Here is a 67,473-nt window from a genome sequence, read left to right on the forward strand (position 1 = left end):
TGCTAATTTTGAAAATAGTATAGGATTCCTATGGTTTCCCAATAGATGTTCAAATGTTGTATGCTCAATTAGAGAAAACATAGATCTTAAATTAGGGTTGCATACACACATAGGTTTTTGTTTGTTATGCTCAAAACCCATCATATATGTCTTTAGATTCGTATCGAAGTATGAGTGTCCTCTCCCTTATGTCCACTTACAGCAAAACAGTTCCCAACTTTTGCAACTTGCAAATTAGAGACATTGTTTCCTATAGATAGTATTGTTAACATGTAATACCATTATAACATTTATGCTCCCACTAGGTTTGACATGTACTCGGAAATCAACTAGACTTTTAGATAGTGTATGTGTTCAAAATTATGCACACTCGGAAATCAAACTCTTTTAAGGTGTGTTAAACATATCTCCTAAAAGTTTAAACAATTCATTCTTATTCCTCACAATTCGAAATATGAAGAGGTATCCGTAACCATATTATGAATTTGAGAATGCAGTTATCCAATTTGATCTTTATCAGATCCTTAAAATTTATCGGCGAAAGTGTTTCCTCATAATCATTTTCATGAATTAGAGTGAAACTGTAACACCCCGGAATCTAAGGTATTGTTAAAATTATGTTTTTGGGGTATTTTAAGAGGGGACTCGGCGAGTTGGAGCCTAGACTCGCCGAGTAGGACCACAGACCTGGTCGCGGGTTCGCGACTGGACTCGACGAGTCCAGATATGGACTCGGCGAGTCGGCGCTGTTTAGCGAAAACCCTAACCGTTCAGGTTTGGGACGTATAAAAGGGACTTATTGGCAGTCATTGTTCATTTTAGCCTTCTGAGAAGAACCCTAGATCGATTGTGTGCATCTGGAGCAAGGATTATAGGCCATTGTTGATTATAGAAGAATTGTTGTGCAAGGAAGAGAAGGGATTGGCTAAAGGAACAGCAAGGGAGTCACATTCTGAGGATTGGGGACTCAGAGAATACATCATTCAGGTAAGAATTCGAGTATACTCTGCTATTTTGATGTGATTATGGAATTAGGGTTTATGGAACCCTTTTTGTGAATAGATTGAATGTTACCCTAGTCCCCTAAACGATTGTAACCCTGTATTGGGACCTTTGGAGGTTCAGAATGTCCCATGTCTGTGCATTTCGGGGATTGATGAAGGTTTTGGATTGGAATCCTTATGCCTTAGGTCAAAATGTAAATTATGAATCATAAGGTGTATCATGAGCACTGAAATGAGGACTTTACGTGATGGATCAGCCTAGGAAGGCCAGACCTAGGAATGGTCGGAGCAGTTCTGACATTAGGATGCAGTTTGAGCGGTTGCATGGCATGGACTCGCCGAGTCCGATGAACAGACTCGGCGAGTAGCTTGAAGAATAACTGGGACTCGTCGAGTTGTTCTTCAGACTCGGCGAGTTGAGTCGGGGTGGCCCCGCGATTCTTCCAGGAGTAACTCGTCGGTTCAAGGAGGATACTCGACGAGTAGAAGGGGAATCTCAGGGAATTGGAGGACGTCTAGACTCGCCGAGTCGCCATGGCACTCGCCGAGTCCGGTCGAGTTGACCGTTGACCGTTGACGTTGACCAGAGTTGACCTAAGTCTGACTTCTTAGGGATAGTCAAACTTAGAAGGTAAAAGTATTAATAAGAGATATATGATGTTATAGGGAGATTGTAGCTCGGCGGATTGTGCACGAGCGATTTCAGGATTTGCTAGCTTTCAGCATTCACGAGGTGAGTCTTCTCACTATACTGTACCCGGAAGGGTTTGACTGTGTGACCGGAAGGTCAGATATGATATGTGATATGTATGCTATATGTGGTAAGTTATTTGTTATATGTGCTATGTATGTTATGTGGGCCGGAAGGCAATATGTGATGGGCCGGAAGGCGATTATGTTATGGGCCGAAAGGCGTTGTGTTGAGGACCGGAAGGTCAGGACCTGGAAAGGCGTATGTGCGTAAGTTGTGTATTGGGGAACTCACTAAGCATTTATGCTTACAGTTGTTATGTATGTGTTCCAGGTACTAGCGAGGACCGTGGGAAGGCGCCGGTGTGATCGATACACACTGAAGGATGTTTTTATGATCTTGGGATTTAGACAATTTGTATTTGACATAACACTTGAATTATTTATGCCTTGTTTTGTATGAAAATACTTTATTTTTAAAATGAAAAATTGGTTTGAAAATTTGCGTTGTTACAATTGGTATCAGAGCCTTGGTTTGAGGGATTCGGGTGCACCTTCGGGAGTAACTGAACTCAAACCGAGGATTTGAGGAAAACTTTTTAAATAAAGGCATAAACTTTTGTAAATGGTTTTGTGGTAAGCAAGAAAGAAGCAGTGTGTACGATCAGTCAGCGCCCGAACGGTGAAGATCCCCAAAATACCTTACAATATTATATGATATGAATTGTTATGCATGCTAGAAGACTAGGTATTCATGATAGGACTAGAGTGGCCTGATTTGTGATGCCTTAGTCTAGGGAAGTTGCCGATATGAGATGCTTTGCTAGTGTGCGGGTAGATAGTGCATAACAGAAGTAGAGTACTCACTATCCGGGGTTTGGGGAGGAAGATTTGGGATGAATGCTGATGCGGTGTGGTCGGTAGTATTGGGCCCGTACTACCGAAGACACCGGGTCAGTGGGAGACCCAAGTAAGAATCCCTGGATGTCGGAGACTGAGTAGGGTTGCGTTATCGAGTGCGATTATACTCGATGGAGTCTCTGATAGTTTTATGTTGTATTTCAGAGACATCATGGTTAGACCACGCCACGGAGCGAGTTCGAGCGGTGTGAGTGACGAGGAGATTCGTCGGATGATTCATGAGGAGGTAGCTGCGGCGATCCGGGCCGAGATCCCGGAGATGTTTGGGTCTATTAAGACCACCTTGATGGAGACGTTTGAGGAGCGGTACGCCGCATTGACCGAAGCTGCAGCCGCTGCAGCTACCGCAGCTGTGGCCGCTGCCAGGCCACAGGGGGGTGACTCGTTGCTGTTCCGAGAGTTCAGCAACACGAAGCCACCTGAGTTCGATGGGACGCAGGATCCGATTGCTGCGATGAGGTGGATCGCGGATATAGAGGGGTGCTTCTACACTTGTTCATGCCCGGAGCACCTGAGGGTACGGTTCGCTTTGAACCAGCTCCGTCTGGGAGCGAAGGATTGGTGGAAGTTCGTGACGGCGAACTTCACTCTGGCAGAGATTACAGCAGTGACATTGGAGAAGTTTACTGCTATGTTCAGGGACGAGTACGTTCCCCCGGTGGAGAGGGAACGATTGGTTTAGGAGTTCTTAACCCTCAAGCAGGGTACTGATTCGGTTGCGGCGATCACGCGGAAGTTTCATGAGAGGGCGATGTTCTGCCCCGAGCTGGTGTCCACAGAGCAGGCTCGGATGAGCCGGTACTTGGGTGTTTTAAGGAGGGATATCCGGGAGTTTGTGTCGAACTCCACCTATCATACTTTTACTGAGCTTCAGGCGAATGCCAGGAAGCGGGAGATCGAGTTGGAGACCCAGGCCAGGGAGGAGGCCGAGTCTCAGCAGGTGGACCGGCGGCCGACTCAGTCTCAGCCGGCAGCCAAGCGGACCAAGTCCGCCGATTCGAGGATGGGAGGTCCGAAGGGGCATGTCGAGCTGGTCACGACGGGGCGTGTCGAGCTGGTGCTTGCTACAAGTGCGGCAAGGAGGGGCACATTGCTAGGGAGTGCCCCAAGGGGTTTATGGTTTGCTTTCATTGCAACCAGACCGGCCATCGGAAGGCTGAGTGCCCTCAGCTTCGTCAGGGATCTGCACCTACTGCCAGGACTACTGAGACTCGACCGGTGAAGGTCGAGGCCCCGAGGGCTCGTGAGAGAGCCTTTCAGCTGACTGCGGAGGAGGTCCGCACTATGCCCGATGTTGTGGCAGGTATGCTGTAATTCATGTATTTATTTTTAATGTCGAGATGTTATGCTTATGTTATTATATGCGTAGGTACTTTCCTTGTGAACTCTGTGCCTGCCTTAGTGTTATTTGACTCGGGTGCGAGTAGGTCCTTTGTATCTTTAGCTTTTAGTCAGCATATCAGCGTTAGTCGTGAGTCGTTGAGTCGGCCTCTGAGAGTTTCTATAGCTGACGAGAGAGTGATTTGTGTCATGGAGGTTCTCCAAGGATGTGTGTTAGAGATTTTCGGGGTCGAGTTTCCGATTGACCTGATTCCTATTGCGATGGGTGATGTATGTGTCATCGTGGGCATGGACTGGTTGAGCCGATTCGGCGCTGTCATCAACTGTGAGCGTCAGCTGGTGACTATACGAGACCATAGTGGGGGAGTCCTTTCGGTGTACGGCAAGGGTACCCGTTCGGGATCAGCTTTTTGTTCGGCCGCTAGGGCGAGGCAGTGTCTACAGCAGGGCTGTAAGGGTTTTGTGGCGTATGTGATGGATACGCGGGAGGTTTCCGAGAGACTGAGGTCAGTTAAGGAGGTCCCAGTGGTGCGTGAGTTTCCAGATGTTTTCCCCGAGGAGCTGCCGGGAGTGCCTCCTGCGAGGCAAGTAGAGTTTGGTATCGATCTGGTTCCGGGGGCCGCGCCTATTGCTAAGGTGCGTTACCGTCTTGCACCTCCAGAGATGCAAGAGTTGTCCTCGCAACTCCAGGAGTTGCTGGGGAAGGGATTCATTCGGCCGAGCAGCTCGCCGTGGGGAGCACCTATTCTGTTCGTTAAGAAGAAGGATGGTTCACAGCGGATGTGCATTGATTACCGGGAGTTGAACAAGTTGACAGTCAAGAACCGTTACCCGTTACCGAGGATCGATGACTTATTCGATCAGTTGCAGGGAGCATCTTGGTTTTCCAAGATCGATCTGAGGTCAGGGTACCATCAGGTGAGAGTGCGGGATGAGGACGTCCAGAAGACAGCGTTTAGGACGCGATATGGGCATTATGAGTTTGTGGTGATGCCTTTCGGGCTCACCAATGCCCCGGCTGTGTTCATGGATCTCATGAACAGGGTATGCAGGCCGATGTTGGATCGGTCAGTGATTGTATTTATCGACGACATTCTAGTGTATTCGAGATCTAGAGAGCAGCACGAAGAGCATTTGAGGGAGGTCCTTGAGGTATTGAGGTCGGAGAAGCTTTATGCAAAGTTCTCCAAATGTGATTTCTGGTTGCGGGAGGTCCAATTCCTAGGACATGTTGTTAATCAGGAAGGGATATTGGTCGATCCGGCCAAGGTTGAGGCGGTGATGAGTTGGGAGGTGCCGAAGTCACCCTCTGAGATCAGGAGCTTCCTTGGGTTGGCAGGGTACTATCGGAGATTTATTAAGGATTTCTCCAAGATCGCAGTGCCGCTCACCAGATTGACCCGGAAGGGTGTTGCATTCTCATGGGGACCCGAGCAACAGACTTCCTTTGAGACACTTCGCCAGAGGTTGTGCGAAGCCCCGGTATTAGCTCTCCCGGAAGGGATGGAAGATTTTGTAGTATATTGCGATGCATCGATTTCGGGACTGGGTGCAGTATTGATGCAGAGGGGTCATGTGATAGCTTATGCGTCGAGGCAGCTGAAGCCTCATGAGGCGAGATATCCCACGCATGATTTAGAGTTGGGGGCAGTAGTGTTCGCTCTCAAGATTTGGCGGCACTACCTGTATGGGGTTCGATGTACGATATACACGGACCATAAGAGCTTGAAGTATTTGATGGATCAGCCCAACCTAAATATGCGTCAGAGGAGGTGGTTGGATGTGGTCAAGGATTATGATTGTGAGATCCTGTACCACCCAGGAAAGGCTAATGTGGTAGCCGATGCATTGAGCCGCAGGGCGGAGAGCACTCCATTGCGAGATGTATGTTTGAGATTGACTGTGATGACTCCAGTATTGGATGCTATTCGTGGGGCACAGGCCGAGGCTATGCGACCAGAGATGCAGAAGAAAGAGCGGGTTGTTGGGTTAATTTCAGAGTTCGTTAAGGATGGACGAGGGCTTATGACGTTCCAGGGTCGGATTTGGGTACCATTCGTGGGCGGTACACGTATTACTTTGATGGAAGAGACTCATAGATCGAAATTCTCGATCCATCCCGGTGCTACGAAGATGTATTTGGATTTGAGGAAGGAGTATTGGTGGCCCTGCATGAAGAGAGACGTCGCATGGTTCGTTGAGAGGTGCTTGACCTGCCGTAGGGTTAAGGCCGAGCACCAGAGGCCGCATGGCAAGTTACAGCCATTGGAGATTCCTGAGTGGAAGTGGGAACAGATCACTATGGATTTCATCACCAAATTGCCGAGGACTGCCAGGGGAGTTGATGCAATTTGGGTGATTGTGGATAGGTTGACGAAGAGTGCACACTTCCTTGCCATCAGCGAGAGTTCTTCAGCGGAGAAGTTGGTGGAGATATATGTGAGAGAAGTGGTATCTCGGCGTGGGGTGCCGATCTCGATTGTTTCAGACCGTGATGTACGCTTCACTTCCAGGTTCTGGAAGAAACTCCATGAGGAGCTGGGTACTAAATTGCATTTTAGTACCGCATACCATCCTCAGACAGACAGTCAGAGCGAGCGGACGATTCAGACGCTGGAGAACATGCTTCGAGCGTGTGTGTTAGACTTCGGGGGTAGCTGGAGCGTATTTACCCTTGGCAGAGTTTTCCTACAATAACAGCCATCATTCGAGCATTGGTATGCCACCTTTTGAGCTGTTGTATGGTAGGAGGTGTCGGACCCCCATTTGCTGGGGAGAGGTGGGACAAAGAGTGATAGGCAGCACAGAGATCGTGCTTCAGAAGACAGAGCAGATTCAGCAAGTTAGACATAGATTATTGACCGCCCAGAGCCGACAGAAGAGTTATGCAGACAGGCGTCGATCCGAGCTTGAGTTTCAAGTCGGCGACTTCGTTCTCCTGAAGGTCTCTCCTTGGAAAGGAGTGATTTGATTCAGGAAGAGAGGCAAGTTGGGGCCCCGGTATATTGGGCCATTTCGGGTGATTGCAAGGATAGGCCGGGTAGCCTATCGGTTGGAGTTGCCAGCGGAGTTGGGACAGATCCACGACACGTTTCATGTGTCGCAATTGAGGAAGTGCATAGCCGACGAGTCGGCAGTGGTTCCATTAGAGGATATTCAGGTGGATGCGAGCCTGAATTATGCTGAGAGACCAGTGGTCATCAGGGATCGGAAGATCAAGGTTCTGAGGAACAAGGAGGTACCTCTGGTGTTGGTTCAGTGGCAACACCGTAAGGGATCGGAAATGACTTGGGAGCCGGAACGTGAGATGCGGGAGCAGCATCCGGAACTATTTTCAGAGTGAGACTTCGAGGGTGAAGTCTAATCCTAGTGGGGGAGAATTGTAACAGCCCGGAATCTAAGGTATTGTTAAAATTATGTTTTTGGGGTATTTTAAGAGGGGACTCGGCGAGTTGGAGCCTAGACTCGCCGAGTAGGACCGCAGACCTGGTCGCGGGTTCGCGACTGGACTCGACGAGTCCAGATATGGACTCGGCGAGTCGGCGCTGTTTAGCGAAAACCCTAACCGTTCAGGTTTGGGACGTATAAAAGGGACTTATTGGCCGTCATTGTTCATTTTAGCCTTCTGAGAAGAACCCTAGATCGATTGTGTGCATCTGGAGCAAGGATTATAGGCCATTGTTGATTATAGAAGAATTGTTGTGCAAGGAAGAGAAGGGATTGGCTAAAGGAACAGCAAGGGAGTCACATTCTGAGGATTGGGGACTCAGAGAATACATCATCCAGGTAAGAATTCGAGTATACTCTGCTATTTTGATGTGATTATGGAATTAGGGTTTATGGAACCCTTTTTGTGAATAGATTGAATGTTACCCTAGTCCCCTAAACGATTGTAACCCTGTATTGGGACCTTTGGAGGTCCAGAATGTCCCATGTCTGTGCATTTCGGGGATTGATGAAGGTTTTGGATTGGAATCCTTATGCCTTAGGTCAAAATGTAAATTATGAATCATAAGGTGTATCATGAGCACTGAAATGAGGACTTTACGTGATGGATCAGCCTAGGAAGGCCAGACCTAGGAATGGTCGGAGCAGTTCTGACATTAGGATGCAGTTTGAGCGGTTGCATGGCATGGACTCGCCGAGTCCGATGAACAGACTCGGCGAGTAGCTTGAAGAATAACTGGGACTCGTCGAGTTGTTCTTCAGACTCGGCGAGTTGAGTCGGGGTGGCCCCGCGATTCTTCCAGGAGTAACTCGTCGGGTCAAGGAGGATACTCGACGAGTAGAAGGGGAATCTCAGGGAATTGGAGGATGTCTAGACTCGCCGAGTCGCCATGGCACTCGCCGAGTCCGGTCGAGTTGACCGTTGACCGTTGACGTTGACCAGAGTTGACCTAATTCTGACTTCTTAGGGATAGTCAAACTTAGAAAGTAAAAGTATTAATAAGAGATATATGATGTTATAGGGAGATTGTAGCTCGGCGGATTGTGCACGAGCGATTTCAGGATTTGCTAGCTTTCAGCATTCACGAGGTGAGTCTTCTCACTATACTGTACCCGGAAGGGTTTGACTGTGTGACCGGAAGGTCAGATATGATATGTGATATGTATGCTATATGTGGTAAGTTATTTGTTATATGTGTTATGTATGTTATGTGGGCCGGAAGGCAATATGTGATGGGCCGGAAGGCGATTATGTTATGGGCCGGAAGGCGATTATGTTATGGGCCGGAAGGCGTTGTGTTGAGGACCGGAAGGTCAGGGCCTGGAAAGGCGTATGTGCGTAAGTTGTGTATTGGGGAACTCACTAAGCATTTATGCTTACAGTTGTTATGTATGTGTTCCAGGTACTAGCGAGGACCGTGGGAAGGCGCCGGCGTGATCGATACACACTGAAGGATGTTTTTATGATCTTGGGATTTAGACAATTTGTATTTGACATAACACTTGAATTATTTATGCCTTGTTTTGTATGAAAATACTTTATTTTTAAAATGAAAAATTGGTTTGAAAATTTGCGTTGTTACAGAAACCTTTTTGTCACCTGGATTTGAAGGTGCATATGTTCCCATCCATGTAAAAATTTTGTTTTCAAACTAAGTCATAAGACAAGGTTTAGGACTAACCAAGATCACATTTAGGTCTCCTTCATGAACTGAACTTCGCTAATCTAATTTTTTTTGCCTTCTGGCAGCTTAAGGGCCTATCAGTGCTTCCATGTTGTTAGTAGCTTGCCCGTATTGACCAATGCACTTTCACTAACCAACATGCTTTTGATTTTGTAGTTAATATAGAGCATAAAACTCACAAGCATTGTCAACTCAACTAGAAGTGCACATATATATGAATATGTCAATTTGAAAAACACAATAGGTTATTAACCTCAGGTTGTATGCTAGTGATAACTAAAAGGTTTATTGTCGATAGACTCTTGTAACTATCAATACGAATCTCATTGAGTTCTTTACATAAGAGTTTTCTCTCAAGGAGCATTCATTAACGAACCAAAAGAAATATTCAAAAGTTCATGTGGATTCTCGACAAAAAAAACACTTCACAGAATAGGTCTCAATTTATCCTCTATTTCTCAATTAACGAAAACATCACAACTCCAATTCTATATGTGCTAGAGTAAGAAAACATATGTACTCCACATATTTCAAGATGTTATCAACCTTCTTAGTATGAGTTGAGTTTCAAGATACAATTTGTAATTACTGGAGTACGACTCTAAAACTTGATCGGAACAAAGTATGACTCATCTATGATCGAACCATTTCCAACAATGTTCGATTCCTCTTCTTAGTCATACAATTGCACTAAGATGTTCTTGGAGGAGTCAATTGTGATACAATTTCACAATTACTAAGATGATCATAAAACATGATACTAAAGTATTCTCCTTTATTTTCAGATTGAAGAACCTTTTATCTTTCTACCTGATAGATTCTTCTATTCGTTCTATTACTCTTCAAATCCTTTCAAAAGTATCAGAATTATGCTTAATCTTATAAACATAATCATATTTATTGAAACATCAATAAATCATGGAAAATAGTGTTATTATCCCTTTTGGTGGATTTGAATATTCCATATTACATGTACTAGATCCATTAGTCATTCACTTACCTCCCATAAGCGTGTGAACAATGAATTAAGTCATAATTTTTCAATGAGCAAGATTCTTATATATTATACAATTCGACTTGTACAACACCAAGTATCTATCCAGTTGGTGATGAAATTTCTTTTCACTTGGTTAATTATGATAGTACCACAAGCATGTTCTTGAAGAATCAATATCCACTATTAATATTATTATTATTAGAAACATAACCAACACTTTCCATTAATGTCATTGCAAGGAAATATAAGATAAGACAACTGCATAAACCAAAAATTCAATTTTATTGCTAAAAAGAAAATTAGAACTTGTCCTTATAATGCACAAAAACAAAAAACCGTATTTTAGATGTCTCCAAAGAGTAATATCAATCTATTAAATTATCCTGACTCCCTACAAGTAGCTCCAAATTCGGACCATTGAACCATGCGACAAATGTTCATCTGTCATGATCATATTTAGCTCATGTAACACCCGGATTCCCAGGTATTATTTTTATTCTTTTATTTTTGGGTGATGTGAGGAGACTCGGCGAGTTGGAGTCTAAACTCGCCGAGTAGGATTGCGGTTTTGCACGCGGGTTCGCGTCTGGACTCGGCAAGTCCACGTTGTTTAATGAAACCCTAATTTCCAGGGTTTGAGACCTATTTAAAGGGGCTTATGGCCGTCATTTGCGGCCACCAACCCCAGAGAGAAGCCCTAAAGAGATCTTGAGCGTTTTGGGAGAGAGAGGAGGCCATTGTTAACCTTTGAAGCATTGTTTGGCAAGGAAAATGAGATTCTAGCTAAGAGGAGGCAAGGGAGGGGACATCCTTCGAATTCGGAGCTCAGAACATCACTTTGGAGGTAATATTTTGGCTCCCTTTTCTGTTGTTATGATGAACATGGGGGTTTAGGGTTTCTTGACCCCTTTGTTGGTTAGATTTGATGTCCATTTCGTCCCTATTTGTGATGAGGCTTGAAATGGGATCCATAGAGGTCCAGAGAAGCTTTATTCCTTAAGCTTTATGAGGATTCATGGAATTTTTGACCAAGGGTCATGAGATATGGGGCTAAAACATCATATAGGAGCAAATATATGTTGTTTGAGCATCCAGGTTTGGACTTTACATGATTATCATGCTTGGGGAGGCCAGATCTATGATTGTATGGAACAGATCTGACCTTAGAAGTGAGTTTGAGTTTATGTATGGCATGAACTCGCCGAGTCTGAAGAACAGACTCGGCGAGTAGTATGTAAGTTTTCCCGTAATCACTCAGTGAGTGGTCTTGCCGAGTTGAGGGAGTGACTCTGTGAGTCAGGGTGAGTCGGGGGGACTGAGTCAAGCCGGAACTCGCCGAGTTGTTCTTGAGACTCGGCGAGTTGAGTCGTGGTGGTCCCACGATTCATGCCAGGTGGAACTCGTCGAGTCAGAGGAGTACTCGGCGTGTCAAGAGAGGATCCAAGAGAGTCAGTGGACACATATAGACTCGCCGAGTCGCCCTAGTGCACTCGCTGAGTCCGGTCAAAGTTGACCGTTGACCTTGTTGACCTTTAGGGTTGAGTGCAGTTGTATTTATGAGTGTATTACTTTGTGTGATTAGGAGGAGGCTAGATCACGTTTATTCTGAGACAGACAATTACCGAGGCATCGAGGTGAGTCTTCTCACTATACTTACCTAGAGTGGTATACTGTGCAGACCAGAGGGTCTTATGTGTTATGTATGAGATTATGTGCTATGTGTTATGTGTATGTTGTTATAGACCGGACCGAAGGGTCCAACGATACAGACCGGGCCGGAGGGCCCAACAAGCTATGACCGGACCAAAGGGTGCAACGAGCTACGGGACTGGAGGGTCCCGCTGAGACATATCGACCGGAGGGTCGTATTATAGCCTTGAGTGGCGTATGTGTTGTATGCGATATATTTGGGGAACTCACTAAGCATTCATGCTTACAGTTGTTGTGTGATGTGTTTCAGGTACCAGTGATGAGCGCGGGAAGGCGCCGGCATGATCCGTACACACTTGAGAAGTTTATGTTTTGGATTCTGGGGAGATGTCTTTGTGATAAATACATTTGAAACAATATGTTGATGTTATTTTGTGAAAAATGATGGTTTTGAAAATGAAAAATTTGTTTTGAAAATTTACGTTGTTACAAGTTAAGTGGGTTAGATCTGATCCCACATCGGCTGGGAAGGAGAACTAAGCATTCCTTATAAGGGGTGTGGATACCTTCCCTATCATAACGCATTTTAAAGCCATGAGGGCAGCAGATCCCATAAGAACTCTGCAGTTAAGCGTGCTCGGGCGGGAGTAGTACCAGGATGGGTGACCTCCTGGGAAGTCCTCGTTCCGAGTGGCCCAAAGCGGACAATATTGTGATACGTACCAGAGAGGGATGTTACAAATGGTATCAGAGCCAGGGCACGGGTCGATGTGTTCGACGAGGACGTCGAACCCTATAATGGGGGGTGAAAGTGGGTTAGATCTGATCCCACATCGGCTGGGAAGGAGAACTAAGCATTCCTTATAAGGGGTGTGGATAACTTCCCTATCATAACGCGTTTTAAAGCCATGAGGGCAGCAGATCCCATAAGAACTCTGCAGTTAAGCGTGCTCGGGCGGGAGTAGTACCAGGATGGGTGACCCCCTAGGAAGTCCTCGTGCCGAGTGGCCCAAAGCGGACAATATTGTGATACTTGCCAGAGGGGGATGTTACAGCTCACTTTGCTCAAGCTTCCTTCTTTCTTTTAGATCCTACAATACCATCAAAATTTGATCGCCACATTACGTATCAAGAGTCTATAAATATGAACTTAAAATTAGAGTTAGATAGTGGATCTACCTGAAGTAAAGCCACATCAATTGACTTTTCCATCTTCGAGATCCTTCAGATACTTAGGGCAACTTCATTTCCAATGTACCTTCAATGGGCAGTAGATACAAATGGACTGATTAGGATCAACATTTGGAACGATCTGAGAATGAGCATTTCTCTTTACCTTACGATCAAATGATTTGACATTGGCAGAACCCTTTCCATTGGGAAGAGAAACCATTTCTTGATCATAAATGTCACCATTGCCAATGTCCATGGAAACTTTGGGATTAGACCCTATAAGCGTTTCTGCTTCAGTTGTGTTCTTAAGCATTTCTACTCCAACAACTATCAACATATCGATCAAATCATTTAGGGTCACATCGAGATTCCTCGTATGAAAGTTCTTAACGAATTGACCATATAACTCATGAAGAGAAAGACAAACTAAATCAATGGCTTGCTCCGTTGGGAATACAATACCCATTCTTTCGAATTTATCAATGTACGACTTCATTTTCAGAACGTGCGCACACACATAATATTCATATTCATGTTTACATGTCAATAAGGCAGAAGTAGTCTTCTATCTTTCAACTTGAGGAAAACGTGACGTTGGAAGAGTCACAGGAGGAGGAGGAGGAAGAGTTGAATAAAGATGATGTCCAGTTCCACCATTTCCTAAGGAAAGGAAAACGTTTTTCACCTTGACTTAAATATGGAAGACCATCTCTAGAAGAATGAGAAAAACATTTCCAGAAGAACGAGGAATATCATTATTATTTAAAATTTGGGAGAAGAGATAATTCAAGTTAGTTGATTTTAATCCTTAATTTTTAACCCATAACTTAAATCAAGGCTAGGATCCATATTTTCAATTCAACCTTTTGAAGATGGATGTCATAATCAAATTCGAATCTATTTTAGGTATGTAGAGTCATCTCACCAATTTCAATCACATTAAACTCCTAGATCTTTTGAGATTCATTAAATCTTATCATTGGCATGTTTAATCTCGATTATGCTCTTACCAATTGCGAATGGGATATCGAGGATCACAATTAAGGTGTGAATAACTATACAAACCCACTTGACAACCTCGAGGTCATTTATCATCTCGAATTGATGTGTAGGTTAACCACACACGCTCCATCAATAATGATAATTTTCTATTTTTCCATCACCTCAACTTTATAGTATCGGATCAGTGTGTCAGTTAACCATACACGCTCCACTAACAACATATAAAAAGTGATGTGCGTTTTCATGAGTTAGCATACAATTTCACATTTTTCCTAAAGTAACTAGAGTGAGATTTATAAAAGGTTTAGTTACTTTATAGTATCATACTTTTAGATGTTATGTCTTATCAAATCCGTTCAGATAACGACCCCCCACCATACAAAGGGGCGGTGTGTAAGAGTGGGCACCCAATAACGGTCATTTTATAGGTCTTTTCCTTATATTACTTAGAGTATGGCTTCATGAATGACGCCTACTATTGATTTGACTGACTTATCTTATACATATAATATATTAAACTTTTAATAATATATAGTATAATATGTATTTTAAATCTTTTCAAAATACAAGGTTCAAATATTAATTATCTAGATTATCATATAATTTGTTAATTAATTTAAACATATAAAGAATTTACAATTATCTTTTAATTACATTACAATTAGATTAATTATTAAATTCATAAGGATAATTCAAATTTAAACATATAATGAATTTACAATTATCTTTTAATTACATTACAATTAGATTAATTATTAAATTCATAAGGATAATTCAATTTAATATAACTAATTAAAAATTATCAAATAAGGACATCTCCTAATATTTAGGGCTTTATGGATTATCATACAAGGCATTCAAAATTTAGAATAAAACAAAATTAATACAAGATAATTACAAAAAATAATACCATAAATCAGATTAAGCAGATAATTGCCGAAAAACAAGAAAATTGTTTGCTACGTCATGCCGGGAGCACTGCCACGTTGTGTAAAAAGGTTTTTGAGAAAAAAAGATTTTTCCAATTCATCTCATATGCAATCAATATGTGACAAACCTAAGAACTGATACTACTGATGAGTTTTATAGGAAACAAAATTGTACGATGCGGAAAACAATTAGCAATTAATAGGATACATGCATCCTATAAAAGGATATATGCCATACACCTTGATAACAACATACAATGAACAACTAAACTTAGCATAACTCTAGTGTAATTTGAAATTACCAAGCACATAGTTACATACCTTTTTGATTTGTTGTAGTAAACAAATCACTTGAATTTCCTTGTAGTGTAGGTCTTGGAAAGTTTAGCACCAAAATGATAATGTCTCTAATGACTCACACTCAAACATAGAACTAGAAGACAAGAAGAGAGGGGGAGAGGATATTTTCGGCTAGAGTATTCTCCAAGAATAAGATGTCTTCGGTTTCAGTTTTATCTGTCTTCATAGCAGACAATGTGATTATTTATGATTGCTTTTTCCCAACTCGAATTTGCACTTCCAAGACAAAAATAACACCATGAAGAAAAAAAAAGGTTTAGTGTCTTCCCTAACTCCTTGTTATGTCGATTTTGACCTTTTTCGGTAGATATGTTTTTTATTTATTTTGGACTGACCCTAAATTTTGAAGATGAGTTTGCGGCTGTTAAAGAGAAGATTCCATGTCTCAACCACCTTGCATCACAAAATACTAATAAAACCCTAGATCGTTTGGGGTTTTGTCGTGAGGATTAAGGAGATGCGTCACAGACTTGCATTAATTTATTAATCACTAATAAATTAACAAATTGGATCTTCGATAAACTTTCATGTCAATAATTGCTTAAATTTCTCATTGCGTGTAATTTAAAAGGACTCTAATATTAATAGTAATATTACCAATTGTTATGAACATGAACATTATTTCAAATTGTTGAAATAATTATGATAATGTATTTTCTTCACCTGATGTAATGTAGTTGATATTGATATTGAATGAAGTTTGTATTGAGATTAAATACATTTGATATTATAGTATAATAGTTACTAATATCAAAAGTATCATTACGACCCACATATGAAAACATCTCATTAATGATTATCCTATATTAGATGTTCCATGAGCAAAACCTAAAGAAACTTATCTGACCGAATATATACAAAAATAATATTGATTTATTTTGCAAAAAAAGAAAATTAGAAACAAAATATATACAAACTAAAAAGTTAACTTGAAATAATCGGTAATACATTTTTATATATAAAAATGTATGTATACAAAAAACTAGACACATAAATAACGAAAACTATGTTACTATTTTCTCGATTTATTATTATAAATTATAAATAATATACAAGTCAATATGAGATCATTATCCTAAACTTAAATCCTGTGATTGGTTGCGACAGGTCACAGCGATCTCTGATTGGTACGTATCTTTCACGCGCTCTGTCTTTGGTGAGAGATACTAAATTAGGAATAACTAGTTAACGATTGGAATAGACACTTTCTTTGAAAGCTTTTAATTTTGCAGTACGTTGTGCATCTCTACTTGTACGTCCCTCTCTCTAAAATTTCCCAGATCCGTCTGTTTCTCTCTCTAGATTCTTCGAGTTCTTATATACACCAGATCGCTGATTGTCGAGATTAGAAGTTGTTGAAGCTTGGTTTAGTGTTTGATTGAAGAAATCAGGGTTAAAAATGGCGCAAGCTGTGGAGGATTGGTACAAACAGATGCCTATTATCACTCGTTCGTATCTCACAGCTGCAATTGTTACCACAATCGGTTGTTCTCTTGAGGTATTTTTTTTCTTTCGATTTCTAGCTTATCGAAATGGTTAAATGATGATGTTGATGAGTTTAAAAGGGTTTGATTGTTTATTTATTTTTGTCTGTATTATAAGATAGAACATGTGAATTTTCCCCAATTGGATTATTTGATTATGTAAATGGATCAAAGACGAAGAATCCAGGCCTATTTGGTTACAATAATTTGAATCTTTCGCATTTTGTTGAAAGGGATCGGTTGCGTGAAATTGAAGGGTTCGATCGTATGCTTGATTTCCCAATTGGATTGTTTAAGATAAATTCGTTTTGTGGTTGCTATTGTGCATTGGATTAAAGATGTAAATAACATTAAAAACTAAAAGGGCTCCTTTGAAGGATTGATTCCCATTCATGCTGTTTGTTTTTCCAAAATTAAACAATTTTGTTATCTCCCACTGCTTTCTGGGCGTCTGTATAGGGTAAAGAATCTCATGTACTGTTTCTTTATAGGTTTATTCAGCTAGCACTATAAAGTGGTCATTGTGACTCAAAAAAGCATAATCATATTCAGTTGAGGGTAGTAAACTAGTGATTAAACCTGATTATTTATTATATTTTGCAGATCATTTCCCCTTATAACTTGTACTTGAATCCCAGACTTGTTGTTAAGCAGTATCAAATCTGGCGATTGATCACCAATTTCCTCTATTTTCGCAAGATGGGTAAGGATTCTTACACCCAATTTTGACATTTCAAGCCAAAATCATCATATAGAAGCTTATATATTCACTTTACAAAATGTTTATCTTTCATTTTCTTGGAATAAAGTAATGATTAACATCTTTGGTCTACAGATTTGGACTTTCTGTTTCACATGTTCTTTCTTGCTCGATACTGCAAACTTCTAGAAGAAAATTCTTTCAGGGGAAAGACTGCTGATTTCTTTTATATGCTTCTATTTGGTGCGACTGTTTTGACCACTATTGTACTTGTTGGAGGGATGATACCTTACGTGTCAGAATCTTTTGCCAAAATAATCTTCTTGAGCAATTCACTGACTTTTATGATGGTAATTACTTAATTTCTTTTTATATACAAATGGTTTAAAACACTCCAAGGCTAATTGAAACAAAATAGAAACATAGCATCCTATTTTCATTTTATTGAGTTAGCAATAAACCCATTTTTTATTCTATTTCTACATTTAAAATATCTTGATTTTCTTCCCTTTCTTTTTGTTTGTAGGTTTATGTTTGGAGCAAGCAAAACCCATTCATTCATATGAGCTTCTTGGGTCTCTTTACCTTCACAGCAGCTTACTTACCATGGGTGAGTTCTACATATCTATAATATCTCTAAAATTCATCATTGCATGCTAATTTATTAAATATAAAATAGAGAAAATTTATAAATATATGACATCTTTCTTGTATTATCAGGTCTTACTGGGCTTCTCTGTTCTTGTTGGAGCTAGTGCTTGGGTCGATCTACTTGTAAGTTTTTTTACTTTTTACTATTTATTGTAAATCTTTCATATAGTTAGGTGGTATTTCTCTAAAAAAAATATTACTTCATAAGTTATTTTTGTAGTTTATGGGATTATGGGGTTTTATTTATTTATTTATTTATTAAAGTGCTAAAGCGTTGTACGATAAAGTAAAAGATGTATGTTTAAAGTAAAGTGTTGTACGTACAAGTTACAACACATTAAGATTGTTTCTTTTTTTGGACTGAATAAACTGTTTGTCTGTTGTCTGTCTGTCTGAATCAGGGAATGATTGCTGGCCACGCCTACTATTTTCTAGAAGACGTGTATCCAAAAATGACGGGACGCCGACCTTTAAAAACGCCTTCATTCATCAAGACACTATTTGCTGACGAGGCGGTTGTTGTAGCACGACCTCAAGAAGTGAGATTTGCAGCACCACCCGTTGAAGAAATGAGAAGATGATCAAGCAAGATATTAAATGTTCTTTTTTCTAGAGGTGCTATGCTAATATGTTAGCTTTATACTTCTCAAATTGCACATAACTTGATGTTTTGTAAGCTGTTTGTGTAAAGAAGAAATATTGAGATTTAGTAGTAGTATATTCCTATTATTCTTTTTGAATTTTCTTTATTTTGTGGATTTAGCGTGAAGAGAAAAAAAAAAAATTAAAATTGTTTGCTTTTGACTAAATAGATTTAATATATGGTAAGATAAACTATGTATCAGAGTTAATAGAGAAGGTTAGGTAAACGAGGCCTTTTCAGTCACAGATTTATCCTTATTCAATTTCGTTTTGTATTTCTTTTAGCAGGTTGGTTTTATAATGGATAAAAACAGGTTTATGTCTGAATGTTTAAGACATCAAAACGTGTTATGTTAACACATCAAAACATTATTCGGTCAATTTTTTTGATTTTGTATTAAATATAAAAACACAAACTATCATTAATACAATAATCTATTTGTAATACCATTCATCGGGGTTACTTCTCAAACAAAATTTCGGAGTTAGCAATTTGAACATTTTGTTGATGGGACAAATTACGTAGGGTAACATCATATTTGGTCTTTTTTACTAATATAAATAATATATTTTGTTTCTAATCATAATAACATATTGTATTCTTTTAAACTAATAATAACAAATAACTTGTAAAGTGTAATTTTTTTTTTTTACCCATAATAACGACCTCATATTTTTTACCCATAACAATATACAACAAATAAAATAAATTACTGGTGGTACTATATTTTTGTATTATTTTGGCAACATATAAGAAAGACATTGTATTTTGGCCCTTTGTGCAGTTTAAACATTGCTTTATTTTGGTTAATGGAAACCATCCTTTTTTAAAAAAATTTACATTTCAACCGTTGTGACCCCCTATTTCCAGTTTAATAAACGTGGTTTGTTTTTCATTGCCACGGTTTTCATGTTTTTTTTTCATTTTGCATAGGGGACTAAAAGTGACATTAGAAAGTTGGATATCATTTTGGTGCAAAAGATTGACATAACACCAAATTTAGTGTTATAATATTCCTTTACACCAAAATGGTGTAAAAAAATAGAGTGAGATTGGAAATGAATTTACACCATTTTACTGTTTTAGTGTGAAAAATGAGATGTGGAGTAGGCTTGGAGATGCCCTTAAAAGGGTAAATGAGAAGTTACTCCAAAAAAAAAAAAATGCTATTTCATAAAGAAATACGATGCGATGTAGGTGTTAAATTGTTATTCATCACATGACCCTCTATGCTAATTCATTGAGGGTTACAACTGTAATTTATTTGAAACAGGTGTGGGTTTTATTGTTCAAAATAAATTATAGTGGTTAAAGCAAAAAAAAAAAAAAAAAAAAAAAAAAGTCAAAAATATAGTTACTGGCTTATTGCCTAGTATTCACACACTCATAACTGAACTATTATACTCATTATAACGTAAAAATAAAAGTGAAAGTATAACAAAACAAACGTCAAGCGATTAAGATTATCATAGTTATAGTCAAATTTGTCTAACATTACTCATTCTGACATTTATCAAAACAAGCCAGAAACCAAATGGAATGACACCATTTTTTGTTCCAAATATTCAATCCACAAATCCTCCATGAAGAAATCGATCAAAACATTTCCCCAATCAACTGTTAATTCTACATCAAGAAGCAAGATAGCATCATATAAATCTGCAAATCTTGAATCCAATACTTCATCAAACACTAAATCGATCATAAACTTTTATGTCAAAAGTGTAATGGTTAACGAATCGGGTGGTATTGTGCAGATACTCTCTTGGGAGGCAACTTTCTGAGAATGTAAAGCACAAGACCAGAGGGGAGAATCTCAACTAGCTGTTCACATCCACAAAAATATATATATAAATAAATAAGTCACAAGTATGTAAAAATAATAAAAAAAATGTACAAAAAGTGAAGTACCATGTAGAAAATCAAGTTTAGAACCGGATGATCGAGTACATCTAATGAAGCTTGTGAATCAAAAGCAGATAAAACATCCTGCAATTCACCAAAATCAAGTTCAAATACATAAGGGTGTTTTAGACATTTGATTGATAGTCAAACACTTGCATATAAAGTCAAAGATTGCAAGTAAATAAATTTATACTCTAAAAAGATAGATTAAATCTTTACCACAAAGCATCTTATAAGAAAACATGTAAAGCATATTCCTGTCACAGATCCAACCTGCAACATTTAGCACAAATTAGATAATCGGTTGATTAAAGCTAGGGGTAGTTAGGTAATTTCACATTTATCTCAATAATCACTGACCTCATGAAGCTTCTTTTGTCTACCTTTAGATTCAATAGGAAACTTTCGTAGCATGACAAATAACCTAAAAAACATTTAATACAACAATTTAAGAAAGTGGGAAGAAAAAAAAATCCAAAATTAAAGTTTCAGCCAAAAGGTTCTAGAAAGTCTTACTTTCCTCCATATGTCAGAAAGCCTATGGATGCCATAAGGGATACAACTGCACAACAAATGTAAAATAAGATTCCATTATTTTGTCAAGGGTATTTTAGACATTTGAAAAAAATAATCAAACGTTACAATTTTCATGGCATGGAGGGAAACAGGGAGTGCTTTCCCTTTTTTTTATAAAAAAGATTGTCTTTTCTTAACTTTTTATTTAATCATATGTTGAAAAAACCAAAAATGTTTTATTTTTTAACTTTTTTTTTTTGTCAAGGGTATCTTAACTTTTTTTTTTACCTGCAACAAATATCTTTCCAAGGAATCGCACCAAGCTGCTATCATCCAACCAAAGGTATATCCAAAGACAACCCTGAAGAAAAAAACTTGTCTCAAATCAATATTCAATAACTGATATTTAAAAAATATATTTTCAAAAAAGATGGCAAATTTGTAATAAGTGAGGACTTATTGGGCAAGAGTATAAGTAGCTTACTTGTATCAAGTAAACTCCTGCATTCACCGATACATAAACAATCCTGAGTTTATCCGTTGGCAAACTTTTAGCCTATTCATCATACAAGAAAAACCATAAGATATGAAGATGGATAATAATAATAATAATAATAATAATAATAATAATAATAATAATAATAATAATAAAAAATAAATAAATAAATATGATCAAAGATGGATAGGAGAATTTTACTTACCTGGTGATATATCTCAGCCCAAAATAAGACAAGAAGAGTATATGTTGAGAAAAATAGTAGTCCAGGAATTTCCAATAGCATCCAAATGCACACCTAATAAGATTTATTTTTATTTTTTAAACTATATGTTTGTAACAGAAATGACATGAGGCCCCTTGAGGCATGTTTACAAAACATGACATGAGATGACATGTTATACTGTGTTTGGCATACATTGGACTGGCATCTTGTCTATGTAAAAGACATAAATGCCCTCATTGTCCTTGTATAGATTCTCCATTTTGTCTTGAATTTTTTATATGTTCTTTGAAAAAGTAATGTGAACGTGTATACGCACCTTGGGATGCAAAGCGAACACCTGTAAATGAAACCCAAAGACAATGGAACGAACTGCAAAAATCCAAGAGATATATATTTGTATTTGTTACTACAAACTTTTTAAGACAAAATTATTTAGTTAATGATTATTGTAATACCTCCATTAACGATGAAATTCATGAGGTGGAAAACTTTTTGTGTTGTCCAACCATACTCAGGTACTCTTAGTTCAATCCTAATTAACTGAATCTGCAATTATGTAGAGCCATGGTTGAAGTTGCAACAAATGTTATATCAAATTATCAATAAATCAATCCATATTTTGATTGATAAATGATAACCCATTAAGGATATGCATGTCAATTTGGCATGTTTCTCAGTAATCAACTTTATCTAATTGTTTTGACCTAAATAATAAAAAGACCACAGTCGTAATCACTTTTACCCAAACACTCAAAATTGATTATTGCGACTATCAGATAATATCATAAGAGCACCTCATTTCAACAATTTCTATTACGATAAACTCTTCAAATGAAAACCCCTAAGCTTTAGGTAAACCTAATTTAGGGGAGTTACAATAGCCAAATCGAGATTCAAGTACAAGTTACATTGAAAATTGATAATTTGTTTAATCAACCACGTGTTAATGAGCTTAAATAAGTGTGCGTTTGTGTGTATGATATGAAGAAATAGCTTACAAGAGCAATGACGGAAACGAGGCCATACGAAGCAGAAAGAGCGAAAAAGATTCCATCTTGCCACTTTCTTGATTCGTTTATCGACTCCCACCAATCTGCGGATGACCACAGATCAATCATCTTCATCGATGACGACGACGCGATGCCCACTGGCATTCTCGTCATTTCTCACCCAAATTAACCCACAATCACGCCCCTTTTGATTGATCGATTGCTCCACGCAATCTTGATTGCAATTTGAAACTGAAACTGAAATTACTGGTTTTTCTGGCTCATCAAATGAAGAAATAAGCTGATGGAAATTGGGGAGAGAGGGAGAATCTTGGACTTGTTTTTTGTTTATGTTCGTGCAATGCCCCCCATTGATTGATTGACCTCGGGATGCACAAAAAGCAAATAAAGAAAGTAAAAAAGTGCAAGAAAAATCAAACATGAAGTTAATCGTAGTGAAAGAAGATTGTAGAGGGGAAAGAGAAATCTACAAGTTACTCCCACTTTTTTTTTTATCAAAAGATGATTTTAATTTTTTTTATTTTACAGGAGTAAATGAGAAGTTTATTTTGTATATGAAATTTGAAATAAATGAAAATTTTTAGAAAAAATTAAATAAAAACATGCAAGAAATAAATAAATTAAAATTGTGTATTTAGTTGTCAGACCCATTATAAACCAGTAAGTTATAACAAAATGTTAAATACGAAAGTTTAAATTGTATTTATTAGAATTTGAAATTAAAATTTAAAATTTGAAATACATATAGTTATTATGGTATATTTAATTTATAGAAACTAAATTAATGATATAATGGAAAATAAAAAATGAAAGTAATGACAAGTGAAAAACAAATATCTCTAAATTACCACAAATTGACATTTGACAAATTGAATGAGAGAATCATATGTGTCAATAGTATTATTATTTATTAGGGAAGATTCATTTTCTTTTAATTTATTTTTTTTGGAAATGGTGGAAGTATTATAAAACCACTGCCAAACGAAAAAAAAAGGCAAGAAGACAACAAAAACCGACTTACACAATGTTGAAAGGATTACAAATCCAAGCAGCCAAATTACAGTTATCAAATTTGCCATTATACATAATCCAACTAAAAACCAAAGTAATAATATTATTCACCACTTTAATTGGAGAAGATCGAATCTTCTTGAAGAGTAAGTCGTTCCTAGCCTTCTATACCTCCCACAACACACCATATGCAATAACAGTAAGAATTTTGCGCTTTTCGGTTGGCGACAAAATTTATGAATTCGCTAACAGAGACGAACTGATGAGCCGAAATGTCACACCATTTGAAAATCCACGCCAACACAACATTAACAAAATCACAGCCAACAAGAATGTGGTTCGCATCCTCGGACCCACAGGGGCAGAATTGGCAGTTCACGGTAATATTTTTGAAACCTCAACGAGAAAGGGCAGTCGTTGAGGGGATACAACCCCAACAAGCCCTCCACACGAAACAAATAATTTTAAGGAGAACGAGACGCGTCACTGGTCTTTGCTTTCGGGAAGTTAGGAAAGATTCAAATAGACGTCTAAGGTCCTGCATATGAAACTTGCCATCGCTAGACAGAGGGGAGATCCAGCCGTCCGCCTAAGATGAAAGAGAAAGTTGATTAATGATCTTAGTAATGCAATTAAGTTCTAAGAGCTCCTTGTGGCTGTTGGGACGTTTAGACCAAGAACACTTGGATCCCCCATCATCCACCCGCTCGTTAATGAAGGACGATTTTTTTCGGTCCAAGGAGAAAAGGTTAGGAAATCTGTCACATAAGGCTCATTCACCTTGCCAATTGTCAAGCCAAAACAAAGTATTAGATCCAATCCCTACTTTGAAAGAGAAAACATATGATAAATCTATCCCTAAACCATACAACTCAGCCATCAAATTCACAATATTTAGCCAGACACCCGAAATCGTTTTCTTAGCTAGGGAGTTAATCGGTTTCCTATGAAGACTATAGATACCACATATGACTTTCCTCCACAATGCGTTTTGATCATTTTGTACCTCCATATCCATTTTAGGAGTAAGGCCTAGTTACTAGCTTTAAGGGATCTGATGCCAAGCCCTCCGTCTTCCTTAGAACCGAGGGCAACATCCCACACAACCTAATGGATTTTATTCCTCTCTTCCCTGCCTCCCCATAGGAAGTTTCTCCGCATTTTCTCAAAATTTTCGATAACCAGAACTGGGGCTTTAAAAAGAAAGAATGAGAAAAGTGGGAGATTGCCTAGAACAAATCTGATCAAAGTTAAACGACCCCCGAAAGATAAAGTTCTAGCTTTCCAAGACAATAATTTTGTAACATCCATAAAATTCGAGCCAATTTAAAACTTTTTAAATCTTTTAAACCATTTAGTTATTACAATTTGTTTTCAAAATAGTTTAAACATCAGAGTTCCCAGAAATCATAATCATCAATCGAGGAAGTGTACGGTCACGCCTTCGTCTTCCCGCGGTCATCCGCTAAACCTGAAACAATAAACTGAAACTGTAAGCTCGAAGGCTTAGTGGGTTACTCCCAAAATACCAACGTCATCCCGATATAACCATAACATATAGCATCTAAGTGAACAACATGCATAATGAGCCTTCAGCCTGGCTGGACCGCCTCGCAGGCCTACAGCCTATTTGGACCGCTCTCGAGCCTTCAACATGACTGGACCGCCTTGTAGGGCCTACAGCCTATCCGGACCGCTCGCCGGGTATGTTGGCCTACAACACAAAGCAGGACTGCCTCAACCCAACCCCCAACCAAACAACCATGTGCACATATAACAAATAATCACATAACAGTCTATAGACAACAAACCGATCTAACAGATCAATAACATAACAACATCCTATAACCAGGATATCGACCTAACCGGTCACTAACATAGCATCATCCTATATACCAGGATACCGATATGCACATAAATATCATACACTAGCTCATATCATATAACAGTCAAACCGATCTAACAGATCACTAATCATAGCAACATCCTAATAACCGGGATACAGACCTAGTCGGTCACTAAGCATAAGCATATCACCATCCTAACTACCAGGATGTAATCAATAAACATATCATGCCATAATCCGGATACAAATCCATAAAGGTTCGGCCTTGGTGCCTTAGACCCTATTGATATAGTGAGGATAACTCACCTTGCACTGTTGAAGCCCTGTTGATACTCCTCTGGCTGATAACTGGCAATTCCCTGAACTGCTACTCCTTCGGCTCCCCGAGCTATCAATACCAAGACATCACTTAGTCCAAACTCAGAAATCCTTCTTAGGGTAAAATTACCATTTCACCCCTGAATTGGTCCATGCCTAAAGCCCGAAACTATAAAGTCCAATAAAGTCCATCAATGGCCCAGTTTGTCCAAATTGGGCCCAACCCCTACATGGGCCTTTTCCTAAATCCCATTTACTTTTATGAACCAATGACTTTCCGATGGCCCAAAGGTCCAAGTCCATTGGGCCCAATCAATACTTATCTACATTGGGCCCACTAAGGCCCAATTCATCATCCAAGGGCCATTAGGAAAGCCTAGCAAGGCAAGCCCAACCAGAAGTCCATTACTCTCAAATCCTTAACCCATTAAGAGCCCAAACCAAAAGACAAGTCCAAAACCAAGCTAGCCCATCTTCAAAGAGTCCAAGATTTGCACAGGGACTGCTCACGTTGTGAGCCCTTTATTCCCACATCGTGAGGTGGTGGTTTCTGTCCAGGAACTCCCTCGAATCCGTGCTCACGTTGTGAGGCTTCATTCCTCACGTCGTGAGTCCAGTTCTGTCCTAAAATGAGGATTAAGCTCCTAATCCATTAAGCCATAACATGGGACAGCCTAGAGGGTCTTCTTTGACCCCAATGACCATAAAAATTGAAGCTTTTTAGTCACATATGTCCAATACATGACTTAAATACTAGTTAGGACAAAATATAGGTATAAACATCAAGATTCAAACTTGAAGCTCATAACTTGCACCAAAATCCAAATCAATGGTTTTAGCATAGCAAATGACTAAATAGTCCATAAAGTTGCTAACTTTATGGACCCCATGCATAATACTTTAAGATCCCATGCAAAGAAGGTCACCATAACTTAGATCTAGCAACCTCAAATGAAAAACGTAGGATCTTAATACCTTACTGGAGTTCACAAGTTTAACCAGTCCACAAAGATGAGCTTATCTTGCCAAAGTGAATCACCACAAGAGCTCCTTCTTCTTCTTCAAGGGAAACAAAACACCATTAGCACCAACAATGGCTCAAGGGCTTTAATGGAGGCTTAGATTAGGGTTTCTAGAGGTCTTGGAGGTAAAAGAGGCGGAGTAGAAGCAACCCTAATCATCCCAAACCTTTAAATACCCAAAAATAAGGGTTTTGGTGCATCAGGTGCGTCTCACGTCATGAGCCCTTAATTCTCACGTCGTGAGCCTTAAATGAACTTGGTCAACAAGTCAACGATCACTCACGTGAACCACTCCAACTTCAAACGACCATAACTTCTTCGTTTCAACTCCGTTTTTGACGTTCTTTATATCTACGGAAAGGTGGCAAAAAGCTCTACACGTTTATCAACTTATCCTCACCTCAAAACCTTCCGAACGAAAATCCAAAATTCATAAAGAGCTCGAACTGCCACTTTACCGATATGCCCATTGGCTCCAATGCACCACTCAACTCTCGAATTACCTCCAATACACCGTCCGTACCTAAATAGGTCTAGATCTCTCTCTTCCACAGGCCCTAAGCCTTATGATAGCCCATCTTCAAGCCACAGTCCTGAATTAGGAACACGATTCGGAACAGGGCGTTACAACTCTCCCCCACTTAACTTAGATTTCGTCCTTAAAATCACTCTTTACTAATACCCATATCCAAAACTATTGATCAGCGGAATGCAATCGACTTGTAACGTCCCAATAGAAATCATTCCTAACCATCCCCGGTAACCTGACATCCTGAGGGCACCTCATGATGGGTTTGAGCCAAAAGAACATCCTATGTGCTCATGCAAACCCAAAAGCTTGGATCTAGGTTTCTCTATTGTACATGCAATTCATCCAAGACTTATGAACCCTAGATCTAGCATACATATTTCGAAAATATCATATAAAAATAGATCTAGATGATTACCTCTTCAACAATGGCTTGAATTTTTTTGTCTTGGAGCTTAGAGTCACAAATGTCGCTCCTCTAATGGCTTACAAACACTACACAAGCAAGATGATGATATTGGAGAGAGGGGAGAGGCACAATTTCGGCTATGAACTCTTCTAGGGTTTCAAGTGGCAGAAAACTGATTCCCTAGGGGTTCTATTTATACTTGTGCTGCTAGGGTTTCAGTCAAAACCCTAATGGACAACTTAGGCCTTAAGCAATCCAAGGAAGCCTCTGGAATAGGGCCCTTATGGCCGAAAATAGGATGGAAACATCCCTAATTTCGTCCATGCCTAGTCCATAAGGCTTCTCAGCCCAATATCCAACTATCACACATTTGATAGTTTAAGTCCCCTTTATTTAATTAATATCTTTTAGCCACATAATTAATTCATAATTAATTCTTGTCTATTCGGGCTCCTTATTCCGAGGCTGTTCTTTATCACGGCTCTTCTGAGGCTTCCTAGTTGGCTAGTAGAAGGATAGAGACTAAAGTTAGTTTACCCGGTAATGGAGTCTTTCAAGATAAGACTGAGGCTTATTTCTATGTTTTTAGTAGAAGGATAGAGACTAAAGTTAGCAGGATTAATTTTGACCATGTTGACTAACGGTGATCAGGTTCTACGGTTCTATCAATTCTTTTTATTTTCTTAGGATAGTTCATCCCGAGTTCATTTTAGTCTTGTCTTACTTGAGGACAAGTAAGGTTTAAGCCTGGGGTGATTTGATAGTTCATTTTATTTACTTCTTTTTATAGTTTATTTTAACATATTTCATTCATAATTTAGATAATTTCCATGCATATTTTCCTTTTTGTTATTTTATGGCCAATTTCGAGTACTTTCCAGTTTTGTGAGCTTTGTTGCAGATTTCATGGAGTCTAGCGGAGCGGGAGTGTTCGGGACGTATGGGAAGCGATGAGATTTGGTAGACAAAAATGATGTTAGGCTTGGTGATTGTGGAGATTATGCATGGAGCGAGCTTGATGGTTATTTGAAGGCTTGGAGAGAAATAAACTTTAAATTTGCAAGATGCGGGAGTTTATTCAAGCATACGTAGATTTTTAATCGGGAGAGTGCACGAGCTTTGGAGGATTTGGAAAGGTCAAATTGGGCTTAAAATGAAGAAAAACTTGAAGAAAATGGGCTAGGAGGTGATTGGATTCGATCTGGGCTAGTGGGATATGCTTTGGAGGCCCAAAATCTCAAAGAAGCCCATGTCAGGCACCACCCGCGCAGCAGCACGCGGGTCGCGCAAGGCTCTGCAGGGGTAATTTCAGAAATCCATTTGGAAGGCTATTTGAGGAAGGTTGGTGCCCATCTTTTGGAGACTCTTAGACATCCGATTTTTGGAGATTCTCTCTGGAGTTTTGAAGACTTTTGAAGGCCAAGAACACTTGAAGAACATCATATTTTTACCTCTTGATTCTTGCTTAATGTTTGGTACAATTTTCTCTAACTTTGTTTCTTTGGGTTTAGCCATGCTTGGCTAAACTAATCTTGGTTGACTTTTGGTTAATCCTTTGAACTTTTGTTGTATGTTGAAGAATCTATGAACATGTTTTTAAATCTTTATGGGAATGTTTTGTGTTTTAACATCTTATCACTACTTGTATGTTTTAGTTCATGAGTTTAAATGTGTTTGTGGTGATTAGTTGGCTAATTTCTTGATTAAGTAAAGGATCCTCAAATTAGCAAGCAACAAATGATTTTTGTGTTGTTTTTGCTTCACACAATCATAAAAACATTTCCTCCAACATGGTGGTGAAAGCATTTGACCCCTCTTGGATTTGGTGACTTTTTGGTTCTTAATGCTAGTTGACTTTCACTAATCACATGCTATTTGGAATTAGTGACTTTGACTAAGGAAATTGTTATGAGCTTCTCTAGCCATTTCAACAATTAAGAAAAGTCTAGGTAATCTCAAGCTCCTTGGATTACTATAGCCAAATTAAGGATTTAAATCAAAGTATTGCACCATTGGATTCTAATGATATGTTCATCAAAAGTCAAAGTGAGGAAACTTTAAGTCAACCATCTCTCCCTTATTGATTTTACATCAAACTCTTATTTTTGTTGCATTTGTCTATTTAAATCATAGTTAATTCTAGTTTGTTTCAAGTATTTCAAAACACCAAAACCCCCCATTTTATTTTTATTGTCATTTTACAAGTATTTTTACAAAGAGATTTTTCATAGAGTTATAAATTGAACCAATCTCCGTGGATTCGATCCCTTTACCACTATACACTATTTTAGTGTGTAATATTTAGGGTTATTATTTGTGTTGGCCTCGACAACCACCAATTGCTATAGCATAGCAACATACTCAATACCCGCTCATAGATCTACAAACACATACAAAGTCTTCAACATGACTGGACCGCCTCACTAGGCCTTCAGTCATCTAAACCACTCTAAACTATTGAGCATCTCCTTGGACCACCCCCTGGTGATCTTTCCATGCAGACTGTTCTCACCCACTTAGGGTTCCGAACTCCTGATCCATTCCGTGGACTCTAACCCCGACCTAACTCTAGGCCTCATGTCGATCGTCCACTCTCTCGGAGATCCGTGGTCTGTTCCCTAACCCGCGTGTCTACCACAAATGCTAAATAACTCGCACACCCATTCTGAAAGTATTGTCGAACCCTAGCATCTAACAAAACCCTCAATCTATCAATCCAAAAACCCTTAGAGTCGAGCACACTTTCGACCGAATATTCAAACTGAACTCAATTCATGACTAGAACTCCAACCTGATTCCCCAAATTTTTTTATCAACAACCGAGAAGGCGTGATACACATGCTGAGGAGTTTTACCGAACTCCCAACTCACATAACCCTCAAACCAAATAGCCACTTGGGTTGTCTTCCTTCCTGACCACGATGCGAGACTTATCCCCTTTCAACACCGCTCCTGCTTCTGTATCCTGGGACGATTCTCCCCTACTTAGATTCGACTAAGTCTTCACAATACCTAAAAATTGGAGAATTCCCAACCTTTCTCACTTCAACGATCGATCCGATAACAACCAACTCTTCTAAATAGCACTCCATTACTAGCCAATCCCAAATGATCACACACTTTTAATAACCAGATGAACACTTCCTAAATCCTTGTAAAACCGACAGTCCCTAATGCTTGAATGATCCCACACTCAAATCTTGAAGACCAAAAGACAAATATTCCATCTATTACCTCAGTGTCGAGCTACTTCCTTTGGCGCCTTCATCCACCAATCAATAACGGTTACTAAAACCACTGATTATTGACAATGCTGAATAACCATCCTGTGGAACCCTGTCCACAGACCACACACCTAATACCCTTCTTCCTAAGGTGCTCCCAACAAGTCTCCCGCGATCAGACTCTAAAAATCATTTCATTCAGGGTTCGCACCCGGACTCAATCACCCGTTCAAACGTCCATAGCTGAACTGCAGTAACTAAAGCAACCTCTGCCCTAAACCAAGCTACAACTACTCCCCAAACATAGTCTACAATCCTAACAGTACAATAGGTTTCACAATCAATCCTTACTGCTCGATACAAGAGATCCAAGGCAAACCGAACCTCGCAAAATACTTATGCCACATCGACCCACCTGTGCTCATCGGCACTGAAATAATGTTGCCTATACCTGTAACCAACTGACTCCGAGCTAAAATACAACCTGATCCTGGGTCATAATCCGGCTCACTCCTTTCGAGCTCGAAAAACTGAAAGGGCACAATCCTTTCCCTATAAAACGACAGTTCAATCCATCAATTAACCATTCTACTTCCAGCAGCAAAACCCCAGCTGAACATAATCATCACTCCTTTCTGGAGTCCCCGCGACTCACATTCCAGCATCGAGCAAAATCCCAAAGCCTCAAGTCTAGAACTCATGTGCTCGCCTCTCCCGCTCAGCCCGCAGAATGCAGCGAGTACAAATCATCTCTCCAACACCTCCTCTATAACTTCTTTGACATTCTTCTCCACTTCTACTTCTTCCTCTTCTTCCTCGTCTTCAAATTGCAATCTTGGATCATCAAAAAATTTCCTATCGTTCAAGGTAACGGTAGAAACGATATGCCTTGGGTCCTTTTCAGTTTGCAATGGTAATTTGCCTTGAGCTTCCATTATACTCACATATTTTTTAAGTTGTGCAATTTGTTGCTCTAAGTTTTTGAGGCTAGCTTTGGTTGTTTCCTGGAAGATTTGGGTAGTAGTGGCAATGTTTTTGACAATGTCTTCCAATGACATGCTCGAAGTTTTAGTTTGTTGGGGAGGTGGAGGATATAGTTGTCGGAATTATGGAGTTGGTTGGTGTTGGTCCTTTCCGCAAGCTTGGTATGGGTTTTGGTATCGGTTGTTTTCCCAAGCTTGGTTGTTGTCCCACCATTGATAATGTTGTGGTTGATCATAACTCCATTGGTTTGGCCAATAGTAGCTTCCAATTTCTTTTATTTCTTCCCATTCTCCTTGTAAATATGGACACATGTTGGTATGTGGTCCATTTTGAGTGCAAAAATCGTAAGGAATAGGTAGGGGTTGCACACTTAGGTCATTTTCGATCATCATAACTAACCGGGATAGCTCAGAACGTTGATCTTTAATGTAAGGAGTGTTCATTTACATGACATTTTTTTGTTTTTTAGATGTACCTGCTCACAAAATGCTTGGCATAAACAATTAGTAACACTGTGTCCCCGGCAACGGCACCAATTTGTTAGGCGTGTCAAACCCAACAAATAAAGGGCTACAAAATGACTCCAAAACATTGTTACTTTGCACTAAAAATGTAATACAAGGTAAGCAGAGTCGATCCACAGAGACACGAGACAAGTGCTTATACTTTTTTGCGTAAGGTACAAAAATGGTCACAGAATGGGGGGAATTTATAAGCAATAATTTAAACAATAGAATAAAGCAATAAGTAAATGATTGATTAAATGAAGTAGATTCAAGATTTGTAAGGACTTCAACTCCATGCAAGACAAATTAGCAATGTGATTCCAAGGATGAAATGATATTTGTTCAATTCTATCTAAATTGGTACTTGGAAATGCTAACAAGCTCTAACACTTCCCATTCACCACATTGATTAACCAAAATAACCTCTTTGATTAATCCTAACCTTACCAATCTAATCTAAACAAGCTCTTAGAATTAGGTTGAAAGATTGCTTTAAACTTTATGTGAATGTTCCTAACAACACTCAATACTCCTCATAAGCTCGGGATCATAAGAATGTGTGAATAAGATTTACAATAAATTCATTCAATAGAAATCAGTTTAGTGCTTGTTACCTAGTCCAATTTACAAAACAATTACGGATTTTGCAATTAGATAACTTGAATGATCTAACCCTAATTCAAATGGCCAACAAGAATCACAATTAGAATCAAACATTCGATTGAAACAAAATCAAATTCACTAGATAGAAAATTGAAAGCAAACATCAAGTCATATGATTGAAATCACAACTAGAAGTCAAGACATAAAGTTGGAGAATCTAGGGTTCTAGCCACTCATGACTAGAACAAGATCACAAATCTAGAAAATGAAACTAAAATTCTTACAAAATGAAATCAAATGTTCCCAAGTGTTAATCAACTCCAAAATCCTCCAGAAAATCGCCTTCTCTTCTCCCAAAATCGACTCCTCCTTAAAAAAGTCGGTTTCCCCCATTAAGAATGGTGAAAAACTGCTTTAAAACCCGCATTTACGTTTACACAGCCGTGTAAATTAACATTGTCGTTTACGTGCCCGCGTAAAAGCAGAAATACATTGTGCAGAAATCTACGTTTACACGGGCGTGTAAACGCAAGGCTTCCATTTACACGGCCGTGTAAATCTCTGTAAAGCCAAAATCTTTATTTCTTTGATATCTTGCTCCTCGGTGCTCCGCAAGTCTCGAAATTTTGTCCGCAGCTCTTATTTACCTCCTCCAACAATATCCTACCTCCAAAAGTCCTTGAAATATCACAAAAATGTGTGAATGAAATTGCCTCATGAAAAATACCAAAAAACATGCAAAATGCATGAGTTTAAACATAAATGCAATGCACTTTTATGGAATAAAGCTACAAAATGGGTGCATGAAATGCACCTAACAGCCCCCAATGTTGCATTGTCACCCATTTTGACATCAGGGCCATTATCTTTTTTTATAAAATGAGGGCTGCTGTGGTTATCCTCATCTTCATCAGCATCCATATCCTCAACCCCATGGTCATCCTTATCCTCATCCTCATCCTCATCTTCATTTTCATTTTCATCCTCATAATCCAAATGGCCTATCTCAATTTATTTAACTACTCCTGCACCATCAAGAACTTCTTCCACTATGTTATCAACTACCTCTTCTTTGTGTTCTTCCAACCATTCCTGCATGTTAGTATTACCAAAATGGTCTACATACATAGGCAGTATAACACCATATTCATACACTGTTGCTATAAAATCGGCACAATCCAACTCATTCGAAATTAAGGTCAGACCTTTGGGAAAATGAATATATGGTTGACAGTAACAGAGCTTCGCACACTTTTCTTCAGTGAACCTTTCGATAAATTCATAACACCCGATCTTGTCCATGCCTGCAAAATCGATGTTCGATAACCTCTGAGTAATCCCCCGGTGTAGCGTATGGGGTATTTTGCAAAGATTCCTTGGAAATGCACATCGACTTGGATGAATACGGGATCAATGTTTGAGGTTTGAGGAGACAGAACGAAAGTAAGGGTTTATCGAACGAGCTGTAAGTGGTGAATTATGAGCAATAGACGGGAAAATATCTCATTTAAGTCAAACTATTAGTAAATGATATGGCCTACACAGTCAGCAAGACAATGGGTTTAAGTAACACATGTGGCAGGAATATGACCGGCTAACCCCTTCACAATTGACATAATGACGTAATTGGCCCGACAAAATAAAGTATGTTCCCTCATAAAGCCACTAAAAAAGTTTAGTGACTAAAAGAGTAAACCTTGTAAACTTCATAGATCGTATGTGTCATTTTCCCAAATTAAAATGTTGGCGCAATCTCTCATTGTCATCATGCGTGTTATCTCACACTCTCCATAGATGTCGTGTTTGTAAGTAGTTGGATATTTTGTCTTTTAATCCATTTTGGATGATGTAAACTATAAGCAAAAGGACATTCATTTCTAAAGAGCCAAACATTGATTTGAATTAGATCAACATTTTGTTTCTTGTTGGTTGTTTGAAACGCCATTGATTTTTAGTTTGATTTTGATTGAAGATAATTTTTGGTTTTCAGAATTACATATTGGATTTAGGTTAGTTTGTTGTACAGTTAGGTGACATATAGTGATCGTGAACGTTGCAAAAAAAAAGTAATAATTATAATGAAATTAAACTTTACTGTTTAAATCTCTTCAAAACTTGAGGTACGTAGGTAGAATAGAATTCAAATCACTACCAAGGTGGTCAAGTATGATCACTCCAAAATGGAGTTGACTAAGGTTTGAGTTCTACAAGTTTCAATTTTAGGGTGACCTAATGTTCGAAAAAAATGATTTAATAATTTTTTTTCAACAAGCTATATATATTTCCTGATTTTATGTAAGTAAGTAGACAAAATGGAACTTCAATTACTAGAAGATTATTTATCAGCCACACAATTTAATCCATTGTGAATATGTATCTCGTGTCTGATGGGGTCTAGCGACGGATCCAAATCTGCCGCATAAAACAACAAGGCACAAGTTTAACGACATATTTATTTCTTTTCAAATTCATCAATGTGATAAGCCCGTCATCAATATTATATCTGAGATCTATATATTACATGAGTTAATTTAATATATATATATATATATATATATATATATATATATATGTCAAAATACATGAGAACTTTGAATTTATAAGAAAATAAGAAAAATAATGATTTATTATAATGGAAATCTTTTTTATCTTTAAAATTTAAACAAATAATTTAAATAAAAAAAGAAACTAATTAGCTTTAATTTTGGAAATTTTGAAATTAAAAGGTAAGTTTATTAGTGAAATTAATATCCGTTTATTACTACATTTATTGCAATTATTACATTAAAATATTATGTGGAATTTAATAAAATATAAAAACTCATTAAATGACATATGGAAAAAAAATTAATTCAAAATAACAAAAAAAAAGACATTTGTCAAATTGAATGAGAATATGACAAGTGACAAAAAAAATCTTCATTTATTAGAGAGGATTGTGTTTACCTCGAACTTTGAAACCAACCAAATAGACATAAAATTTTCACGAATTTGTGATAAGACATATTGACGTTAATAGTGAATGGACTAGTGATTAGGGGTAAGCAAAGTATGATACCAATTATTTTTTTCTCAAACCGTGTAGAGTACAAACTATCGATGGTACAAATGTTTTGTTACTAGTAGTATAACAAATATATACTTGATACCAACGTTGTGGCTACCAATAATTTTGGTTATTACAAATTGGTAACATTATATACTAATTTTTTTCTAATATTCTTTTGTAAAATTTAAAGACAACATGGACATATGATGATTTTCATGCTTTGTAAAGATACTAGATGTTTTTTAATGAGAAATCTCAAGAAAAGTCCTAAAATTTTAGTCCAATTTATGAAAGAGTCCCAAAAAAAATTTTGTTTATAGAAAAGCACAAACTACCGGCTAAAACTTCGAAAAAACCCTTTTTGGCCGGTTTCGTAGTTTTAGCCGATATTCTGTCATTTTTCGTTAGTTTGCTCAAAATATTTGAACTTTTTTTAAAATTATCCGATAACCAAAATATTAGGACTTTTCTGAAAATTACTATGGAATTAATGAATATTATTATTAACAAATCATTTATAAACATAACAAATCATTTATAAACAAAGGAAATACATTTGTTTCTAATTTATAGGAATAGAATGGTCGACTAGGTCTATTGTTTGTTGACTGCTTCAAACTCTTTATGTTCCTCCTATGTATCGTTGTGAGAGTCATAGTGAGATGTACTATGTACGTTTCTTCAATTAAATACAAGAGTTTATAATATTTATTAATACACAATCAATAAGTGTCTAGTTTCGATTAGGTGTGACGCTATAGGATCACATGTTATTAGAAAATATCATTACATAATGATTCTTAAAATAGATCTTTCATTATGTTCTTTAACGTAAATACCACCTAACCTCCATACATTATTCGCTAACAACCATCAAATTACAAACATAGTGAAAAATAAACTTTGAATGTCAATTTAAATAGATAATCACCCTACACTTTTTCTATATAAACTATCATTCATGTTTCACTTTTTCACATTTGATAGATGTGTGTTAGCATATGGTTGTTACCGTGTGAGGTATGGATGTTGGGTGGTAGTTAGGTTAAAGAACATAAAAGGAACACCAACATTAGAGGAACACTCATTGAGTACATCTCATCATTATACTCACAATGATGCATAAGAGGAACGTAGAGAGTTGGATGTGGTCAATAAGCAATAGAGGAGTACTTACACCACCAATTTATTCCTAGAGATTAGCAACGAGTATATTTTTTTTTATAATAAAAATATTTGTTATGTTTATAAATGATTTGTTAATAATAATATCCATTAGTTTTATGGTAATTTTCAGAAAAGTCCAAATATTTTGGTTATCAGGTAGTTTCCGAAAAAGTCCAAAATTTTAAGCAAACTAACGAAAAAAGACAGAATACCGGCTAAATCTGCAAAATTGGTCCAAAATGGTTTTTTCGAAGTTTTAACCGGTATTCTATGTCTTTCTGTAAACAAAATTTAGTTTGGGACTTTATTATAAATTGGACAAAAATTTTGGGATTTTTCTGGAGACTTTTTTTTAATTTACTAAAAATTTCTATTGAAGTAACTTTTAAAATTTTAAATTTAGTGTGTTAATGATTATGGACTAATACCATTAAATGTCTTATATGAAGCTCTTAAAATTCTAATATATATATATATATATATATATATATATATATATATATATATATATATATATATATATATATATATATATATATAGGTCCGGTTCGGTGAGGACTTTCTTTTCGGTGAGGACACCTTAAAAAAATTGAAAAAAATCTAAAAAAATACAAATCATAAAATCGAGCATATATCATGGATAAAAAAATGGGAAATTTTTTTTGCATCACTAAATTTGAATCATGGATCATAAAAATTGAAGCATGGATCATAAAAATGATTCATGCTTCAATTTTAATGATCCATTGTTTTTTTCAATTTTGTCTTCTTTTCCGTATAGTATTATGCTCGATTTTATGATTTGTATTTTTTTTAGATGTTTTTTTAATTTTCTAAGGTGTCCTCGCGAGTCCCGACTTTAAAAAAAGTCATCACCCAATCCTGTTTATATATATATATATATATATATATATATATATATATATATATATATATATATATATAGAAATAAATTTGTTGGTACGTTAGTACCATGGTATTTAAAATTGTATACCCTTATTAATTAATTGTTATGGTACTACCAAACAAATATGTTGACAATAAAACATATTTGTTATCAACTTTTTAGGTTTGGTTGGTAATATGTTGATTGATATTTTATAGTATATTTTTGACAGCCCTAATGTATGTGATTAGTCTCATAATTTAAATCTTCATGAATCCATCACTAATTTGAGAATTCGACATAAAATGTCTTTAAAAAAATTAAGAATTGATGCTTATTGAATATACGTCGTTAATCCATCTTCATTTACCAACATTTTAATTATGATGCTAATTTTTGTCACCAATATCGTGTTTTGTAGCAGTGGAATTCATGATTAAACTTCTTCCAAAAAAGTTTTGATGTACTTTAAAAAAAAAGGGTTATAATTGATTTCTCTATAACCATGCCTGGACGACGGGCAAACTGGGCGGTCGTCTAGGGTCCATATCTCTAAGGGGTCCAAAATTCATAGAGTATATGGTATATATATTTAAGAAAAATTAATGTAACATCCCAAAAATACAATCCAAAAATTTCGTTTTTAACTCATTAATAAAACCATAATTATCTTTCAACATATAAAAATCATAAACGATGTATCTCAAGAATAACATAACATCTGTCAAATATATCATAGTATAAACATCCAGGCTGAATAAATGGCGTGTGCACTGCAATCTTTTCGAGCTTCTCTTTTGAAAACTGAGTACCTAAAACCAAAACTGAAAACTATAAGCACGAAACTTAGTGAGTCTCCCAAACTACCACATACCATACACATAATCACATAACATGAGCCTAGCCCACTGCATTGGACCCTGTCCGACATCAAACCGTAATCCGGTACACATATAAACATATCCACAATGCATATAACATAAACACATAACGTAAATATAACTTTGGGACTACTCCTAACTGCATCGGGACGAATCCCAACATCGGCTCACCCGACATCAGGCTCAGCCCGACATTCGACCGCATCGGGCATTGGGCTCACCCCAACATCAGGCTTACCCCGACACATACACAACACATCATATATCATATAACATAATCACATAATCTACATTGGGCTTACCCCGACATCGGACCGAAGCCCAGAACATATAACATATAACATATAAACTAGCATACATCGGGCTTGCCCCAAAACACATAACACATGGCATAATAACTAACATACATCGGGCTTGCCCAGCATCGGGCTTACCCCGGAACACATAACACACAAATTGTAAATTAACATACATCGGGCTTGCCCCGACATCAGACCGAAGTCCGCAACACATAGCACATATCATATAACCTGCATGAATCACAAAGACATCACGCTAATTAAATACTTCTCGGGACCGCCCCGACATCGAACCGAAGTCCGGAAACATATAAACTGTATCGGGCTTACCCCGACATACTACAACTACTTAAACATGCTGACATTATGGCCTTAGACCCGTTCTTACTGGAAGAGGACTCACCTCACACTGCTGAAGTCCCGCTGACAAAACCAGAGCTGCTGGATGACAGATTCTCAGGTCTGTCACTATCAAAATAACACCCAATTAATAATTGGGTTCCAACTCATAACCATAAGTCCATGCTTGGGGTAAAAGGCTACTTTACCCCTATCTTAGCTTGACTCAAGCCCAAAGCCCAATCCAAAGGCCCAAAAGTCTAATAATGGACCAAGGCCCAACTATGGCCCAAATTTCTCAATTGGGCCCAAGTCTCTACATGGTCTTGAACAAAGGCCCAATCATTCATTCTTGGTCCAACGCTTGACATTCTCATAGTCCAACATCTCATAATCATCAAGGCCCAGACTATGGCCCATATATGACCCAATTTTCCAAATTGGGCCCAAACTCCTTACGCGGGCCTTACGCTAAGTCCATTAGATTTTTCTAGTCCATTTGCTTGCTTTTGGATGGTCCATTTTTATCCCAATAACCAAGGCCCAATAGGAAGGCCCAACTTAAAGTCCAAGTGAAATTAGGGTTTCACATGAAATGATAATTAAGGGTAAGTGTTTCTCACTTAACCCATTAAGGACTTAATCCAATAAGTCATTAACTCTACTAGATAAGTGATATGTGATAATTGGGCTTAATACACAATCCAATCCCAATGGCTCAAAAGTAGGTCCAAATAAGTCCAAGGCCCAAATACTCACAATTAGGGTTTTCCACCCAAACATGACCCAATAGGCCCAAAACTAATCTCTAAGCCCATTAGGGTTCGCTAGTGGGTCACCACCCACTACCACCTCAGGTAGTGGTGGTCAATGGCGATATGCGGCGGCGGCCACCGCCTTACGGTGGTGGTTATGGTTCTTTTCATTACATTTTCTACTAATTACAATTACAAGTTTTTAATCCACAAATAAGCACACACACACACTAACTACTCTAACACACACACAGCCACTCTAGTGGTAGCCGACGGCGGTACAAGGCGGCAGCCACCACCTCATGGTGGTGGTGGTGGCTTTTCCTATGATCTCCAACTAGAGAAAACGCACACACACACACACTTCAGATTGCATACAACAATCCAGCCACCCACCTGGTGGCTCAAGGGGACAACATCGACGGTTTTTGGGATGGCTGCCACCACCTCACGGTGGTGGCAGTGGTTTCTGTTGATTCCTAGACAAGTAGCAACATACCCACGAGCATACAAATCTCGAGCCGATAACACTTCATCTTCAATGGAATTACAGCAGCAGCAACATCGGATAGTGGTGGTGGCAGATCGTAGTTAGAACAGGAGGGAAGGCGAAGAGGATGGCGATGTCAAGCCACGATGGCAGCAACAACGGCGGACGGCGGGATGAATTCCGAAGCCGGCGGCGGTCACAGGCCATCTCCGGCCATACACGACATAACAGGCGGCATCGGGTAGCGGAATGGTGGCCTTCGCGGATGAGTCAGCATGCGGAGACGAGAGTTGTCAAACTCGGTGATGTCATCGGCGGTTGAGGGGCTTCTATGGTGATAGCGACGATCGGAGGTGAAGGAGGGTAGGGAAATGGCGAATGATGCTTAGGGGGTTGGCGGCTGCAACACATGTCTTAGGGTTAGGATTTCACAACCTATATATCCCGACCAAATAGAAACTTTCCCGTAATTATAGTTCTGGTCCCTCCCCATGGGATCTTTTCAATTTAAACCCAATATTTATCCTTTTGTACCTTATTCTATAATTTTCTTTCATCATAAGTTCTAATAATTACCGAACATACCCCCGCTTCTAAAATTCTTCTCAAATCAACTCCGTAATTTACTAAATAGCCCTCCACTATCAAAATTCCTCACAAATTATCCAGGAATTACATTTATTAATTTATTTAAATAAACGGGGTGTTACAATTCACTTATCTAAAAATGCTAGGAAAAGTATTATTATTATTATTATTATTATTATTATTATTATTATTATTATTATTATTATTATTATTATTATTATTTTTAAATTAGTTGTTTTTGTAATGTAATGACTATATTTGTGTTTTTTAATATTAATAGTGAATTTTATAATGATGTGTCTATTTTCGTTTTAAGTTTATTGTATTTATGACTTGGGGGCCAATTTTTTCAGCCCTGAGCCCATTTTATCTTTGGACCGGCTCTAGAGATGCATAACTAACCCAACGAATCGATTCAACGTTCGTTTACAGAAACTCAGTTATATAACTAATTTGATTTCTTAAAAAGGGTATAACTTTCACTCCAGATGAATCCTCATCTTCTCTCGTGGGTACTCATGTGATCCCCTTTCATCCTCAAACTCAACAAAATGTCCATCACCCAGTCACCAGAGGAACCTTGTAATCCATCATACTTCATCCTTCCATACATCCATCAATCTATATTATTAAAGGATAGGGTCGAAGTTTTCTCTATGATAAACCTTCCTCCAACAATGATCTTCATCTTCCATCTATCCTAGTCTCACACCGAACCCTATATCTTCCATTTGTCTTGTCAATGACTTCTGTTGCATAATGTGAATCCTTCAAGATTTTTTTCCTTCTTCACCACTTCAACCTGATCTCCAATCTCATACTCCATATTCTTCCCTGATTATCTAAAAGCTACTTGATGTAAAATACACTTAAAAAAAAGGTTGTGGGTTTTCAAAAACCCCAAGATTTCATTTTTAGACCCAAAGGCCCAACAATTTTTTCTTGAAAAGACTCAAAATCCTAACAACTTTTCTCTGAAAGGTAACCCTAAAAATTATATCTTTTGGAAAGATTCTCCTCTACAAATGAAAGGACATGTTCTTAAAAGTTGAGAATCAATGGATCATCCCCTGATGGTATAATTTATGAAGTGGCGGTGGAAAAATTGTTCTAGTTCGCAACTACATCAGTGGTTCATTCATAAATATGAGTCATCTTGACCACCGATGAACTATACCAAGGATATTGATGGAGAACAATTGTTCTAGAATGAAATTTAGTACCCTTGACCAAATATATTATTACCATAAATTGGATATGATACAAAATTGCACTTGATTTTGTAGATCTCATCTATTGAAACCATTGATTGAGTTATGAAACCACACAATCTATTCCTGAATTGTATGAATTAACGAAGAAACATTTGTTCTAAACTGAAACATACATCAATGACAGATTCAGAGATGAAATTACTCATTCACTGACAATTATACCTTGCATTGACGAAGAAAAAATTGTTCTAGATAGTAAATTTATGTCAGTAATCTCTTATAAAGACATATGTTATGTGAGACACACCCTAGATGTTAGTGATCCTTACTATTGCTAACATAGTCACTGTGAGACATCGAATAGCCTTCCCTTGTACCAAATGAATTAATGGAGAGCTTATGTTATAAACTGTAACTCCTTGTTAATGATCTCCCTATTAAAACATAGGTGATGTGAGACTACATTGCGCATGAAGTCCTCGACTTCTTTTATTATCACCATAGACGAAGGTATGACTTATAACATACCATCCCTTTATACCAAAAGGAATTGACGAAGAACTATTGTTCTAGACAGTAACTTGTCCTCCTCTTTTGATGATAATGTCAACAAGGGGGATAATCTCATATGTAAGGGGGAGCATTGCAAAATTTTATGGTTGTTTATCTGAGGGGGGGGGGATCCACTGAAATTTGGTGGTATTCAAACACTGACGAAGAGCAAAGTTAATCATTATCTGTGAATCACTCCAGATATTTAAGTTTTTGTATATGTTTATACTCAGTTTATGTACATTATAAAGAAGTAGTATACTTAGTAGTTAGTATTGACAATAACAAATAGAGGGGGATTGTTAGGACCCTTGTTTGATTTGATAAGTCAAATATTGTTTATCATTGATTGCATTTGTACTACTGATGGGCGTCCGAGGTTACATCCCCTAATAACATCAGGAAGCTTCATGAAGATCCGTATATGTCCAATCCATGAAGAGTGAAGATAGCATCCATATCTGTCAAGGATTGTTTTGAAGATCTGGTTACCATAACAAGACTCTCACTTTTTATGTGATTGCGCTTCCATGTTAATCTATCATGTATGTTAGGATATATCTTTTAGTCTTTGGTTATATATATATATATATATATATATATATATACACACACACACACACACACCTTTTTTTGTAGGGTTATCGATCAAGAGTGTGTATGTAATCAGAGAACAGTTTGTTCTCTGATTACCTCTTGTTCATTGAAAACTATCAATCAATATATATATTTTGGTTTCAGTATTTCTCTTGTTATTGCTTTTATTCATATCATCATTGTTTGTTGAATTTGTTAGTTAGGGACCAACATAACAAGATCTCAAGTGAAACCCAAATCCACTAGATCGCAATCTTCATTCCAAACCTTCCTACACAAAAAGCAAACACAAATCACCAATTGAAAATGAAAATGACTGAAAATGAAAACTGAAAATGAAACACAAAATTTTCTAAAATACTTGGAGGATGGAAATAGCGAATGAAATGACATGAAAATGGGAAAAATACCAAGGGAGGATTTAGGGAGAGGAATATACCAAAGGTGGTATTGTGGGCATGAAAAGTCAAGTTCTAAGCAGTAGCGAATTTAGGGGTTTTGAGTGGGGTGTATGCACCCCACTTAACATGCAATCTTATTTAAATTTTATACAGAAAATTTATAATTATAATTGGTTTTCAGTTAAGGGACCCCATGATAATAGTAATTTTATACTATGTACCCCGGTTACAATCATGTTTGGATCCGCCACTGGTTCTAAGGAGATGACGTCTCTGTGTTTATGTTTGTGAAGGAACACAACAAAGGAGATAAAAAGAAGGGGATGAAAAAAACATAGAATGTAAATAATCAAAAATTCATTTTGCAAAATAAAATATTTTTTATTTAATAAGACTTAGAGACATAATACTGGCATAAAAAAATTTCCCACACATTGGTCGCATAGTCGTTGATAATGTTACAAATTAGCAATAGATTGGCACTGAAAATATTAGGTCGTTGGTAAGACCATGAGGTATACTCACAAAATGACCATATGAAAAATACCACCATCTAATCACCACTGCCACACCACATTGACCTTGGTATACCAACCACATCACACCATTAATTTCAATAAAAAAAATAAAGAAAGAAATTAAAATACTAGATTTCAACAAAGAACTCTCTCACAGTTTTTGTCAAACACCTTATATGCATTGCAACATATTTATAAAAAAAGCACCTTAATATGTGGATAAAAAAATTGATATGAACTTCAAGCACACACAACCATGACATGGAAAGAGGAGAGAGGTAGAAGCAGATTGGCTCAAGGAAACCATTAGCTCTTCTCATATTCGACTATCGCCACTCGTGCCATTTTTTATGAACTACCACGGTCGTGAAACCAAGGATGGTGTGCACGATCGTGGTGCACCTTCCACCTGACCATGAGTTTCTCATGACTTGTATATATACCATAAGACCTAACATTCTCATGGAAAACATCCACCGATCTATAATTCGTTGATAATACTTTGCTATTGGTTGAATATTAGCGTCAAATAGAATATGATGCCCTATATTTTAGGGGCATAAGCTTTTTTTAGTCCAAAGGTTTTTTATATTGCTTGTAAATTTACAAGTTCGATAAATACAAAATTTTCACATTTTTAATATTATTTATTTATTTTTAAATAAGATTCTAAAAAAATTATTAACCCAAAATTCCCCATTTATATATGAATATTTGTGAACCTCTTCTATTATTCAAAAACCCAAAATTTATTAAAAAGGTTTTTATGTTGAATGGTACATATATTAATTTAGTGGTGTCATTTCACCACCAAACCTCTACAATCGACCAACCCTCAAAACCATGCAAACTTCCTTGCTAGACTATTTATAACTGGTATGCTTGAGGTACTTAGTTAATAATTAGTCAAGTGCAAAGAGATAATTAAGTACATTTACGACTCACTAATGGCTCCAAAGCTCAATGATGATAATTTCCTCTTCAACTTCGTCGTGAAGGAAGGCAATGGTATCAAAGGTCTGGTAGATTCTGGTCTCACAGAGGTACCAAGTCTGTACATCCAACCACCCCACCTGCGAATCGACAAGCAACAAACAGCATCATCACCTGAAATGATGACCATTGATCTATCAGAGCTCGATGGTCCTAACCATGCTCAAGTGGCAAAGACCATCGCCCATGCTGCTGAAACTCTAGGGTTCTTTCAGGTTGTGAACCATGGTCTGCCGTTGGAGCTTCTGGAGTCGCTTAAACCTGCAGCACATCAGTTTTTCGGGCAACCAGCTGAAAAGAAGGCAGCGTATCTTCAGGGGGTGAGCCCTACACCAGTGGTCAAGTATGGGACGAGCTTTCTTCCGGAGATAGATGAGGTTTTGCGGTGGAGAGACTTTCTTAGAATGACATACACCAATGATGCTGATGCCCTTGATTTTTGGCCTAAGGAATGCAAGTAAGAACCCACCTCAAATTAATCGTAATTATTAAATAATTAGCTAAAGGTAAAAAGGCTAACTATCTAGTAGCTAGCAGTGATCGATTATGATTTCTGTGTACTGGTAATTTTGTAGAGAAGTGGCGCTGGAGTACATAAAATCTTCAACGGAGATGGTGAAAAAGCTACTACATGCACTAATCGCAAACCTGGGTGTGAAACTTGATGATTCAAGTCTTGATACACTTATAGGTTCAAGAGCAGTTATCATGAACTTCTACCCGACCTGTCCAAACCCCGAGCTAACCGTAGGCGTAAAGAGGCACTCTGATATTGGCATGCTAACAGTGCTTCTACAAGATGACATTGGTGGACTATACGTGAAAAAAGGTGAATTAATATTGTCACCAGGAAATGAAGAATGGATCGAGGTTCCACCCATCCATGGTGCTCTCGTTATCAACGTTGGCGATATGTTACAGGTTAATCTCATACTATTACCTAAATTCCGCACACTTTGTGTATCTAAACTTGTACCAAATAATCAAGGTCTAGAGTAAATCGAAAGTAACAGTGGCTAATTGCATAAAGTTCCGTCTTTTAGTGACAGTTGCAATCAGTCGATGTTGCCTGATTTGCAACTCGTATCTAACAACTGTTGGTCTAAGCCTTGCTTGTTTCGTGATTCCATTTTAGATTTTTAGCAACGGGAAGTACAAAAGTGCTGAACACATAGTGCGAACCACAAGCACTGCATCAAGAGTCTCCGTCCCGATATTCTATGCGCCGCTTCCCATGGCAAAAATAGGACCCTTGCCCGAGCTAGTGGCTCGTGATGGGGTGGCTCGATATAGGGAACTCATATTCGAAGAGTACAGCAACTATTACTTTGGGAAAGCTCATGAAGATAAGAACACCCTTGATTTTGCTTCTACTTGATTCTTGTGTGGAAGACTTTCTAATCCATTAGTGGAGTATGTTGTGTGTAATAACCCACTTTCTATATATTGTGATGAAAGTGAAGTGTTTGAGTGACAAGACTCCGCATTGAACTCTTAAACTTTATTAATTAACCTTTTCAAACTCTACATTTTATTAAACTTTTAAGGATTCAATAGAATGGTACATCATCATTTTAATTTTTTTATATAAATAATATTAATAAATAAAACTAGAATATTACATTAATTAGAAATTTAAAGTTACAATTACTAAATATTAATTAAAGATTACAATTTAGAAATTAAAAGTTACAAATAAGATGTTATCTTTTTAAAATATTTTTAGGATTTATATTTTTTTATTGTTTAGAATAAAAAAAAATTATAAATTAACTTAATAAATTAAATTATTGAATATAAGTAATATGATGTATAAAACAAAAATAATAATATATAGTTTTTTTTTTTTTTAAATAAGTAAATTAACTTTCAATATAATAATATATAGTTTCTACTAAATTGAGAATAATAAAAAAAAAAAACAATTATGGGGATTAAACTTCCCATTCATTCAACTCTATCCACAATACTAGATACTATTCATTTAATGCCATCTCACTCTATTTTTTATCTATTGAACCCTCCATGAAACCCCCATTAAGGATGATCTAAGTTTATGAGAACTCCATTATATATATATATATATATATATATATATATATATATATATATATATATATATATATATATATATATATATATATATATATAAATAATGTTAAGTTCAAATGAAAACACTAAATAAAATGAGAATGTGAGAACATCATTTTATGCTATTATTCTGTTTTAAATATAATGAGTATAGTAATGTAGTAATTATAATGTAAATGTTAACATATAAGTATTCATATATTCAATTGTATGTTGTTATTCTACTAAAAAATTTACATATGTGTAGTAATTTAGTAAATTTCAATGTAAATATTAATGTGTGATTGTTGATGTATTCATTGATGAATAATGTCATAATATTGCATATACAAAATTTTAATGTGAATATTTGTAACACCCATAAAAATCAAGCCAATTTAAAACTTTTTCAAACATCCAAAAGCCATTAATTATTACAAAGTATTTTCAAAATAGTTTAATATCAGAGTATCTAAAAAACCATAAGTCCAAAACACGAGGATGTGTACGGTCTCGCATTCGCCTTGCCAAGTCATCTGAAGCACTTGAAACAATAAACTGAAACCGTAAACACAAAGCTTAGTGAGTTACCCCCAAAATACCAATACACATATAGTCCACATAACAATATCAGCAATATCATAACATAACAAACTGAACAACATTTAATGGGTCCACAGCTTTACAGACTGGATTACCCCTGGGCTCACAGTGTAAGTCTGGATTGCCTACCGGGCCCACAACTCACATCTGGATTGCCACCAAGCCCACAATACGAGTCTGGATTGCCTACCAGGCCCACAACTCGTATCTAGAATGCTACCGAGCCCACAGTACGAGTCTGGATTGCTTACCGGGCCCACAGCTCGTATCTAGAATGCTCCTAGGGTTTGTTGGCTACTGCACGAAGCAGTACAACCTCAACCCAACCCACATAACATATCAACATATAACATAACTAATACGCATACAAGTAATCAGGTAGTAACACAGGTAGTCCTACAGATCTACCAGTCTAGCATATCAACTGGCATACATCACTAACTCATACTCAACATATCAATAACTACTAGATATCAAATCCAATGGGCCGAACTTGGTGCCTTAGACCCCTTAGTATAGCAAGGATAACTCACCTAGCACCGCTGAAGTCCTGCAGATAAAACTCCAGCTGCTGGTTGACAGATCCCCTAACTGTCAACATCAAACAATACCCAATTAATAATTGGGTTCCAAGCCCAAGGTCCAACTCACACTACAAAAGCCCAATAGTCATATAATAGGCCAAAGCCCAACATATGGCCCAACTTTCCAAATTGGGCCCAGACCTCTACATGGTCTTTCCTTAGGGCTCATCCAATTATTCTAATCTAATTCCCATGGCCCAATATCACGTAATCATAAAGGCCCAATTATGGCCCATCTATGGCCCAGTTTTCCAAATTGGGCCCAAGACTCTCACATGGGCCTCATCCTAAAATCCATACAATTATTTTGGTCCATTTACTTGTTCTTGGATAGCCCATCAATAGTCCAATCACTAAGGCCCAATAGGAAGGCCCAAGTTAAATTAGGGTTTTCACATGAAATGACAATCAGGATTAAGTGTTCCTAATTAACCTATTAAGGACTTATTCCATTAAGGACTTAATCCATTAAGTCCAATATTGTCCTAGGTTAATTTGCCAATGATTATAATTTAATATTTTAAGTTCATTAAATAATTCTGATGCGGTCCCGATAAGTCCTAAATTAGGGTTTCATGGCATTATGGTTTTCCAAACCCTAATTAGGGTTTCAACCCATATTAGCCAAATAGGCCCAATAACTAGGTCCTTTGACCAACTAGGGTTCATTAGGCCCATTATGATTCCACTAGGCCCATTAAGGTTTCACTAAGCGCATTAGGGCTTCATTGGGCACATTAGGGTTTCAATCATCCCAACCGAATCAACACAACAAGGCAAAGCACACCGCCACCCGACACGGCGGCCGGTGGCAAGCTAATAAAAAAATACAACTTATTACAACTTACATTACAATCTAAAAAAATACACACACACAACTAATAAAAATATACACACACAAACATAGCCACCTAATGGCGGCAAGCGGTTGTTCGTGGTGGCAGCCACCACCCTGCGGTGGTGGCGGTGGTCTTTCTTCAGATCTCTGGCCAAGGGGCACTCCGACGACCTTCTACCATCACGGACACAACCCACAACACGCAAACAAGTCCCTTTTTTCTCGGAAAATAAACCCAACACCCACTGAGGTGGGTGGCGAAGGCGGCAACACAAGAAACGGATAGCAGCGGTGATAACTTCACGATTCCATGAACTCAACTACCATTCCACCGTGGCATGTGGTGGCCAGAGGGCGTCAGCATCCAAACGATAGTAGTGAGGCAGCCATCGGGAGGGAAGTGAAGAGGGAAGAAGGTGGTTCGAACCCACTGAGTACAACAGCAGCAACATCGAAGAGACGACGGTTTGCTGACCTCGTCGACAGCTCCGTCGTCAACAACGACGGCACAACAGCGGCTAGTGGTTGTAGGTTTTAATCTTGACATATGTTTTTAGTTTATTTTAGTATTTGTTTTTATTTTGTGAGTCAAATAACTAGGTAGAATAGGTCATGTTAAGAATGAGTATTTGGGGCCCTGTTAATGGATGATTAAAATTAGGGAATGTGGGCTTAGTTGAGTTTAGTTTGTTTAGCTCCATTAGGTTATGTAGGCTATAAAAGCCTTTTATTTTTCTGGAAATATATGCAGCCGTATGAGTTACAACTACTCTTTCTCTTCATCTTATTTTCATACGTAATTAAACAATACAATGTGCATTGTTTGAGAGGGAGTTGAGGGCCTGATTTCTAACATTTGATATTAGAGCCTAGGCTCGATTAGAAGAAGGAGGTGGGCGATTACATGTAAATCGCATGAAGGTTTGAGGATCGGCTGCACAGCAACAAAACTAGTGTGAAGAAAGAAGAAAGAAGAAAGAAAGAAGAAAGAAGAAAGAAGAAAGAAAAAAGAAGAAAGAAAGAAGAAAGAAGATAGAAAGAAAGAAGGAAAGAAAGAAAGAAAGAAAGAAGAAAGAAGATTGTGACAACCCGTTGTTGTCTACCTGAGAAAGAAAGAAACAGAAAGGTACAACTCTTTTTACCAAATTACTTGCAAAAGAAAGAAGAATGGCAGGAGGATCAAACCAAGGGGGTTCAAAAGAGATTGTAGTTCAAGGTACTGCTGTACACTACTAGAAAAACAGCCTTTTACGACACTCATTGCGCGTCGTAAAACGCTCAGACGACGCGCAAATGCGCGTCAAGGAAGGCCCTGTCATAAAGAGAGACGATGCGCATTTACGACGTGCGGTTATGACACGCAATGCGTATCAAGGAAGGCCCTGTCATAAAGGAAGACGACACGCATTTGCGTGTCGTAACCTTACGACGCGCGTGTTTATGACACGCAATGAGAATCAAGGAAGCCCCTGTCAAGAAAGGTCATGTCATAAATGAAGACGACACACATTTTTGCGTATCGTAATTTTAATTTTTTTTTTAAAAAAAATTATTTATAGATTTACTTATTTTCAAATTAAATTTGTATTTCATGTCTCATAATAGAAAATAAAATACCATATACAAAAAATACAATACATTTCACAAAAATTAATGTCATACAAATAATCATTCTAATAGTAGACAAATCTAATACATCAAATAATCATTCCAATAGTAGACAAATGTAACATTCCAACAGTTTTTACATAATTAACTAAATTATTAGCCAAATTTCCTAAAATACCAACATACTTTTCTATGAAGAGCATTAACACTATTCTTTTCCATCAAAAACTTCAAAACCTGCATAATTAAATTAATGTGTAATCAACTACAGGTCAATAAGGTAGGTTTAACCAAAAGAGTTTCATAATAGTAAGATTTTACTTTGAGTTTATTACAACTTTCAGCTCTTAATTGCTCAAGACTTGTCTCATACAGATAAATTTTAGGATTAAGAGGTCTTACTTCAGGTAACATATCCATGACTGATGTTAAAAAAAAACATGTACCACACAAAAGTATAAATTATACCGATTTTTTTATTTGTAGTTGAATGCAGCTTTTGTTCATAATCCCCCTCGTCCACATATTCTTCCTCTGTTCCCTTCCGTCTGAATTGTTCAACTACAAATAACAATTCGTGTCGTAAAACAAAAAGTTACCCTGTTCATGTTCCACCCAAAATAAACAAATAAATAACACAAGTTTCTTTTTGATTTAATGCAGAAAAAATGACTTACTAATAAAGTTACCTGTGGATATTTGAATTTTGACAGTGCCATGAGCATCACCAGCCTCTTTCAGGTAATTACCAGCTGCTAACCTGGAACACTCCCGAATTTTCAGTATTTCAATTATCATGTATCATGTATCATGTATCATGTATCATGTATCATGTATGGTGTTACTGTTACCTATCAAATGGAAGTGGTTGGCATCCTTACATATGTAGAATATCTCCAAGTGCTATTCTAAGGGCATTTCAGTCAAAACAAATCCCCGCATACCCTGCAGCACAGGCTATCCGCCCCCAATTTGGATCCCTACCATAAATTACCACCTGATAAAGCCAACCATAAAAAATCATCATTATATCATTGGAAACAATTATTTCACCTTCAAATAACAAGATATTAACCATCATGCCTTGGTAAGTGAAGAAGATGCCACTGGATGTGCAATCTTTGCTGAAAATGATGTTAATACAATTGCTGAAAATGATGATCAGGAAGAACATAAGTCTCAACATGAAGATAACAACAGTACAATATCAAGTCCATTGGCACCATTGATGGAGGAGGTGCGTACAACTATGTCAGGTGAATGCGTTTATGTTGGTGCAATGGGGATTAATGCTCTAATATGGATGCAAAACCCACAAGTTAGTTTTGTTAAACTATCCGATCCTGCTTGGTTGAATGATTTTTCTCTATCCAGGCAGGTTCATTACAAGGCTACTCCTGATGTAGTTGTTACACTACAAGAAATTACGAGAGTAATTGCTACTAAAGTCCCTGAAGAAATTGATGCATGTTTACATGATGGTAGTTTATGGTTGCTACGTGACGGTTGTATTGGGTGTTACAAAGAAGAAAATTTTGAGGGAGATGGGAAAGTGCTCGAAATGATGAAGCATGAAGTTCCTATAGCCCTTGGAATGTACAATATCAAGATTCAGATCTTGTGTAAGCTTAAAAAGACTATTCTAGTTAGAGAGTTACTCAATTGGCTTATATCAATAAACGTGAAGCCTAATTCAATTACTTACAATCATTTTATTCATGGATATTGCAAGGAGGGGAAGTTAGTTGTTCTAAAGAGAGCTATGTTTGATCCTTTTGACACAAGCAAGAAGATGCACACCACCAAGTCGCACATGAGAAGGGTGTTTATTATGAACGACTGCAATGAGCTGATGCAAAAATATCTTGGTCCCTTGGGGAATGTTGTGGATTCCTATGACTTACCAGTCAACAATTCCCATGAAAGGCTACACCGGAACAAGATTCTGCAAGTTATCAAGAAGAAACACATTGAAATGTTCAGCAAGATTGCTGAAAACAAGAAAGATGGAGAAGTTGTGGTGATATCTAATGAGAGGAATTCTGCACCGGGGAGAACTTCTCACTCTGGATTTATGGAGGAGGGTAGCTGTAGTGAGGTTACAGAATCAAAAGAGAGTCAAATAGAAGTCATTATACAATGGAAGGGCAAGCTTATATCGGAAGTTACTTGGGAAGAATTCATAACTGTGCCTTACGTTATTTCCTTTCACCTTGAGGGCAAGGTGCATATTTTGGGATGGGGTATTGCTAAGGCTTTAGTCAAGTTTAAGAAGGATGATGGTTCTAGTTTCCATTATTTGCCCCCATGTTTGATTATTCATGAGAATGGCAAGACTGATGAAGCTGTTAAGTTGATCATGGATGCAATGGAACAAGTGGGTGGAATATATATGGTGATTGGTGTGGTGGTTGCAGATCATGGTAAGACTGATGGCAAGAAGAAGAGGCCACCTGAGAGAATTTGGGTGTCATGCATTAATTCTATCCACCTTGAGGACAAGGTGGTTCTTTTGGGGTAGGGTATTGTTATGCATCAACTTCTGCCATATATGATAGATAAGGGCAACATGGGAAAGTCAACAAATAAAGGGAGATTAGGGGCATTTTAGGCATTTTATAGGCGGGGGTTCAAAACTCAGCTTTTCAACTACACATAGTTGACACGAGTTCTCACTCATCGAGTGTTTCAGAGCTTAAATCTTTTCTACTTTTTCTTTGCTCTGTATAAAATGAGAGATTCAAAAACAAACACCAAACAAGCATAACTCCATAAAGTAAAATGCAGATTCTGACCTGGCCAACCCACTGCCTGAGACCTGTTATATGCTCACGAACCTGCCTGAGATCTAAGACCTGTTATATGCTCACAACCTGTTATATGGTGTATTAGATATCTGAAAATTAATACAAATGATTAAAAGATAATGAAATGAAATCAATCATAAAAGCTGAAATAAAGAAAATATGTTATAAAACTGACCTTCATTTGCATGTGTTATAAAACTGACCTTCATTGTTGTTAGTTCTTCCACACACTACATTAGAACTCCACACTCTGGTACCTATTCAACCATTTGTGCGTGGAGGAGAGGGGGGGGGATAGATAGATTTGTTTCAACTTGAAATAAGAGGTGTATACGTGTAACCAAGCTCTTTTGTGTGTTTGTAAGAAAACTCTTTCAAGTAAAGTTACAGGTTTCAACCCATACTGTGAGTACATAAGTAGTATAATACCTTAAATGCCCTTAAAGTTGCTATGTAGCGTGATGTACAACATCATATGGTTCACTAACCCCTTTTCCAGATTCCCAACCCAATAATCATAGTCGAATCCAGAGGTAGAACGGTCTTCTGGTGAGCAATCGCAGCCTGAGTCAGACATTGAAGCAAACGCCTCACGGGCGTCAAAAAATTCATCTTCATTATCACTGTAACTACCCATCTTCGATTCCTAAAATTTCAGCTTGTGAAAACCTAACCGACATATGTCACTGAATTAATATAATTTAGCACGGAAGATTGTATCTTGAATAAATGGAATTTTGGTTTAGGAAAAGGTGAAACATCCGAACCCTAATGCACCTAAGAAATCAAACAAGAAGAATTAAAATAAAGGAGAAGGAACAAAGCATACCTGAGATGCTTAGAGAGTAGAAGTGAGGACCGTGGAATGATGAGGAAATCGCCATTGAAACCTGCATAGTTTTTCAGTTAGGGTTTTCACAGGAGAAGATGAGAAGATCCAAAATCGAAATCAAAGATATGAATAGAGGAGAGATTAAAGAAATAGAAGAACAAAAACATTAGGAATAGAGAATAAACATAGCATATCTTAGTCGGGCTAGGGTGTGGAAATTTGAGCAGTCTCTGAAGAGGTCACATGAGCCCGAGGTCACCGGAGGAAAATACCCCTAAGTTCGTTGAAGGAGAAGTGAGCAAAGATGTTGCCGACGAGGTGAGGCGAGATCATCGATCGATTGTTGTAGAGGCCAGAGAGCACCAAGTGTTTCCGTTCTTGAAAAAAAAGCCCTAGTCCCTGCAATTTTGTGGAATTTAGTAGTATTATCCTTGCTTGTCTTCTTCTTTTCTTCTTATATCTTAATAACAATCTCTATGAAATCGCAGGTTGCCTTTTTAGGTTAGAGGGAGAAAGAGAGAGAGAGAGAGAGAGAGAGAGAGAGAGAGAGGAAGACGAAGAGGAGCGGGTTTTAATTTTTCACATGGAATAGGCGGGATTTTAACTTTTGGGGATTTCATTTCCCCCTTTCAAGAACGCGCGTTTTGAGTAAAACATAAAGCGACATTCACAGAGGGCGCACATTTTAGATAAAGTGCCCTCCGTGTTTTTTTTTTTTTTTTTTTTTTTTACATGAGACACTAATCTAAGGGCACACAATAATGCGTGACATAAATCCTTAAATTTTTTGAAGAGACGACACTTTTTTAATATCACTCCCTTTTGCGTAACATAAATCACTGAGTGTCGTAGATTGCACGTCGTAAAAGGCTATTTTTCTAGTAGTGGTACCATTTCAATGCCCAAAATTAACAGAAACTAACTACACCACTTGGTCTATTATGATTGAAACTGTGTTAAGGGCATATGGACATTGGGATGCTATAACCAAAGATGTGGTTGAAGAGAAGAAAAGTTATACCACTAAAGGTATAATTTTTCAAACTCTACCGGAAAATGTTCTCTTGCAGGTTGCTAAACACCAAAGTGCCAAAGAAGTGTGGGAATCAATCAAGGTCCGTTATATAGGAGCCGAACGGGTGCAAAAAGCAAGGCTACAAACTTTGAGAAACGAATTGGAGACGCTGAAGATGAAGGACAATGAGTCAATCAATGACTTTTCGGGCAAAATAAGTGGTATTGCTGCCAAATTCAAAAGTCTTGGTTCAACTCTTGAGGAGGAGGTGATTGTAAGAAAATTTTTCAATTCGGTTCCAAAGAAGTATTTACCCATTGTAGCTCCCATTGAACAATATTCCGATCTAGAAACTATGACATTTGAAGAAGCGGTTGGAAGGGTTAAAGCTTATGAAGAAAGGCTTCAAAGCCTTGAAGAAAAGGAAGAAGATCATGATCAACTGATGATGGCGAGTGAACAAAAACATGGTGAAAGTAATGGACATGGAAGAGGACGTGGAAGAAACTTTGAAAGCGGTGGAAGAGGCCGAGGAAGAGGAAGAGGTCGAGGTGATAAAAGTGGATTTCGGTGCTTTAATTGTGGAGACTTTGGGCACTTTAGTTATGAGTGCACGAAGTGGGATGACAAAGACAACAACAGAGAAGCAAACTTGCTCCAAGAGGAAGAACCGGCACTGCTTTGATGAAGAAACGAGTCAAGATTAAGGGGGTGAATGTAGGTTTTAATCTTGACATATGTTTTTAGTTTATTTTAGTATTTGTTTTTATTTTGTGAGTCAAATAACTAGGTAGAATAGGTCATGTTAGGAACGAGTATTTGGGGCCCTGTTAATGGATGATTAAAATTAGGGAACGTGGGCTTAGTTGAGTTTAGTTTGTTTAGCTCCATTAGGTTATGTAGGCTATAAAAGCCTTTTATTTTTCTGGAAATATATGCAGCCGTATGATTTACAACTACTCTTTCTCTTCATCTTATTTTCATACGTAATTAAACAATACATTATGCATTGTTTGAGAGGGAGTTGAGGGCCTGATTTCCAACATTGGTAAGGACCCGACTGCAGGAGGATCGTCCGTTAGCCCCCGGTGGTCTTCAGTTCCTCCGGTCATAGAGGATTTCATCGTTGGTCTTGCTTGATCGGAACAGGCGACATGGTGGTGGCGTCGGGGTTAAGAGATAGAAGAGGGGTGGTGACGGCTGGAGGGAGGTTGGAGGGAGAGTGGCAGCCGGTACATGATATTAGGGTTAGGGTTAGGTTGCATGAGGGTTAGGAAATATTTATATGAAGGCTAAATAGGGTGACGGGTTCACCCGTGTCCATCTTCAAACATATATATATTACACATTTAGTCCCTTTCCATAAGAAAGCCTTTCCGTTTAAGTCCCAAAAACATACTCCTTTAGTCCCTGCCTTTTTAAAATCTTTTCACAATAAGAACACAAAGTTACCAATCATACCCTGGGTTCTGACAATCTTTACAATTAAGTCTGAATTTACCAAACAGCCCCTCCCTCTACAAACCCTTTTCAATTTAAATCCAAATGATACCAAACACCCCTTGACTAATGAAAATCTTTACAAATTAAGTCCCAAATTACAATTTAACCCCTGGAGATTCAAATCTTGCCATTTGGCTTCCATAAACCAACACCCCACTAATTATTATTTGGTTTTGGATTATTATAATATTAAATAATAATTAGAATTACTTCTCGGGGTCCCGGGTTATTATTTAATTATTATATTTTAAACGAGATGTTACAATATTAAAATGTGATTGTTCATATATTTGTTGATGAATAATGTCATAAAGTTTTATATACAAAATTCATAGCAAAATAATAACATAAAATAGTGTTCTCACTTTATTTACTGTTCTCATTTAAACCGTCCTATATATATATATATATATATATATATATATATATATATATATATATATATAGGGTTATGTTAATTTGTTTCTTACATTTATTGTGTTTTAGAAATGCACCAATAGAAATTTAGTAAAATTAAATAATTATTTAATTAAAAAAGATAGATATTAAATGATTTCCATAATTGTATGTATATTAAATGATATCCATAATTATAATTCTCTTTTTATGGAAACTAATTAAATTCGTCATTAATATCAGTAATAACATTCTTTCAGAATGAATTCGAATCTAGATTTAATGTATGAGATCATTTTTTTGTTTCGGGACCCACTCACTTAAAATACAATAAAGTTGCATGGAATATAAAGAATGAGAGTGTATTCTACTAGAATACACTCTCACTCTAATACACTCTCATTCTTCAAGATACACATTCATTCTGAAAGAATATTATTGTTGACATTTAATATACATATAATTTTTACTAGATTCTTATTGGTGCATTCTAGCACACAATAGATGTGAGAAACATTTGAATTTAGCTTTCTCTCTCTCTCTCTCTCTCTATATATATATATATATATATATATATATATATATATATATATATATATGTTAAGTGATTTTTCTCCATGTATATGTATTTTATAACCTATAAAACCCATTATGATTGACATTGAAAGTCGGAGACGAATGCAAGATCCCTTGTGCATAGTAACAGAACATAAAGTCTTTATTTTAAGACTTTGTACAGTGAATGCCTTGTACATTATCCATGCTTTATATATATATATATATATATATATATATATATATATATATATATATATATATATATAGGATTAGGTTATTTTGTTTCTAATAACTATTGTGTGCCAGAATGCTCAGATCTGGACCATTGGAAGGAATATAATCAAAGGTCATGATTTGAGGGTCTATGATAGTAGAATGGAATAACATGTACCATATAATCACACAAATTTGAGCATAAGGGCATTTTAGTCAATTAACCTATATTAAAAAAATGAAAATTTTGGATTTTTAGGGATAATTAATTCCTATATTTTTAAAAATCAGAATATTTTAAATTAATTTAAAATTAAAAATCCGATTTTATTCTGTCAGAATGATAGAATTTTAACCATAAACTAGTAAATATATTTTTTTATTTTATTCTGTCAGAATGACAGAATGCCAACCATAAACTAGTAAATACATTTTAAAAGATTACACAAAATAAATTATTGAACTAATAATATACCAAATAATTACATTGTATGATTGTGATTCATTGAATAATAACAAACATTTTGAAAGGATAACAAGTATAATTCTTAAAAAATAACAACATTCTTAACAATGAGTGTGATCATTTTTTAATTCATTCTTCAACCATTTCCCATCAGGTCTTCAAGCCATTCTTGAAGCCATTTCTACCAGAAATTCATTGCCAAGTAATTTGTAGTGATACACTTGTAACAACTGCACATTAAAGACCACCACTGTTTGAACACCTCTTTTCTATATTAGCTGCAACATTTTTTCTCTATTCATCACTTCCATCATTTTGTATTAATTTCAATTTTGCTTTTCTTTTTGAAGGAATTCATGGTTTGGAGTGATCATGTTGATTGGTTAATTAATCTCTAATTTTTTTCTCTTGTTTTTACTACATACATTTGGTTGAATTGAAGGATAATGAAACTCAATCTTTACTTTTCAATTAGATTTTTGGATTTTTCGGTAAAGTTAGAAGGAGGGTTTTGCAAGAAGTCACTTGTAGTTCATACAAATAATTAACTGAATTTTAAAGGTTTTTTTTGACCTTTTCTCATGAGTTCATTTCGTTTTGGTCAGAGTTTTGCAAAAAGGATCAAAATGACCCAATCCGATCATATTCAAATTTGTTGACAATTCTGGGAGTTGGACCAATAAATTCGAGGAAGCTAGGAGAGAATGGCTTTCGTGCATGGTATTGCCGAGTTCTAGAAAATCTTGAAGGATAATATATTTTACTTCCCTCATAAGTCAATTGCTATTTTTTGGACATATATTTTATGTTATTTTGGTGACAGTATATTTGGAAATAGAATCAGAATATGAAAGTTATGTTTTATGGGTATGAACTTGTTCACCTTGTTGATATATGGAAATTATGCTTGATGGGTATGAACTTGTTTACCTTGTTGATATATGAAAGTTTTTTTTGATGAGTATGAACTTGTTTACCTTGTTGATATCTTAATGCAGATAGAGAAGTCAAGAATTTGGAAATATAGCATTAAACCGCTTTTATTGCAATTATCGACACATTTAGTTCAAAACCAAAATATTGTTTTTATTGGTGCATTTATTTGATTTAAAGGTGCGGTGCATTTTGATGGTGCGAATTAAATGGGTATAACTATTTGTTTTTTTGGTGATGTTGCTATGATTTTTTGGTGCGCTTTTTAAAAACTACATCATTAAATGAGATGTTTTTTGATGCTATATTTATTTATGGGGTTTAATAACCGCACTAATTAATCGTTTTCACTGCACTATTAAATGCTTTATGTACTAGTGTAACATACAATGAACAACAAAACTTACAAGAACCCTAATATAATCAAAAATACCAAGTTAGGGTTACATACCTTTGAATTGTTGAAGTAAACAATTCACTTCAAACCATTGGAATTGATCTTGGAAAGCCTAGCACCAAAATTATGATACCTCTAATGGTTTGTACTCAAACCCTAGAGCTAGAAGACTATTGAGGAGAAAAGAGGAGAATTTTTTTTGGATATTCTCTTGGTAAAGGAGAGTGTATGAAAATTGTCTGGTATTGGACCCTATTTATAGCTGCTTGGGAAACCCTGAAACCCCTAATTTGAACATATAATAATAATATTTCAAATCTAGGTAGTTATTGAGTTTTCCTAATTATCAGGGGGCTTCCAGAATGCCCTATTAGGGCATCCTAAAACCGTCCCCATGGGAAGGTTTTGGAACCCTTCCCTTGTTCAACTTTTGAACAATTGAAGCTTAGTCTTTGCACCTTTAATTAATTCTAATTAATCTCAAAATTAATTCTAATTAGTTTCTCATTAATTCTTAATTAAGTATTACTATTTCCAAATGTCATTGTAACCAAGTTCTAGTTATTAGGGCAACCCAAAAAGGAGTTTACTTTTAATCAAAAGTATGTACTAATTTAATTATGAGCTTAGACACGTTAATCTAACAAACAATTCGTTTCATAAGCCTTTAAAAGCTCAACCAGGTCCAGTTTACCTCTAAAATACCATCCCACTCTCTAGAAACCCTAAGAGCTTCCTCCACCGTTGACACAATCCTTGCCACCTCCATAGTTGTCTTCATCGGCCACCGCCGCACTAACTAATATCACCACCACCATCCTTTTACCTACGATGCCGCCATCACCATCCCCTAGACTACAATGATCTCATTGGGCATTACGTGTATGGAATTTATAATACATTGAGGTATCATCATTTTGTGATTTAGGCTACGAGGTTGACTTTAGTTGGCAATAGTTTCATACTTGCATTATATTTCTTATATTTGAAACTCGTTATATTGTGAAATTTGTTGGCTTTCAAACTACTGAAATATATTGATTTTGTCTCTAATGTGAGAACTTATTTTATTGGAGTTAAAAATGGTTTTCATAGCTTGATCTTTCGGATATGCCGCTTATCCTTCCCTTTTTATAAGGGTTGACTCTAGGTTAACTATTTATCCATTAGAATCAATTCGAAGGATAATGTTTATTTTTTGGGACATTTAGAAAATCATTGACTTGTAATGATTACTTGTACTTTTAATTTGTATGAATATAATACTTCTTTGCACAAAACTAAAACTTAAATGTTTTTTTTAATATTAGGATTGTAATTTTTGCAATATTAAAGTTTTGAAGTTTGAAAGATTTGTAAACATTGTTTTTCAGATAACCCATGTTAGGGGTTTTATAGCACATAGAAGAGAAAAACTCAAGTATTCATCATCTTCATCATGTTAATCAAAAGGCTGACCAAAGAAGATGACCATGGTAGCCAAAACCAAGTAGATCTATAATAGTCGGTCAAAATAGTATTCTATAAACGAAAAAAGAGTTTAATGATAAAAAAATATACCAAAAAACTTGAGTGGCCAAATATGTATACACCTTACAAATCATTCACATTTTAAAAAAACTATACATGTTTTTATTGTTCATCAAATTTTAATCTTATTCATTATTCCTATAATACCGTGTGTGTGTATATATATATATATATATATATATATATATATATATATATATATAGGGGTGAGATCCGTTGAGAACTCATAGTTTCCCGAGAAACCGAGAACTAAAAGTGGAGCATCGGATCAAAATTAACTCCTTAAAGGCATGATCGTCTTCTTACCAATCTCATGTAACTTTTTGTATTATTAGAAGTATTAATAAAAAAACTCTCAAATTAACATTATAAATCAAATCTTTGGATTTTTTTATAAAAATAACAATTTTCGTTTTTTTTTTGAAATTGCAGATTTTTTTTAATTTTTTCAGAAAACATAATTTTTTTAAAAAGTTGAAAAAAAAACATTTTTTTTTCAAAAACTGCATTATTTTTAGAAAAATAGTAAATTTTATAAACTTAGTAAATTAAAAAAAAAACTGGAATATTAGAAGAAAGAAAAAACTATAACTTTTTTAACAAAAAAAAATCAACATTTTAGGAGCATATAAGCATATTTTTTCAAGTAAATGTATACATATTTCTTATACTATAATATTCATAAGTATATCATACAAAAGACACATTTTTATTTGCTAATCTATAAACACAATAGAATAAATATCTTATTCGATACAACATAGAAAATAAAAAACAAAAAATGCTACAAATTTCAAAGTGTTTCATGTCTTCGTGTCAATATTTCTATATTTTCTTCAATTTATCATTTTTCATCTCTTTAATATTCACCACAATTTCTTCCAAATCTACAAGAAAATTAAAAAGAAATTGATTGATACAAAATCACTCACAAAAATACATATGTGATTTACATGTGAATCACATGTAATTCGTATGTGATTTACATGTGAATCACATTTAATTCATATGTGAATTGCATGTAATTCATATGTGATTTACATGTGAATCACATGTAATTCATATTTGAATTACATGTGATTCATATGTGAATAACATGTGATTTACATATGATTCATATGTGAATTACATGTGAATCACATGTAATTCGTATGTGAATTACATGTTATTTACATGTGTATCACATGTGATTTATATGTGAATTGCATGTAATTCATAATGTGAATTACATATGATTTACATGTGAATCACATGTAATTCATATGTGAATCATAAGTGAATTACAATATGAAATATATGAAGCTATTCTATGTTGCACGGTTGCAAATATGGGTGATCGTATTTGAAATATTTCATCTAATAGATTTTATATTTTTTAAAGCCAATACTAACCATGGTTTCATTACTCCATCATAGTGTATAATTGTTTCCTCCTCGATACTTCCTGCTTGGTTCTAGAATGATACCCGAATCCATGAACATGCCTTTTTCGCTCTAATCCATTATCTGGATGTAAAATGTCAGCCAACCTAATAATTTAATAGATGTTGAGTTGTTCATTGGTTTCAACGAATTTGCCAGAAACAAGAGAGTTAATATCACTAGTATATAGTTTAGTTACTTACCCGTCTGTCATCATCATCATCAACATGACACATATAGATAATATTGATCCACCTTTAAACATGCTCATCTGGTAATTGGTACCTGTCATGATAGGAAAGCAAATGAACAAAAAAATCCCAACAATCCTAGTTTATTTATGTTCAATGCACAATTAACATTTCAAGAGAGAGATATAGCTTAATTATAGGTATTATTATAAGTCCATAATTATCATCATAATTGTTAAACTAATTTTTTTTTGTAAACAATGGACCTAAAGTTCATCTGTTCTTCTACGTAAGCCTGAAGGTTCCTCATGTACTCTCTTTTAAAGCCTTTTGAACATAACATAATTTTGTCATTTTGCAAAAAGATAATGCCATTTTTTTGTGAAATTGGCTAAATATAAGTAGTTGTTTGAAATGTAAACAAAATTAGGTGCAAAAAAGTTGGTTCAGGTGTTTGGATTTTAGGAAAATCACATGACTTTAAGTCCCTTTAAAGTCATGACATCACGTTTGTAACACCCAGGATTTTGAAAGCCAAGAAAGTAAAAGGAAACCCTAAATTTAAGAGGGACTCGACGAGTCCAAGGGAGGACTCGGCGAGTCGGAGCGGGATCCGGGTCGATAAGAAAGTGACCAACTCGACGAGTCGGCCAAGTGGACTCGGCGAGTCTGGTCTGTGCGAGGAAAACCCTAAATCCGGGGCTTGGAGCCTATTTAAGCATCTCAATCTTCTTCCTAGGGCTCCTTTACAGCCTCTCACACCCAGAACGCCGCACCTTAAGCCCCCATTGTGTTCATTCAAGCTTTTAGCCATTTTTGAGTGGTTTTAAGGAAGAAGAAGGAGTGGGAATCTTGGAGGCATCAAGGAGTGGCCTTGGATCTGAAGTTTGGGGAACATTTCAGAGCATTGGAAGGTATCAATTCGTTTCCCTCCTTTAGATCTTCTTTGGTTATGAGTTTTGGGGCTTTTAAGCCATGTTTAAGACCAATCTTGAGCTTGAGGTCCATATCTGAGGTTGCTACCTCAGATCCATGCTTGTTTTGGTATGGAATCCCTTAAAGTATCAGCCATTGGGTGGAAATTGGAGTCTCTTGGTCCTAAACCCTAGCTATGGGTGTATTTTGCCTAGATCTCCCTCTCTACACGTAAAGTTTGCAACTTTACGTGGGAAATAGGCTTGGGGAGGGTAGATCTACAGTTTGGAGCTCATGCATGACTCGGAAGTCCTCTGCATGTAAGTGGATCTTAGTAGGCTCGATGAGTCCTTCGAGTGGACTCGGCGAGTAGCTTGAAGATGAGGAGGAACTCGACGAGTGGGATGAACAGCTCGTCGAGTCGGATGAAGATAGGCATGAACTCGGCGAGTTGGATGAACAACTCAGCAAGTTGGATGAAGATTGTCGTGTGCTCGGCGAGTCTGTTCTTAGACTCGGCGAGTCAGGTCGAGTGGTCCCAAACCCTTCGAGTTAAGACTCAAGTCAGCGAGTCGAGCCGGGACTCAGTGAGTTGGACAGGACAGGAATTGGGAATCAGTAAACTCGGCGAGTCAGGGGCTGAATCGGCGAGTAGAGTCGCGAGTGGAAGGACTCTGGATTTATGGACTCGGCGAGTCAGTAGGGTGACTCGGCGAGTAGGGTTGACCTGGAAGGTTGGCTTTGACCAGGACATTGACTTTGACCAGAGTTGACTTGGTTGACCTTTGGAGGTCAGTTAGACTAAGTGTTGGGTTGTTATTGGTAGCTCGGGGAGCTAGCGGAGCAGCAGTTCAGAGTTAGCGGTCAGGTAGCGGTCAAAGGGGTTAGCAGCAGCAGTTCAGCAATATCAAGTGAGTTTCCCTTTGTATGAATGGGTCTACGGCCACAATGTCAGCCCATGTAGTTATGAGTAGAAGACCTGGGGGTTAGCCCTAGGCACAGTATGCTAGTATGATATTTGGACGAGGTCCAATGACAGAGGGCGGGTGCCCAAGGAGCGGTTTATGTGATAGTTTATACTTGTTGTCTGTGTGATACTTGTATGTGCCTGGTAGGGAGGTGAGAGAGGGCGAGGTCCCGTATCTCACCAATAGCAGAGTATGGATGGTGTTCCATATCTCAGTAGCAGCAGAGCAGGGGCGAGGCCCAAGTTAGGGAAGGAGTGAGGGTGGGCTGGGCCCGAACCTCACTATCAGCAGGAGTATGGACGAGGTTCCATGACTCATCAGTGGCAGGACTCGGGCGGGGCCCAGAGATATGCGAGGCCTTAGAGCAAGAGTTGTTAGTATATGTTTAGCTTATGTAATGTTATGTGATACATTTATGTGCTATTATATGTTAGTGGGTGAGGCCCTGTGACAGGCGAGGTCTAAGTGAAACAGATCTGTATCCGAGCGGGGCTCGAAGCCAGGCGGGGCCTGGAGCGGCGGGGCCGTTGTAGCGGGCGAGGCCCGAAGTAGGGGGCGAGGCCCCGGATAGCGGGTGTGGCCCAGTATGTGAAGTATGTGGTTATGCATGGTAAGTGGTAAGGTGGGGAACTCACTAAGCTTCGTGCTTATGGTTTTCAGTTTTGTTTTCAGGTACTTCCGGTAGCGGAGGGAGGAGCTCGGGGTGATCGCATGGCACACACCATAGATTAGTCAGCCTGGGAATGTTTACTCTGATAATAAACAAGTGTTTTGAAAACTTATAATGATATTATGTTTTGAATTTAATACTCGAAAGTTATGTTGACTTATGATACGTTTTATAAATCCAGTTTTAGTAATGTTTTAAAAAAAAAATTAGTAGTGATTTTTGGGTCGTTACAAGTTGGTATCAGAGCCTTGGTTTGAGGGATTCGGGCATTCTCTCGGGGGTGCATGAACTCAAACTGAGGGGTCGGATAAAAAGTTTTCAAAAGTGAAAAGACAGTTTTGTAAAAAGAATTTTGAGAACGAAAAACAGTTTTAGAAAAACAAAAAGAATTCAGAAAGAAAAGAAATTTGAAAAGAGAAAAGAGGTGTGGTGCATGCAATCAACCGAGCTCGAGTAAGTACCCCAAAATACCCATACAAGTTTATGTTATGATTATCAGTTGATAGAACAGCATGCTAGAATAGGACTAAGGATCTAGGGATGGTGCCTTATGTGCCTGTTATTTGTGCTTTTGAGCTGCATGATAGTGCTGATTAGACAGTAGTAGGATAGCCTGTTTAGGTTATGCCTGAGTTTATGAGTTTGTGTTGCATGCTAGTTCAGATTCTTGCTATGTAGATATGATTGCTTGAGTATGTTATGGTTAGATTTTCCCTTGACCGAATGCTGCTTGCTTTGTGCATTGTGGGATTCTGAGTGATGAGAGTTAGCCATTAGATGGATACGTTACGTCACATGTGATCAGGGTTGAATAATCTCAGAGTACTGGAATTGATCCTATTGCGCAGCTCTCGTTTGAGTCTAACCGTTGTAGGGACGAGTCCTTTACTTGAAGGATTATCTGAGCCTCGTCGCATGTGATGGTATCCAGGTGATGGCTAAT

General features: G+C 37.3%; 4 protein-coding genes across 4 annotated transcripts; 3 read left to right on the forward strand and 1 right to left on the reverse strand.

Annotated features, from left to right (window-relative positions):
• The first annotated feature begins 16,415 nt into the window (after positions 1 to 16,415).
• On the forward strand, positions 16,416 to 18,774 carry DER2.1 (DERLIN-2.1). The gene is made up of 6 exons (XM_079010364.1): positions 16,416 to 16,697; positions 17,287 to 17,386; positions 17,519 to 17,733; positions 17,910 to 17,993; positions 18,104 to 18,157; positions 18,436 to 18,774. Exons 1-6 carry the CDS (start codon positions 16,599 to 16,601, stop codon positions 18,613 to 18,615), a joined length of 732 nt encoding a protein of 243 aa, XP_078866490.1. The 5' UTR covers positions 16,416 to 16,598; the 3' UTR covers positions 18,616 to 18,774.
• Positions 18,775 to 20,203: 1,429 nt separating this feature from the next.
• LOC145061808 (tobamovirus multiplication protein 1-like) lies at positions 20,204 to 23,137 on the reverse strand. Its single transcript, XM_079009383.1, has 11 exons — positions 22,819 to 23,137; positions 22,276 to 22,366; positions 22,137 to 22,189; positions 21,800 to 21,892; positions 21,583 to 21,654; positions 21,387 to 21,459; positions 21,099 to 21,144; positions 20,943 to 21,006; positions 20,802 to 20,855; positions 20,589 to 20,666; positions 20,204 to 20,501 (listed from the first exon to the last, which is right to left on the reverse strand). The coding sequence occupies exons 1-11, from the start codon at positions 22,981 to 22,983 to the stop codon at positions 20,409 to 20,411; spliced, it is 882 nt and encodes a 293-aa protein (XP_078865509.1). The 5' UTR covers positions 22,984 to 23,137; the 3' UTR covers positions 20,204 to 20,408.
• A 22,790-nt stretch (positions 23,138 to 45,927) lies between these two features.
• Positions 45,928 to 47,519, forward strand: LOC145062499 (scopoletin 8-hydroxylase-like). The gene is made up of 3 exons (XM_079010095.1): positions 45,928 to 46,468; positions 46,587 to 46,932; positions 47,147 to 47,519. The coding sequence occupies exons 1-3, from the start codon at positions 45,966 to 45,968 to the stop codon at positions 47,387 to 47,389; spliced, it is 1,092 nt and encodes a 363-aa protein (XP_078866221.1). The 5' UTR covers positions 45,928 to 45,965; the 3' UTR covers positions 47,390 to 47,519.
• Positions 47,520 to 56,294: 8,775 nt separating this feature from the next.
• On the forward strand, positions 56,295 to 57,053 carry LOC145063787 (uncharacterized). Its single transcript, XM_079011368.1, has one exon. It carries the CDS (start codon positions 56,295 to 56,297, stop codon positions 57,051 to 57,053), a length of 759 nt encoding a protein of 252 aa, XP_078867494.1.
• The last annotated feature ends 10,420 nt before the right edge of the window (positions 57,054 to 67,473 follow it).

This window comes from Lactuca serriola, chromosome 7, assembly GCF_051521515.1.
Source record: "Lactuca serriola cultivar US96UC23 chromosome 7, Lser_US96UC23_V15, whole genome shotgun sequence".
NCBI lineage: Eukaryota > Viridiplantae > Streptophyta > Magnoliopsida > Asterales > Asteraceae > Lactuca > Lactuca serriola.

Excerpts from the sequence above, each read along its gene's own strand:
- DER2.1 (XM_079010364.1), top strand. The coding sequence starts at position 16,599 with ATGGCGCAAGCTGTGGAGGATTGGTACAAACAGATGCCTATTATCACT. Across the intron at positions 17,734-17,909 it reads ATTCACTGACTTTTATGATG|GTTTATGTTTGGAGCAAGCA; the intron begins GTAATTACTTAA and ends TTTTGTTTGTAG. Across the intron at positions 17,994-18,103 it reads CAGCAGCTTACTTACCATGG|GTCTTACTGGGCTTCTCTGT; the intron begins GTGAGTTCTACA and ends TTGTATTATCAG.
- LOC145061808 (XM_079009383.1), bottom strand. The coding sequence starts at position 22,983 with ATGACGAGAATGCCAGTGGGCATCGCGTCGTCGTCATCGATGAAGATG. Across the intron at positions 21,460-21,582 it reads CAGGAGTTTACTTGATACAA|GGTTGTCTTTGGATATACCT; the intron begins GTAAGCTACTTA and ends TTTTTTCTTCAG. Across the intron at positions 20,667-20,801 it reads TTCTTATAAGATGCTTTGTG|GATGTTTTATCTGCTTTTGA; the intron begins GTAAAGATTTAA and ends GGTGAATTGCAG.
- LOC145062499 (XM_079010095.1), top strand. The coding sequence starts at position 45,966 with ATGGCTCCAAAGCTCAATGATGATAATTTCCTCTTCAACTTCGTCGTG. Across the intron at positions 46,469-46,586 it reads TTTTGGCCTAAGGAATGCAA|AGAAGTGGCGCTGGAGTACA; the intron begins GTAAGAACCCAC and ends GTAATTTTGTAG. Across the intron at positions 46,933-47,146 it reads ACGTTGGCGATATGTTACAG|ATTTTTAGCAACGGGAAGTA; the intron begins GTTAATCTCATA and ends ATTCCATTTTAG.
- LOC145063787 (XM_079011368.1), top strand. The coding sequence starts at position 56,295 with ATGATTGAAACTGTGTTAAGGGCATATGGACATTGGGATGCTATAACC.